At 45.3% G+C, this 53,572-nt stretch overlaps 4 protein-coding genes and 1 long non-coding RNA gene across 5 annotated transcripts; 4 read left to right on the top strand and 1 right to left on the bottom strand.

Annotated features, from left to right (window-relative positions):
• Window positions 1-6,059: 6,059 nt before the first annotated feature.
• LOC148223852 (uncharacterized) lies at window positions 6,060-9,178 on the top strand. Its single transcript, XR_015803535.1, has 3 exons — window positions 6,060-6,161; window positions 7,085-7,215; window positions 8,777-9,178. It is a non-coding gene; the product is annotated as an uncharacterized LOC148223852 (long non-coding RNA).
• Window positions 9,179-11,017: 1,839 nt separating this feature from the next.
• On the bottom strand, window positions 11,018-17,680 carry CD8B (CD8 subunit beta). Its single transcript, XM_014876249.2, has 5 exons — window positions 17,151-17,680; window positions 14,398-14,745; window positions 12,410-12,505; window positions 11,703-11,792; window positions 11,018-11,575 (listed from the first exon to the last, which is right to left on the bottom strand). The coding sequence occupies exons 1-5, from the start codon at window positions 17,194-17,196 to the stop codon at window positions 11,535-11,537; spliced, it is 621 nt and encodes a 206-aa protein (XP_014731735.1). The 5' UTR covers window positions 17,197-17,680; the 3' UTR covers window positions 11,018-11,534.
• Window positions 17,681-20,708: 3,028 nt separating this feature from the next.
• On the top strand, window positions 20,709-31,193 carry LOC106853119 (uncharacterized). The gene is made up of 2 exons (XM_088162986.1): window positions 20,709-20,966; window positions 26,695-31,193. The coding sequence occupies exon 2, from the start codon at window positions 26,705-26,707 to the stop codon at window positions 29,327-29,329; it is 2,625 nt and encodes an 874-aa protein (XP_088019112.1). The 5' UTR covers window positions 20,709-20,966; window positions 26,695-26,704; the 3' UTR covers window positions 29,330-31,193.
• Window positions 21,295-22,992, top strand: LOC106853122 (uncharacterized). The gene has a single exon (XM_014876172.2). It carries the CDS (start codon window positions 21,295-21,297, stop codon window positions 22,990-22,992), a length of 1,698 nt encoding a protein of 565 aa, XP_014731658.2.
• Window positions 23,335-26,658, top strand: LOC148223851 (protein NYNRIN-like). The gene has a single exon (XM_088164392.1). It carries the CDS (start codon window positions 23,335-23,337, stop codon window positions 26,656-26,658), a length of 3,324 nt encoding a protein of 1,107 aa, XP_088020518.1.
• Window positions 31,194-53,572: the final 22,379 nt, after the last annotated feature.

Genomic DNA, 53,572 nt, shown 5'->3' with positions numbered 1-53,572 from the left:
TAAACACGTACAGTAACAACCATTTCACCAGCCCACGAGGGGCTGGGCTGGTGTCTGATTTCTTTCTTTCTTCCTGGCTTTCCCGTTGATTTTTTATTTTTCTATGTGCTTTTTTCCCCCCATTACCCCTCTGCAAAGAAAGCCCCTTTTTCCTGGATCTGTCAGAAAGTAGGTGCTACTGGGTTTGGTGCCTTTTCTGTTGGGGCTCGGAGCTGAATCACTGAAAATGGTTTAGGAACTGGGTTTATTTCTCTGGGCTTCAATGAATGTTGGTGAATGAAGAAAGCTCGTGTTAGGTCTGCTGAGATATGTGAAAGTCATGCTTTTGTTAGGCTGGCAGATTTGTGATGTCTATCTTATATAAAGCAAATAAAAGCAAAATGGAAATGAGTGTGCTGGTCAATGAGGATGGGACAAAAAAGTCATCAGTTCTAGGTTGTCACTGCTGTAGAGTGAGCATGCAGTGCATGTCCTCAGAGATGTGGTGGTGGATGTGCTGGGAGAACCTGTACAATTAAAGGATCATCCAGGAAGGGCTACTGCCTTCCTTTATAGGGATGCCTAATTTCTTTCTAGTCTCTGACAAATAGTAAATTTTATATGAATCAGTCCAGAGTACCAAACTGGCTCCCAGATATTCCTCTCCTCTGTTTAGAGGTGTCCTTGATCTTGACCCTCTTTGGTCACAGATTGAGCTGGTTTCCAGGTAAGGCCACCTTTCTTTTGCTAATGAATATATCCTTCAAAGGCAAGGCGAAAGCTTGTTGTCAGCTGGGAGATATAGCTGCAGGAGGGCTGTCACACATCATTTTTTTACTGACTTCTGTGATAAGGTGTTGTGTAGTACAAAGTTATTTCTATTTTGCATAGCAACAAAGAAGAAAAAGCTGCGGTGGCAATTATTTAATTAGGAACAACTCCAGAACACAAGTAGAACCTCCAGGAAAACAACTGTGATTTAAAATCAACACTAGTATAAATAATTTAGATTGGTTAATATAAGTTTAATACTGGTGACCAACTCTAAAACTGGGGGAGAAAGTGGGTTATCAGACTAATTAAGGAATCTCCTTGATTTTCTTATATTCTGGTTTGCCTGTTTGTCCTCTATACAGTATTTTAGAATAGGTTGTTATTTTTTGACTGAGGACCTAAGCCAAATCAATGAATACTAGCATTAATAACATGTTTTATTAGTAATTTAGTAAGTAATTTTTGTTGTGGTGTCACTGATATGATATAACTAAAGAACAAGAGAAAATACTCAGATAACCCATTACTTCTGCAGGACATCATATAAGAGAAGTCAGGAGACCAGATAGGTTGATTAAAAAGTAGAAGTCATTTATTTTTTTCTCCAAAACCTACATATAAGTTTTATTTTACTCACAGTTAAGGTTATAGGACTCTGCTGTTGAACTCCAACATAAGTTGCTTTTGTCTGAGGTTTATCTTTATATACTAGGGCCAGCCTAGTAATGTCAAATAATTAGTGGAAGACAGGAGTAAGGAGACAAGAGACAAAATCATGCAGAGATGACATAGAGTAACAAGGATTCACCTGTTTTTGAGCAGGGTTTAGCAGGAAGTGAATTTAGGATTCATTTTCTCTGCTTTCTTACATCCAGTTGACAGAGAAGGAATGGGAAATGAGAGGGAGCTGAGGCTCCAGAGCTGGAGAACATGCTGAGTTTTGGATATGTTTGATTTCTCAGTCATTTTGTGGAAAGCTCTCAGGGACTTTCATGGGGTAAGAACCTCTTCAGTTTCTCAGTGTTGGTCACAGATTGCCTGGGTGTCTCACAGTGGCTGGAGTTCCTCTGGGGACACGGGAGTCACGCTGCCATGGTCAGTGAACACAAAAGGAGCACCAAAATGATTGTGCTCTGAGAGGCCCATTGTTCTGTGGACAGAAGGACAAGGACATCCCATTGCCAAGCAGTGATGCATTCCTGAGGATGAGCAGGTGCTGTTGGACCCCTCTGAGGGGTCAGTGATGGTAACTGAGGGGTGACACCAGACTGGCTTTGCCACAGCACTGCTGACTCTTCCTGTTCTTAACCCTTGAAGGATTGCATTAAATTTTTCCAGTCCACTTCCATAACGAGGAATGGAAAGTTTCAACGAAGATTTCAAAATTTAGTTGCAAATTACAAGCATTGTTTTTTGAACAGAGGGAAAAATACCAGGCTGAGACTCTAGCACGCAGCTTTTCCGGTGTGAAGTGAAGCTGTGGTTTATGAGCCCCTTGCTTCCCCCCTTTTCTTTGCAAAGCTGCAGCACTTAAAGGGGTTTGCAGAATGTCAAGTGCAAGAGTCACCCACCAGGTACTCACACTGTTTTTCCACTGTAGCCACTTGTTTCCAATTCAGTGGCCAGCACTGCCCACTCGTCTGGGTGCTCAGTGTGCACGTCACACGCCTCAAAATCCAGAATGCAGACCACAAACACTGCTGTGCTCTCACCTCTGCTTGGTGCAGCCCTTTGACTGACCACAGGGTTGAAAATCCCCATAATCCCCAGGCTTGTTGGCACCTCAGATGAAAGTTTGATAGGAGACCTGGATGTGTGAAGAGTTTTCCTTGAGGGAAACTTCCTCTCTTGATGCTGCAGAGCTCCTTTGTGCTGGCATTCAGTAAATCAGCAATTTGTGATGGTATCTTTTGGGGGCTGGTGACAATGTACTCTGCCAGTGCCCCAGCTGCAGTTAACAGTGGACAGGCTGATTTTCTGCTTCTCTAATTAAATACCACAGATTCAGACTAGAATTTTTAAAAAGATGAATGTCTTTCTAACTGTGTATAGATTTAAGAAAAGGTAAATTTTCTTCTTGGCTCCAACATGTAGTTTTTTTGGTCTGAACTGTTCAAGGAGGTGAACTGGTCTCATTATCTCATTTCCAATTCTCACAGTCAGATTTCTCTTGGGTTCAAGGCACTGTTTGATTGTTCAGCTCTGAGTTCAGCTCCCTTCCAGGGTCTCATAGCCTTGGTGCAGTCCCCACAGCTGACATCTTCTGTCACCACCAATCCAGACCTTGCCTTGTCTGGTCTCCTTCTTTGCTGTACACTGACCTTCTTCCCCAAAGACCTTGGGCAGGAAATCCTGGTGGAGATTCCTCAGGGGTCCATCTGTGTGGTGCAGGAGGACTTCCCTGGAGCAGGGTATTGCTGTGCATCTTTACTGTTAAAATCTTTGAGAGGAAACCAATTTCCACAGGAGGTCACAGCTAATGGAATGGAGGAAGGGTTCCCATTTCTGTTCTGCACCTCTCCTGCTGGCAGAGCTGTCAGAATGGATACCCATGGCTTGCTGGAGACAACTTGCTTCATCAATTTTGTGGTACTACTAATAGTGTTTGTTGGCTTATGCAGCTTATTTCTTCTCAGTTTTGCATTTATTTGAAAAAACCCCAACCCCCTTTGTTGAATTAAACCTAAGATGCAACCCTAAGCCACAATACCCTGATCTAAAAGGACAGGATGGGAGGGATGGTGGCATCAAAAAATAGCAGCTGGTTTAATGCTCTCCTGCCACCAACAAAACAAACTAGATTTGGTGTTGAGTTTCACTTTTAATAGCCTGATCCCCACCAGTACTGCAAAGAGAAATGTGTGATTACTGTTCCCATCTCCTGCACTCCCTCTTTGTGAATGTTGGACTCAGAGGTCAAATGGCAAATCACATCTAAAACAAATCCTGAAAACTTTATTTTAATACACATTAATTTCATTTATGTGTTGTAAATACAGAACTGCAGAAGGATTTTACAGAAACTGGGCAATACAGGGGAAGGTGAAATTTGGAGAAGGTGACTGTGAAGTGTTGTGTGAAAGGAAAACCAGTCTTGACTTGCCTATAAAATTTGGGTTAAGACAGGTTCTACCATGGGAACATCAACTCTTTGCTCAGCAGGAAAAGCAAATTGGATGTCAGCAGGTAGGAAGGAAATGGGATATAAAACAGGGAACACAGCTTTGCCATTGTATGGTCCAATGGTCCATCCATAGCCAAGGCATGGTCCAATGCACTGCATCAATCCTGAATACTGTGTGTTGGTCTCACCCCTCATCTCACAGAAGGAACTCAAATAAGGAGTAGTGGAGCAAGAAAAGGTTCAGAACAGGACAAAGTCAGCATCAGAGGTCTGGGATAGATTTTGTGTGGGTAGGACTTTTTACCCTAAAAAAATTTTAAATGGATTTACACTAAAGGTCTCCAGGGTAAGGAGTGGCTGGAAAGGAGTGGAGAGAGATTGATTAATCCCTGCCTTTTCCAGTAGAGAAAGCAAGGGGCAGCAGATGATGGTGGGTGAGGCTGAAAGCAAAAGAAATCCTCCACCCTGGGATGTCCTTGACAAAGGACACTGTGGATGCAGAGCCTAGACAAGTGCTTGGAAGAGAGGTTCATTGTGGGTTACTCAATAGGCAGCAACTGGCTCAGGAAATCTATTCAGTTAAAAATAGACTGAATATTAAGGGAGAGTGTCATATATGATTTTCTTGTCATTATTACTTAGCCATCTGCTCACAGCCAGTGTTGGAGACAGGACGGTTGTCTGGATGAACCTTTGCTTTGAACCAAACCAGTCATTTTTATATTCTTAAATGTGAGATCTCATTACAATCTGTCATTTTAAGGAAGCCATTTGTTACAAAACTCCACATCCATTTCCTTTGAAACACTATTAATTTTCCAATTATCTCATTCTTTAATGCTGGACACTTTCATCTTCCTTAGCTGCTCACCCTGCACGAGGACATTTATCCCAACAACAGATCCTGTGGTTTTTCACAGAAGAGCATTTATCCCTCTTGGAAAAGGGATAATGGCCAGGAAAGATATTTGACCTTGGGCAATTACTTCAGTTTGTGTTCTAGCTTTAGGAAAGCAAGGAGTGACCCAGGTTTGGGGACCATGAGGATTTGCAGAGGCAGCTTCCTTCCCCTGGCATCTCCTTGGGGATGTCACCTTGGGCTCTGCACTGTGGGATGTGACCCGTGATTTTAATTGTTTCAAAATTGTCCTGGCTATGGCAGTGGTGGGTGCCAGATTAAAATGAAAGGACTTGAGGAAAGGCATCTATTTTAGTAATGGCTGTTCCACCACTGCTCTCACTCATTTCTTCCTGCATCCAGATGACTTGAGGCATGTATTTTAATAACAGGAATGTCACTTGCAGCTCATTGCTCAGGGCAGGAATATACAATCCCAGCCCCCAGGAATATTTTGTATTAATTTTTTTTAAGTGACTGATAGGAAATATCCTAACTTCAATTTTGCATTCAGTGTTGATGTTAAGGCATAATGTTTAGGAGCCCCACATCTGGGCATCAGTGCAGCCCAGCACCTCTCCCTAAGACATCAATCATTGAGTTTACCTCGTGCTTGTGCTGGATGATTGCACTTGGACTTTGTTGGAGAATGGCAGCAGATCTTCCTGTGACCCTGCCTGTAAGCCAGGAGCCCCCAGAGCTCAGCATCTCCTCCCTGGTGTGCCTGAAGAGTGGTCAGATATTGAAAGGACAGGGGAAATGGCCTCAGGTTGAGCCAAGGGAGGTTCAGTTGGATATTAGGAAAAATTTCTTCACTGAAAGAGTGACTAAGAATTGGAACAGGCTGCCCAGGTTGGTGGTGGAGTCACATCAATGGTAGTGCTCAAAAAACAAGCAGACAATGCACTTTGGCATTGAGGTATTGGGTCAAAGGTTGGACTTGATGCTCTTGGAGGTCATTTCCAACCTAAATAATTCTCTGGTTCTATGCTATGGTGGCACTGAGCTGTGGTGCTGCCATGGGGAAGAGCAGTGTGCACCCAGCTCCTCTGAGGATGCCCCCAGAAGCAGGGATGGTTTGGTGCCCAGCAGGGACGGTTTTGTGCCCAGCAGGGATGGTTTTGTGCTGCATTTCAAGCTGTCTGCAGAGCCCCCAGCTCTGGCTCTCTGTGCTGGGAGGGCGCAGCAGGATGTGTGGTGAGTGAGATCCCACACACAGCTCTGGGGACAGAGGTGTCTCTTAAGCCACAGCCCTCCCTGCTGAGCCCTGTGGGGAGGGAGGGTGTTTGCACAGCAGATTTGGGTACCAAGCCTCCTGGCTGGATGTTTTAACCACCAGCAGAGAAGAGGAGCAGAGCACGCAGCGTGGCTTGCAGCTGGGGCAGGGTAAGGCTGGCTCCTCAGCTCTCAGTGGGGAGGAAAGGGTGGGGTGGGACATGCAGGTGCCCGTGGTGGTTGGCACCAGCCTGTGGGCTCAGCACAGAGCCACAGAGTTGTTTAGGGTGGAGAAGAACTTTAAGATCATCGAATCCAACCCTTGGGCCAGCTCTGCCAAGGCCACCACTAAAGCTTGTCCCCAAGTGGCACAGGGATGGTGACTCCCCTCCAGGGATGGTGACTCCACCACTGCCCTGAACAGCCTGTGCCAGTGCCTGACAATCCTGTCAGTGAAGAAATTTTTCCTAATATCTGATCTAAAACTCCACTGGCACAACTTCAGGCCATTTCCTCTTGTCCTGACTTTCCTTTGGAGGCGCCCATTGCTCCCAATGCTCTGCAGAGGGAATTCCGAATTTTTTTCCCAGCAAAGCCCAAGTCCTCGAAAAAATCAGTACTAGAAAATTTCTCCAAATTTCTCAAGGATTGAGATTTTTGCTGCCTGGTGCAGAGGCTCAGTCCAGGGCAAGACAAAACGTAGCTGTGACTCACTGCTGGGGCCAAGAAAAGCCAAGGAGACAGACTCAGAGGTGCCTGTGTCAGCCTGGCTGCCTGGAGAGTTCCCAATCCAAGGAGCTTTTGGGAGAGGATGGAGAGGGCTTTGCCATGTGAAAAAGTTTCCCTTGCTTATTGACTTCCAGCTGAGTGATTCATCTTAGAGCTTTGGGGGCTTTCTATCGAATGATTGAAATAATTTTGCTGTGTGAAATCCCTGTGGCAGCAGCACTTAGGTATGTTGTACCTGGCAGAGAAAAGATTCTGAGCTGATGCCATCACTGGGATTTTTATTTTTAGTGTTTCATATCTGGTTTTCATTTATTAACTAGATCAGAATGTATAAATAGCAATAATGATATTCTCTCTCTTAAAAGTGTGATGCTGTGCCCTTTCTTGCACGTGTATTTTAAAGGCTAAATGAGAAGTGGAACTTTAGTAGAAAAACACAAATGCCTAAGAGAGGAATGTTACAGCTCCTGTCATCTTGCAAACATTTAAAGCTTGGGTGAGTTTTACTTCTGTGAAAGAACCACTGGTGTATGAACTCAAATTAACTTTTCTCATAGCAAGGTAGTAGAGGAGCAAAATACATACCTTATAGAAATTTATTTTTTACTTGGTCCTATATGTGTTCCACTTAAATGAATGCTGGATTAACAAATATTTGTTTATAATCTCACAGAAGCTGCAGATCTCACCGAGTGCACTCATTGTAGGTGCATTGATATACACAAGAACTTGTTATTTCAGCAAATAATGTATACTTTAATATCCAGAAATTATACTAAACAATAATTAGAATAATATATTTTTAAAACCAATTTCTTGTTTATATAAACTAGAAATTTAAAACATTTTTATTTTTGGCTTATTGAAGTGAAGTCCAGAAAAATAGGGGCAAAAAAGTACTTATGCTACCTGGAGGTAGTTTTTTATTCCTAGAGGGTTCTTTTAGGATTTCCTTGCAGTTTCTGGGACACATCTGATTTTATAGAGTGACAGAAAAAGACATTTAGAAATTCCCATTTAACAGATCTGACCTGAATGCTTAGAAGCCCTGCTGTGAATCCATTTCTCCTGCCAGGACAACATATTTAATTAACAGCTACAGTGCACAGAGCTGTTCTGTGAGAGGATAACCTGAAGGAATTTAAACAGCACCCATGGATAATGTATCTCCTTTCTTTTTGCACAGATTTCAAGTTGAATAATTTAATAGAGGTGTTATTCAGTCTTTCTATGTTATTGTGCCTTAGTCAGCAGTTTATGACTAGATTTTTTTTTTAATATATTAGGAGCTTGAAACTCAGAGATAACTTTACTCTCACGTCAATAATTTGCTTTCAGTTGAATGTTTTCGACAGCGCCTGATTTGATTTATGTTTTTGTATCATAAAAACACAGACCATCCACATAAAAATGACTGAGCAGTTTAAAAGAATAAAGGAAGACTGAGCACTTCCAATATTAGGTTAACAACTGAGATATTCTGTAAGGACTGGCAATTTTAAAAAAATATATTTACAGAACTGTAACAAAACCATGAAGACTCTTTAATGCGATGCCTGAAGCACCTGTGTTTCTGCTCTGTATCTATGTCCTTGGAATATTTTAATGCTTTCAAGATCTGCATGGTTCATTGAGAGAATAACTGGATTATATTTTTATAATATAGAATGTGTATTCTATACATGCTTTGTATATAGTTTATATATTATGTATTCTATATATATCTGTTCTATAACATGTTCTGTATCAAAGATATACTATAGAATGGAAAAGAAATAATAGTAATAATAAAACAGACTATTGCAACATGTAATTTTTCATCTCCTTTGCAATTCCTTGCCCAGTGATTTGTGGGTATGAGCACAACATAGGTGAAGTTTTATTCTTGAACCCAACATCTGCAAAACCCTCTTTTTCCTTTTGTCCAAATTTTGTGGTGTCTCCTTTAGTCATTTAAGAGAAAATAGTTTATTTACTTTTGAAGGAAGGCATTTGGGTTATATATATATATATCTATATCTATATATATAAAAAAATCTCATTATTTTTCCTTCTAGGTATGGCTGTTCCTTGCTGCAGGAAGGATGGTGACAGTGGGAGACAGGAGAAGGCTGATCCACCACTGGAAGGAATCAAGGAATAAATTAAGGATCCTCATGTGCCAGGACATGGTGACAGAAGTGACACTGTGATGGACAATGCTGGCACCTTTATCTCTCTCCATGGATCCAGGTCTCATGTTATTAGCAGAGGTGCACAATAACATTTTCCCATTAATATTCAAGTTGGAGACAACATGCCACGACAGAACATGGCATCCCTGACCCTTGGCTGGCATCATCATTGTGCTCTCAGAAAAGAAGTTGCAGATATGAGGGAAATTGATAATTTTCTCAGCATCTTTTCATTAGTGTTTCTGTTTCATGCTTATTTATGCTCTGCAAAAATAAAGGTCTATAAAATGGAAATCTATTTTTATCCATCAGATCTCTCAATTTTGAAATGTGCTGCTAAAACCTCTCCCAGTTTTACTGTCTAAAACACTCTACTGATGATTATAGAAATTACTATAATTTTTTCATAATTTCTACTGGTAAGCTGCCCAAACCTATGTTTCAACAGGCCACACAACATCTTTGGCTGCTACTGTTCTCTCCTGTTTTCACTGCACACAGGTGATATAGAGTCTCAGTGGGCTTTGGTCTGCATTTTTTTTCAAATACAAAGGAAAAGTGAAGACTATGGGGAATTCAGACATGAAGCAAATTCTTTGCTGTGAGTGAGCAGAGAGCTGAGGGGTAAATCCCTATCCTTTGTGTTACTGGAGTTGGGAAAAGTGGCTGAAGTCTATCAAGCCAAGATGGTGCTGTCCTGGGGAGGGTTTTCAGTGAAGGTCAGACACTCTGAGGATGTCCTGAGTGTGGAGAAGGAGGAAGAGGAGAGGACTGGGCAGGGTTATCCCTGAGGCTGCTCCCTTTCCTGTGGGAGAGGAGGATTGGGCTGTGCAGCCTGTCTCTGCTGCCCAGCCCCAGCCCTGGCTGCTCAGCCATGAGAGGTCATCTCCTGTGCTGGCTCAGAGCTGGGAGAGCTGAACAAGATGTGGACATTAAAGTCAGGACACCTCAAGTGTCAGAAAGGGAGCTAGGATTTCAAAAGCTGCTGCAGGCAGAGGGAAAGCCCTTTTATTTCAAAGAACAAACCTTTGCCCATGGGAAGTTTCAAAGGGGTTTTCTTGCAGCTGCCCTGAAAAATGTACATATTATAAAAACTGTCTGCTTCTTGCAGGGGAGGAAAATGATGGTTTCAGTTAATGTGAGCTCTCACAGAGGATAAATTGTAATGTATGGGAATCAGAGATGCTCAGAGTCCCCTTCCTGCTGCACATGTGGTGGGATGGGGTCTCGTGCCAGTGTCCCCATGGTCATCAGCTGGGTGGCCTGAGAGCTTGGGTGAGTGTCACAGCCTGAAAAGCTGGCTCAGCACGATCCACTGCTGGCTTTATCACTGCATCACTCAGGGGAAGCACCAACAGCTGGGCTTGGGACCAAGCTCTACAGAAAAATCAGCATTAAAGTGGAAAGCAGCAGCGCCCTGCAGCTGGGAAGAGAGGGAGGGGAAGGCAAAAGTGCTGCTGCTCTGCCACTGCGATGCTTTGCATCCACAAGCTCATGCCACAACTGTGTTAGCCCCACCCCTGGGGACTCTGGACCACCTTTCCCTTGCCCTCGCTGTAGCTGACACAGTGCTGGTGCCTGTGTGTGAGATGTGGGGCTGGGGGTGCATCTGAGAGCGAGTGCTCGCTGCCTGTGCTCAGCAAGATGCCAAATTTCCAGCCCCACCTCTGCCTTGGCACCCTGGGCAGCAGCTGAGCCTTGTTACCATCCCTGGGGAGAGCTTCCCTGCTTCTGGCATCACTCATGCAGGGATGTCACACAAGGTTCAGCGGTCACTTGGGGCTCAGCACACCCAGGCATCACTCAGGGCAGTTCCCACTGGCCATGCTGTGCTGCTGGGCTCAGGGCCAGCTCCTGGGGGCCTCTGTTTGCTCTCAGAGGTACTGTTGACCTTCAGGCTGTGCCAAGTGTTTGGCCTTGTGTACATGGCTTTGTCTGATTTTCCTCTCCCACTCCTGGCTGTTTGCAGTCTCCCATGGCAGAAGACATCCTCCCAGACCTGCTGGCCCCTGGAGCTTTTGTTCTGCTTTAACTCTTTCCTGGTTGGAGGCCATGGTTCCTTGCTTGCCACACAACTGTGTCCCTCACCAAGCAGAGCCAAAAAACACCAGCAGACACCAGAACAAAATAACTGAGTGATATATTCACTTTTGGTATTGAATAAACCTGCACAGGGTCTTTACAAGTTGCCTCTGCCTCATCCCTACTAGTTGCTTTCAGTGATCAGTACCAAATTTTTATCAACCAGTATCAACAGGAGGAAAAAAAACACCTTTGTGCTGTTCTACAGATGAACACAGAGGAGGGCCAAGGAGCTCACAGCTTTCCAAGCCCATCTGAATCCCTTTGTTACACCAGCCCCTTTCCCCCTGTGCTGAGCCAGCAGTGGCATTTTCCCTGCTCAGTGTTCTTTGAGAAGTGCTCAGGATGCTGCAGAATCCAGCTTGGTCCTTTTGTCAGCTGTTGTGCCAAGGAAAATGTTGAAGTCGTGGTCCGTTTCAGGAAAGAAATGTTTGTTTTGTGGTACAAGCCCACATCTGTCCCCTGCCAGGTCCTTCCTGGGTCATGTCCAGGCAGTGCTCAGCCTCGTGCAGGGGAGGCTCTGTGGACTCCGAGGAATCCGAGTGGGATTTACTGGGATTTACTGCCTGTGGACACGAAGCCACAGCCTCCTCCGCAGACCTGGGAAGAGACAGCATCCATCAGTACCAGGACTCCCTCTGAGCTCCCCATCCTGCTGCTGGGCTCCCCCAGGGCTGCTGGGCTCCCCCAGGGCTGGCACCCCTGGGGATGCTGGCAGGACACTCACGGTAGAGGCGGTGGGCACTGGGGACCAGCCCCAGCAGGAGGAGCAGGACACCAGCGGCCAGCGGGATCCAGACCAGGGGACTGCAGGGACCTGGAGAGAGGAGAGGACTCAGCACCTGGAACCAGCCTGCCCCAGAAGCTTTGGGGAGTGCGGGATGGAGAAGGGAGAAAAGCAAGGCAGGTCCTCAGAGGGGAGGTGGAGGCTGTGACCATCGCCCTGGGGTATCCTTTGAAGGATGCACCACAGAATCACAGAATGTGTAAAATTGGAAGAGGCCACAGTGGGTCACCCGGTCCAACCTCCCTGCCCAAGGATCATCCCAGAGCACGTGGCACAGGATTGTGTCCAGGTGGCTTTTGCATATTTTTAAATAAGGGAGACTCCACAACCTCTCTGGGCAACCTGTTCTGGTGCTTAGTCCCCCTCACAGTAAAAAAGGCACGGCAGGGAACCTAGCTCTGAGGTCATGATGACCTAAACTGAAATGCATCCTGGCCCCTAAACCTGTGCATATCCCAGGGAATCCCTCCTACAGGCACAAATCAGCTCTACTCAGAGCAGTGGGTCTATCTGCACCCAGACACTCACTCCTGCACGGTGACATTGTGGTGGCCCCACCCCAGGACAAACCCCAGCTGAGCCCTGAGGACCCCAAGAACTCAGCAAACCCCTTTTTCCAGGCAGCCTGAGCTGAGACAGTGCCATACCTTTCCTGCTGGCAGCTTTGGTTTTGGTTATCCACGACACAGGCTTTTTGGACTGTGGTGTCTGTGTGGTCTTTGGAGGCAGAGGCAAAACATCAACTGGGGGAAAAGGAGAAAAAGAGAATGTTCAGTGTGGCACTGGGTGCAGCAGAGATCTCCATCAGCAGGGCTGGCAAGTGTGGCACTTGGAACAAGCCCCATCCAGTGAGCCCTGCAAAGGCTGTGTCACTCAGAGGAGTGAGCTTGACCTGAGCCTCTTGGGGGTCACAGAAGTTACCAGGAGCTTTTAAAAGTGTTAATAAAACAATGTACCAGGTAAAGAAGGGAGAAGGCTAATGCAGGGAAAACCCCCAAACTTTATTGAGTGACATTTGCTGCCAAGCATCATCTCACCAGCATTGCACAAAATCATGGGTAGCAGGAGATTCAGTAGCACTGGAATGTTTGAAGGAATCCCTGGACCTTTTCCTTATTCACATTGCTCTAATCTTTGCTCAACATTCGATTTTTTTTTTTCTGAAACAACAAGGCAGGATTTATTATTTATTATATCTGAATTACAGTGGAACATATTCTTTTCTGAATAAAATTGGCCAGGAAAATATGCCAGTAATGTCACTAAATAACTGCATTTCTGATTGCTCAAACCATATTTATTCAAAATTTTAATTTTTATTGAAAACTATTTTTTTCCTGTTTCTATCCAGGATGTAAATTCCTACAGAAACTACCATTCTTTTACATGAAGAGATGAGACATCAGGGCTCTGGGATTTATCGGGACAACTTCTCCCTTACATTACAATAGATTTAGGGAAAATAAAGGCAGTTTGTTTTATCATGAGAACTAAAAGGAAAAAAAGAAAATATCCAGCAAAGCCTGCGTCCTCCCAGAGCACCTGCTGCTGTTTACTTTTTAATGGTGTCCTTGATCAAGCTGCATTTCAAGCCTGTTTTTCATGCTTTGCACAGAGATATGTCCCCAGCTGTTAAAAAACAATTCTCCTTTATCTTAAACCAGTCTTTCTCTGAGCCTGCAAGAATCCAAAAGAGATTTCTCATCCACTTCAAGGTACAGAGTATATTCGCAAAAAAAAACCCGAGAAACTGGGACACTGGGTCTGCTTCAGAGTCAGAAGCTGTAGCAGCATTTCTGTTAAATAAGTTATTTGTATCTTAGTTAAATAAGTTACTTGTCTCCCTAAAAGTCTGCAAAAATAGAGGCTGAATCCCACTTCAAATACATTAGCTTTGCTGCATCAACTACTGCTCTGTGGCCAAAAGGAAAATGGGCTGAAAAGAGCTTCTGTATGACCCAGATGTCTGTAAAGCCTCTCTCCTTCCATGACACCTGCAGAAAACTGTTATTTCTGTTTGGACCTCCCCAGGGATAGTGGGTTGAGAGCTTTGAGGAATAAATCCCATTTCAGTATCTTTTGTGAAGGGTGGTCTTGAAAGCTGCCATCAGATCCACCCCAGAGATGTGAGGGGTGATGCTCTCTAGCCTCGATGCTGCTCTTGTCACTTGGAGTGAGGCTAAGAAAGAGTTATGGCATGGAAGGACCTGTGAGCTGAGCAGGGCACAAATCCAGCCTCTCATCCAAAGTCCAGCAGGGAAGGAGAAAAACACAGGGCGTGGCATTATTAGGTCTTGCCATGGAAATCCTAAAGCACTGTGTTTTAGGACACAGCTCCTAAAAGCTCCTAAAAGCTGTGCTTTTAGCACAGCTCCAATGCTGTGCTCAAGGCATGCCCACAGCAGAGCAACTGCTGATGGAAAAAGGACTATGGCATGAAGCTGACCTAAATTTTAGCCATTTTCTGTCTTTTCTGCTTTATCCCATCTCACAGATCTCTTCAGAAAAACCCCAGAGCCCCAACCTTGCAACTCAAAACCGGGAAGAATCTACCAAAACCAATCCCCACTTTCCCAGGGGACCTCACCACAGCCTACTGGTGGCACATTTTGGAAACCCCCAGGGTGCTGCTTACCCACTCTGAGCTGTGTCCCACTGCCCAGGAGCAGCTGGGAGGACTGGGAGATGGAGCAGTAGTAGGTGCCGCTGTCCGAGGGGTGCAGCTGGCTGATGTGCAGGCTGTAGGAGCTGTGGGACCTCGCCTCAGGGACACTGAACTTGTCCTGGCTCACATTTGTGCCGTAGGTGGCCTTGCCCAGCGTGTTGGAAAATACCAAGAACTCGAAATGTTGCCTCTCCTGGCTCCAGCGGTACCAGTACACCCCAGTACGCTCCTTCCGCTCACAGAGGATTTCAGTTTTATTGTTAGTTTGGGTCACAATACGCTCTGGAGTTTGGGTTAAAAGTAGAGTTGCATACAAACCTAAGGAAAAAGAGAAATATACAGTTATTATTTTAATTTCAGTATTTTTTTCTTTCATGAAAAGTACAGATTTTCTTTATGGGCTTAATAGAATCACATAGACACACAGCCCAGGGGGGGTCACACGAGTGAGAAACAGGAGCATTTTTATCAGGATGCTCCCATATTCCCTCAGAGGCCTTTTTGGGTTCCCCAGCTATTGTTTTAGCCAAGCCAAATTATACAGGCAGACTTTTCTCTGTAAGCACTCATCTAGGGAGGAGGTTCACTGGCAGGGAGAGGGATGGAGGGATGATTTTGAGGGTGTCCTCGGGGCTGTAGGTGTAGGGAAGAGCATCCCTGCCTGCTCCTATGGATGCCCCTCTCCTGTCCTCCTTACCTTTCTCATTTTTTTAGACATTTCATCCTTTTTTCAACAAATTTTTTGTGCCTCTTAACTGATTTGCTGAGCTTTTCTTCTAACAGATGCAACATTGATAAACATCTCAGGGGCAGAAAAAGAGACCAAAAAACGTGCAAAACATCTCAGAATGAGCCAATTTGATAATAGTTTTCAGACAATAATATTTTTGAAGGGATTTTGAGACATGGGGAAGGAGAGGGAGTGAGGGGCAGCGGTGGAGTTCAAAGCTTTGGTTTGGCATCACCAAATCCCTGTTTGGGCTTTGCAGCTTCTGTGGAAATTATCTAAGTCTTGTTTGTCCCAGGCAGGTGTGAGGGGTGTCTGTGTGAGTGAGGATGTGTCCTTGTGGAAAGGAAAACAGGTAACTTGTGATCCTTGCTGTTCAGCAAACAGCCCTGCAAAGCTGCAGATAGTCTGGGACCAAGTGAAAAACAGCCCTCTGCAGATAAGGGCACTCCTGCTTCCCCCATCTCTTTCCCAGGCGTGTTTTAAAGCTGGGAAAAAAGCTCAATTATACATATTTCTCGTCTTTTTTTTTTTTTACTTTAAAATGTTCCTTTTACTTCAAAATCCTTTTACTTCAAAAAGTTGCTTACAGCAGTTTTTTCAGCCTCATGCTGCCCTGTGAACCCAGTGGTGTGGGGACGGGTTGGCATGACCCAAGAACATCTAAAGCCATTAATGTGACACAAGGTCCTGGTGTCTGCTGTGTTCCCAATGGGACAGGCAGAGGAGAGGGCTCTGATGATGGACAAGGGTCCAGAGCCTTCCTCTGTCCCCACACCAACAACCCCATTGCTGCCAGTGCTGCAGAACACTAACGTTGCAATGCCAAAATTCAAGTAAAATTCAAATTTAAGTTGAACAGCAGCTGCAGCATTTTGCCCCATCCTCTGGCTCTGTGGCAACATTAATGCCTCTATACTATTAAAATACACGATTTTAAGGTTTTTAGAGTGTAATTCTCTCAAATTTTGTCTTGGCAAACACTGTGTGGTTTTTTAGGGGATGAAATGTGTGTGGCCATGGCACATCGGGGCTTTAGGGTCTCCTTGAGCACCCTGAGGTCTGGCTCTGCCAGGCATGGGAAACAAATCTCCATGAAAAACATCCTTGACCTGCTGGAGACACTGTTATATAAATCAGAAAAGGTGAGAAGAGATTCTGGAAGATCTCAGCTCAATGCTAGTGGTCAAGCCAGGAGTGAGCTGGGATGAAGACAGAGCAGAAAACTCATCCTCCATTATACCTTCAACCCCAAAACCTCCTTGTTCCCTTTCCTGGTGTACATTCAGGGGGACCATGGGGAATCATGGTGCTTGGCCAGACAGCCTGCAGAACCTTAAAAATGGTCCCTTTTCCTTTTGCATGGGCAAAGCAATCTCTCATTTATTGAGGTTTTCTCAGTGGGCTCCCCACCTCACAGATACAGGATATCAGAACCTGTCAGGCAGGATGGTTTTATAACACACTAATTCCAGCTGTGGCCCTTGGGAAGTACTTAGTTTTTGGATGATTTAGAAAATTTGATGGGATGTTTATCATCTCCGTTTTACACAGGCAGTGGAGAGAGGAGCTATTTTAACTTCTCCATTAGCAGCTTCCTACAGTCCATCTGCACTGAGAGTGCAGTAAAAACTCTGCCGTGTCTATACCATTATGTATCGAAACATGAATAGAATACAGAATAGAATAGAATAGAATAGAATAGAATAGAATAGAATAGAGCAGAACAGAGTAGAATAGAATAGACCATTTCAGTTGGAAGGAACCCACAGCAACCAACTGGTCCCATTCCTGACCAGTTCAGGGCTGACCAAAACCTAAAGCATGTTATTAATAGCATGATCTAAAATTATTGGAAATAGGTCATAATATCCTGTAGATCTATACTGTGATGGTATATTTAATCTTCCATCATCCTGCTGCTGGGGTGTGGTGGAGGAGAGGCTCCAGCATGATTTTAGGTGCCCTCATCCCTTAAGAGACGTGTCCCTCTTACCTGGGATCTGGAGGCAGATGCAGAGATGGAGCCACGGCCGGGCCATGGTGGCGGATTCAGTGACGGAGGGGTTTTGTGCCAGCTCCCCCTTTCCACTCACTGTCACCTCTTGGTGGCAGGGCTGGCTTCACCTCAGGAAGTCCTTGCCCCTCTCTGCACAGATCTCTCACCAGCAGCTGCCAAAGAACCTCTGCCACAGCAGCACCTGGAGCCTCAGCCCGGCAGCTTCTTCTGCGCCGAGCCCAAACCCAGGAGTGCGTCAGGGCAGCAGCCCTGTGCTCTTCTCCAGCACTTCACAGGGTACCCTTAAATCCCCTTTAGAAAAGTAAAACCAAGGAAACTCACTGATTTTTAATTATGATTTCTTCATATTCCACCACCTACTTATTCCTTCTTCTTTTAATCTGCTTCTATCCTATCAAAAATTACAAACGTGGGACCATAGCCTAAAGATAAAAGCAGGAAAGAGTGAATTTTGGCTGGTTTTTCCCTGTTGAAACTAAAAAGCCATTCCAAACAAGGAAAATATGCAATTTGATCTGTAGGGTTGTTTTCTTCAGCAGAATTTATAGCAGGAGGTGTTTTTCTCTGGAAAATGTTTAACACCAGACGAACCCAACATAAAGCAGAGATGTGAGGCATCATAGAAAGCTTTGAAATCAAGAGCAAGAAACCTCAAACAAATTTGTGGCTGAAAAACCACAAAAATGAGGAAATTCTGCTGGGGCTTCCCACCTCACAGCATGTGCTACTTCAGTAGCTGTGACAGCATGAGGCTCATAGGCAGAAATATTCAAATGATAAAATATCAGAATGACTTAGAAATGTCTGGGAGGAAGAGGTTTGAAGCACTTGGGGTTTAGGATTCAAAGACAAGTACATGAGGTGAAATTACAGAGATGAACTGGTGTCAGCAGATTTCAATATTTTCTTGTTTGGGAAAAAAATAGAAACCATTTATTTATTATTTATTATTTGCTGTCCTCTTGGCTGCCAAGTGAGATTCAGTTTTCTTTTATGTTGCCCTCATGCAGATACTTATGGCCCTTACAATGCCTCAGCATCTCCCAGAAAAGGGAACCTCACATGGGGGCACTGAGAAACTTCCCCCAGGGCTGAGCTGGCAGATGAATAGGAAAAACAATATTGCATCTTGTACACTGTAAGCTTTTGGTCCATTTTGTACCAGATTTTTCCGTGCTGCTGCAACACATCCTCTCCCCTTTTCTGTTTAAATTAATTTCCTGCTCGAAGTGGGTTGCTAGCTGCAAAACCCTTGCCACAAAAGGTTTATCTGCTAAACTTTAGGGTGGGCTGAGTTGGTCCTTAACTCTTTCCTGGCAGGAGAAGGCAATTCTGGTGTTTTCAAACCCATTTCAATGTTTTTAAGCTCTTGTTTTGAGAGCTGAGCCCTTGATGTGGGTTGCAGCAACACTTGCCTCTTCTGTCCTCATCTTCTGCTCATCTGTCCCCTTTTGTTTCACATCTCACTGAGATTGGGCCCTCCCTGGAATGAGGTGAAACACTTCTTTTTTTGAGCTGGAGGGGCAGGGAGTGCTTGTTATGAGAAATGCCACTGCAAGTGAATTTCCTGTGGTGAAGTCCGTGAGCTGAGCCCAAAATCCCCAGCTGCTGCAATGGCTGTGTCCCTCTTTTCCCATTGCTGCTGTCACCTGGAGCAACTTCTGGCTTCCTGACCAGGACAAGAATTTTTCCCAGAGGTGGCTTTTGCCATCATTACAGCCTTGGATATGGGGGTGTTACACCGGAATGCTTCCCCAGGATATTATAACAGCTTTAGAGAAAGCAAAAGGAATACATGAAATATAAAAGCATAGTGTACTGCAACATGGATTAAATGTAATTTTTTAAAAATTGGTGTTTATGCACAGTGGAGGTGTTTACCAGTGGCCAGGCTGTTCTCAGGACTGGCTGTTGCTCCTACAAGAAAACATTTTGGAGGAGGGATACCTTTGTCTGGCAGCATATCACCGACAAAAATCAAAGCACTGTGTGAACGTGCAGGAGACAGCTGCTGTTTATAATATCCCCACATTGTTTGGGGCTGCTATCCTGGGAAGAAAATGGGAGGAAAGAAAGGTGTAAGCTGACCTTATCTGTTCTCACAAGCAAGATTTGTTGGTGACCTTGCTGAGGAATAGCAGCTCCTAATCACCAGGGTTTGGCTCATGGCTGGGCCATGTTGGGGGGAATAGTTGAATTTTGGTGTATTTGTACTATGTAGCTGTGCAATTTCTAGGGGAATTTTATTCTTTTTCTGAAATTAAAGACAACCATCCCTGTCCCCAGCCCAGCCAGCTCCCTGTGAACCCATCCTAGTGGGAAACAGCCCCTCTTCTCTTTTCCAGCCTGCATCCTGCCCACCTCACCATGCTGAGGTTAATTTCTGGTGCTTTCAAAAGCTTTTCTGCATTTTTTACTTTTTCTTTTCCCCTTGTTACGAATTTCCTATAATGAAGTGTTTGTTTTGAGAGGCTGGAGCAAAGCCTTGGTGTAGAACAGGGTTTATTGCCAAGAAGCAGGACCTGGCTGAGGTTTCATCTCTGTTAAACTCCCATGCTGCAGAGGAGGTTAATTGCAGCTGGGCTGTAAATGCCAGGCTAGAGAAAACAGCTACCATAAAAATAGAGAAAAAAACATTCTCTCTGTGCTTTTTAGGTTAAAAGGACTGATTTTAGGGGTCAGGGAAGGCTGCTCAGCCTCCAGGGCAGTCCAACACAAGTCAGTACTGCAGAATGTAGAAATAAGGGCTGCTCTAGGGTGAAGGGATGCAGGATTGAAGTTCACTGGGGCTCCAGCAGCCATGTGTGAACATTTTCTTTTCCTTTTAAAGTTTTTTAAAAGTGGTTTTATTCTAGTGGAGGATTTAGCTTCTGGAGTATTTCATTAGAGGTAAAAGCAGTAATGAAAATGATAGTATTTTCACTGAGTGAGAAAATTGGTACCCTTTTCTGAGTGTGACAGCAGAAAAAAAGAAACCCAAAACAAATGGGTCAAATTTTCTAAACTTCTCCAAGCTGAGATGTGGTTTGTATGGTGAGGTTGGGGGGTCCTCTGCTTTTGCAGGTGCAGATTTACAGCTGCAACTCAGCTGTTGCAATATCACAGTGGAGGCTCCTGACATCTCATGGGGTAACCCCAAGGCCCTGTCAGTGCATGACGAGCTGGGCTGTGTCACAGAAAAAATGATGCTTTTAAAGACAGATGCCAAAATAAATCTAAATGATGACTTGTGTGGATTTTCCTGTCATTTCATCCCTCCCTGGCAAATAGGTCTGTGCTTGAGGGGTGGTTTGGTGGGACTGTGTTTGTTACAGGTGTCAGGTGTGAGCTTCACGTGTGATCTCCCCACAAACTCCAGGTGCTAATGGGGTGTGCAGTAAATGAGGGGGGCATGGGGGGATTTGGAAGGATGGACGATCACAGGACAGGCTCCAGCTCTCCCTCTTCAGGACATTGGGTGCAAGCAGAAGTTTAGTGTGAACCGCGACTAATCCTGGACAGATAGGGGCAGTGCAGGTGCTGCCGTGTGATCTCAGCTTCTCTAATCAGTGTTGAAGAGGATAAGGAAAGACAAGGAAAGTGTCCTTGGGAAGGCAGCACATGGAGGAGGAAAAGCCACCAAGGAAGTAAACACAGGTGTCACCAGCCCCAAACAACAACCTGCCATGGCTATAAAAATCACCAGGCTGAGACTTCGTGACCACCTTTACCTTAAAGGTGCCGGATCTGCTGGACCTCTGCAGAGATCATCTCCAAACTCCTGGGACCGCTGGAACATTCAGCTGAGGATTGGTGAGATCTTTTTATTGGGGTCCTGCTCGGTCTCTCCTTTGCCTCACCTGCTCCCACATCCCTTCCCCATTCCCTCCCCGGGAGCCGGTGGCTCGTGGCAGCGGCCAGCTCGGCCACAGCCTCCTGTTCCCACCTTCCCCCTCCCTTGTGTCCAGGCTTGGTGTCCCTCCGGGGGGCTTTTTGGAGGGGTGAGTTGTGGGGTTGTGGGGTTGCAGGGTTGCAGGGTTGCGGGGTTGCTCTGTGGAGGGGTTGAAGGGATTGTCAGTGCTGGTGTGTTGTGGTAGTTTTGCCCGGAGACGGAGTCGTTGCAGATCTTGTCCCCTTCACTATGATGAGTGACATCGTTAGCAGTTGGAAGCTGGAGCAGTTTGTGCTCCAGAAGTGTCTCCCCCCAATTTGGTCAGCAGGGTCTTTCCAGGGCCCAGATGCGTACCAGCAGCTGTGCCAACAGTGGGAGAGCTGGTCAGAGGAGAACAAAAAGCCCAAACCCACTAACAAGTGTAAGAAGCGAGCAGCTTTGCAGGGTTTGCTGATGGTAGGCAGGGAGTTGTCCAAATTGCTGAAGGAGGCTCTTGAGAATGTGCAGACCTTGGAGCAGGCCAAGGAGGAGCTCAAAGTGCAGGTGGACAACCTGCGGGCGGAGGTGCAGGGATTGTGCGGGGACTCTCTGCGGAGCGCGGTGGAGATTTCCCGGCTGGAAAGCAAGCTGGGCTATGAGAAGATGAAAACGGAGGAGCTGAAGAAGGAGGTTGGCAAGTGGATCGGGGAGACCCACGATGCGCAGAGCGCCGTGCGGGCAGTCCTGCAGGACGCCCAGCGGGACCGGGGCTCTGGCCCCGATCACAAGGTGTGCCATGCCAAGATCCAGGAGCTGGAGGCAGAGCTGGGGGTGTCGAGGGGCATTGTGGCTGCCATTAAAGGCAAGAGGACCCCGATCGGGAATGGGGAGGGGGAGGACTCCCTGGACCTGCACCCACCCCACTATGATTATGAGGATGATGTGTGGGGTGCTAATGGCCCCACCAGGCCATCCCCCTATGCTCCTCTGCGGGAGGAGGTGTGCCAGCTGCAAGCAGGGGAGGTAGAGGCTTCCAAAGATAAAAAGGTTCCCCACGATGAGCCAGTCATCCATGTCCCACTCCAGCCCATAGACACCAACAGGGCTGTGCTCTGGTTTACCCCTGAGCAGCTTAAGACAGTGGGGAAGATGCTGGGGCCACTGACAAAGGAGACAGCGATTAACTGGCTGTCCAGGGTGCAGCGTCTGCCCAAGTGCCAGAGTGGCAACTTTGTGAGTGACCTGATAGACATTGTGAGAAAGTGCATGAAACCGGATGATTTTGCAGCACTGCCGGGGGATGTGCAGATGGGCAATGTTCAGGACATTGGGGACGTCCAGCTGGCTGTGCTGAAGGTGTTCTTCCCAGAGGTCAACCCCTTAGTGCTTTTCCACCAGGAGAAGCAAAACCCTGAGGAGAGGCCCGATGCCTATGTTAACCGTAAAAAGATGCTCTACCAGATGGCCGGGCTGCCTGGCTCAAAGGACTCCCCTGTTGATTTTGACAGGCCTGAATTCAAGGAGCCACTGGTGGTGGGGCTGACACCCCCACTGCGGGTGATAGCTGGTGGGGATGCAGCCAAAAAGCCTCTGTCAGAGCTGGAGCAGATCCTGAACCAGAATTTTGAGCTGCAAAAGCAGGCGTTCCCAGGGTACATGCTGGGGGGGAAGAAAGGGAAAACCTTGGCCATGCCTTTCCAAAACGCAGGGATGAGAAAAATGCAAGGAGACAACCGAAAAGATCTTGATGGCAAGGGGGGGCTGGGGAAGGAGAACCAGCAAGGGCTGAGGTTTCAGAAGTCTAACCCTTGGAGGGCTGAGCTGAGGAAGCGCTTGATAAAATATGAGAAACAGGAGGACATTGATGGCTTGCCGGATGCGGAGCTCTTCCAAAAACTGGCCCAGCACGAGGCCAAAAAGCACAGCAGCTGCCACCCCATTGACCCGGGGTCTAAGGCTCAGCAATAGGGCTGCCAGGCACCCGCATCGCCCCTTTTTGTGGCACCGATTAAGACCAATTTGTGGGGGCGCCTGATAGTTGATACAACTATTGGAGGAGGGGTGCTTGGACAAGTGATGTTAATTGATACTGGTGCCTCTTATTCAATTCTGAATATGGCTCCCAGCAGAGCTGGGATCTTCCAAACCTCTGAAATTATTGAACTGACAGGCCCAAACGGCCAGAAATCCTCAGTGCCCTTCACAGGGCCCGTACCCTTTGAAATTGGGGCTGCCAAAGGGTCTGAAAAATTTGGGAAAATGGAAATGAAAGGAAAGCCAGGAGTTTTAGCCATCCCTTCATTGACAAAGATGGGGGTGGTTGTGGACCTGGCAAACCAAGCATTGCTACATTGCCCACAAATTGATTTGCCCGTCATCCCGGCAAGCCACAGGGTGATGTCACTGAAAGCCCCTGAGATCCTGGTCCACCCTGAGTGGGAGCCCCGGGTGAAACGGGTCACAGAACAGTTCCCCCTGGTCTGGGCAAGGAGCAAGCTGGACTGTGGGCAGATTGATGCCACTGTGTCAGTCAAAGGGCCAGATCCACCTCCTCAGCCTCAGCCCTGGTACCCGGCTGAAGCTGAGGACAGCTTGTGGGACACAGTCAAAACCTTGCTGGACCAGGGAGTCCTGGTGGAGCAGCAGAGCTCCAGCAACGCCCCAGTGTGGCCCCTGAGGAAAGCTGATGGGAAAACATGGAAGCTGACAGTTGATTTCAGCACCCTGAACCAAGTCACCCCAATGCAGACCTCCACGGTGGTCAAGTACCCCAACATTATGGCAGCCATCTCCCAGGGGTCTGAGTGGTTCTCAGTGCTCAGCCTCACCAGCCCATCACTCGCCATCCCCTTGCACCCCGAGTCCTGGCACAAGTTTGCCTTCACGATTCGAGGGCGGCAATTTGCTTTCACCAGAGTCCCTCCAGGTTTCCACAATGCCCCTGCCATTTGCCATGCCCGCGTGGTGAGGATGTGGGAGGAGGTCAGCCACCGGGACAGCGTGCTGTCCTGTGCTGGTGACATCCTCATCCACACCCAGACAAAGGAGAGGAACCTGGAGGTGCTGGCAGAGGTGCTGGGGGCTGTCCAGAAAACAGGCTTCAGGATCAGCCCCACAAAGGCCCAGCTGTGCTGGAAGGAGGTCTCCTTTTTGGGGGTGACCCTGGGGGAGGAAGGGTGCTCACTGGAAAAGCAGAGGGTTGAGCTAATACAGAAGATATCAGCACCGTCTGATGTCACCACCCTGAGGTCCTTCCTGGCTCTCCTGAGGTTGTGCCGTCAGTTCATTGAGGGCTATGCAGAGAAAACAGCTCCCCTTTGCCACCTCCTGAGAAAGAATATCCCCTGGGAATGGGGGCCAGAGCAGGATGAGGCCGTGAAGACCTTAAAGGAGAGTGTGGCACAAGCCCCCATGCTGGCACATCCTCGGGGGGACAGACCCTATGTTCTGCAGCTGGCCAGCACGGGGAGGGGGCTGCAGGCCACCCTGGGCCAGCAGCACAGTTCCAACCTGCTCCCTGTTGGCCACGCCTCACGTCTCCTGACGCCAGTCGAGCAAGAGTTCAGTGACTACGAGAGGGAGGTTTTAACCTTGACCTGGGCCCTGCAGCACTGGGAGTACCTGGTGGGGTCGGCCCCCGTGCTGCTGAGGACCTCCTGCACCCCGGTGAGGTACCTCTTGTTGGGAAAGGGGGATGATGGTCCCCTGTGCTGCCCCAGGATGGCCAACTGGGCGCTGGCACTGACCAACAAGGAGATCCCCAGGGATCCCTCACCTGGTGCTTACAGGGTGGTGATCAGTGCAGAGAAGGATGGGGAGGGGTCAGGAGTCTGCCTTACTGACCCCAAGCCATGGCGGGCACCCCTCTTTGAGAGCAGCCTCAGCCTGGCGGAGGCCAAGGAGAGAGGCTACGCTGTGTGGTTCGTAGATGGGTCCAACTACCACGAGGAAGGGGTGCCCTACACGGGCTATGCCGCTGTCAACCGGGGCACCGGGGAGGTGGTGAAGGGGAAGTGCCTGCCACACTCCATCCAGGCTGCCGAGCTGGTGGCCGTGATGGCTGCCCTGGAAAACACACCATCCGACCAGCCACTGGCCATATTCTCAGACTCAGGCTGGGTAGTGCGTGTGGCCCTGGAGTGGCTGCCCCTCTGGAGGGAGAGGGACATGCAGTCTGCTGATGGCAAGCCTGTCACCTATGCCAAAAAGCTGCTGTACCTTGCAAGGCTGGCAGAGCAGAGGGCGTGCCCAGCACAGATCATTAAGGTCAAGGCACACAAGAAGGGGACAGAGGAAGCCAAGTGGAACAAGGAGGCAGATGCCAGAGCCAAGCAAGGTGCCAAGGAAGGGCTGATGTGGAAGGCCAGCAAGATATCAGAGAGTGGCCCAGTGTCAGTGGCTCCCAGCAGGCACTGGGAGACCGTGGATCTGGTGGGCTTGCAGGCACAGGACCCCAGGCTCTGGGAGTTAGCACAGGGCAGGGAGTACAAAGGGTGCAAGGTCTGGAAAGATGTCTCAGGACTGGTCCTGGCACGGAGGGAGGGGGCAGATTTCCCAGTCTGGGTGGTGCCTGAACTGGTCCGGACAGAGCTGGTGGCCCTGGCTCATGAGCAGGGGCATCTGGGGACAGACAAGACCATGGTGAGGCTGCAGGGTGCTGGGTGGTGGCCTGAAATGAGAGAGGATGTGGAGAGGTATGTCAGCAACTGCCTGACATGTGCAGCCAACAATCCCGATGCCAAAACAGCCAAAGTCATCCTGGGCCACCAGAGGGTTTCTGGGCCATGGAGCAAACTGCAGATGGAGTTTATTGGCCCACTATCCCAAACAGCCCAAGGCAATAAGTACTGCCTAGTGGTCAGTGATGTCTTCACCAAGTGGGTGGAAGCATTCCCAGCTCGGAACAACTCAGCCAGTGCAACTGCCAAGATCCTGGTAGAGCACATCTTCCCACAGTGGGGCATCCCAAAGGAGATCCACTCAGATCACGGCCAACGCTTCATTGGGGAAGTCACAAAAGGGGTGTGCCAGGCCCTGGGAATCAAGCAAAAGCTTCACATCACAGGGCATTTCCAGAAGCCAACCTCAGCAGAGGGGCCCAACCAAACACTGAAGGCAGCACTGAGGAAGCTCATGAGCCAGCAAAGGAAAGACTGGGATCATAAGCTCCCACTGACCTTGCTGGCACTGAGGGGGTCTCTGGCATCTCAAACACTTTCTCCCCCAAAATTTCCTCCCGCAAGAGACCTGAAGTCTCTGGAACGCTGGTGGCAAGGAGGGGAGCCCCCGGATGAAATGCAGCCCCGTGTGCTGATGGACAGGTGGGTCCAGGACATGCTGAGAACGGTGTCAGCCACCTACCACCAGCTCGCCTCGGCACAGGAGACCAGCATCCCTAAGATGGATAAGCAGCTGGGAGTGCTACTGCACCCCATGGAGTGGAACACTGGGGACCTGGTGATATACCGAGTGGTTAGGGAGAAGAACCAGGTGCTGGAACCCCAGTGGATGGGGCCTGTTAGGGTTGTGAACAAGGCCAGCCCCTCTGTGTACCAGGTAGAAATCAGAAAAGGGGCAAAAAGGCAGGAGAAGTGGTTCCATTCTTCACAATTAAAAGCATGGAAGGGAAACTAACGGGGCTGGAGAGCCCGCCTTGCTTATGTTTTGCAGATAAAGGAAAATGGAAGGCGATTGTGACCAGCGGGAAGGGCGAACTTCGTGGCATCACCAGCCCTGTTTGTGCTGCGGGGAAAATGCTTTCAAATTTGTGATTGCAGGATTTACTTTGCTTTCTGGTATGTGCATAGTGCTGAGCACGCAATGTGTCCAACCAACCCATCAGCACCCTGGACAAAATGTCATTCACTCTCACTTAGAAAGGCACCTTAACACACAGGCCACAGCCCAGCACAGGGTTAGAAGGCACACAAAAATTGGGACTGATTGGCCCTGGTCTCAAGCTTATATAAAACATACGGGAATCATGGGATTAAATTCTAACAAAGGCTTAAATTTGTCAACAGTAGTTATGCATGGGGCAGAGGTGTACTTGGAAAATGAGTGGGGCTGGGATAGCACAGAAAGACTTCCACAGCTGCTGGGGAAGGTGGGACACCAAATAAAGGTGGGGTGCAGGGTAATCAATGGATCCACTCACCAGCGAGTAACTCAAATCTCTGTCACTGAAGTAAAAACTAAGAAGAATCAGAAAAAAATCTGTGCTGTGGAGAAATTGGACTGCTGGTACAATTTTACTTTGGTCCAGCCAGTCTTTGTGGTTTGCCTCTGGGCACACAACAATGTGGGGCTGTCCTTTAAATTTAAGATCAGCACCACAGCACCCTCTTTTGCTGCCATTAAGATCTCAAAGTGCCATTTTTTGGCCTGGCATGCAGCCCCTTATGTTGAAATTGGCAACCAGGTAAAACTGGAAATTAAATACTCCCAAGAAAGTGTAGCTGACCCAATGCAAATTAATAGCACCACTGTGACTGTCACAGCCCCTAATGGCCACAAGTGGATCATTCCATTGACCTGCCTCTCTGAGAGCAAAACACTAGATAGATCTGAATTAGATGCAGAGGCTTCATGGTATAATCAGGATTATGGACGCTGCCCACATCTGATCATAACCCTCCAGGTGTGGTGTCGAGGAAACCTGAGCATAGAAATGTCCCCTGGGCTTGGAGGAAAGTGGTGGATAGGAGGCCCCGAAGGATTTAAAAAGGAATTTGCCATTACTGCTGTCTTGCCCCCTCTTGTTTCTAAAATAGGTCCTTATGTAGTAAAGAAAAATCACGTCCAGGAGCTGTTGACAGGGCCTGTCCGGTCACTAAAGAAGGTGGTGCTGTCTCTGTCCACTGTTAATATTTCCTCTGTCAGACCACACTGTGCCCCCTTCCTGGCTACTCTGCACACTGGCTGGCTGGCCTGGCTCCACAGCCGCTCCCTCCAGGCCACCCGGGCCAGGAGGGACCTGCTGGCCACAGTGCTGGGAGGAGGAGGTGCTGGCCTGGGAGTCCTCAACAGCATGAATGCTGAGGTCTTGGCAAACAAGCTGGAGACTGTCACCTCAGGAGTGCAGGACCTCCTCAAGCCCCTGAATTCATCCCTGTCCAGCCTTGGGATGGGGCAGTGGCTTGTGTCAGAGGTGCTGCCCACCTGGGAACAAATAAGTGAGAAAGACCATCAGGTGCTGCTGCGAGCCCTGGGCATCGAACAAAGTAACGTCTCTCTTGCTCTCAGCTGCATCCAGGCCCAGATGTGGGTGCAGAGTGTCGTTGCAGGCATCCTGAGAGATGGCGACAACGGCGTCCTGCCCACTGAGATCCGAAAGATCGTGTGGGACGCGGCCACAGAGAAGGAGCGGCAGCTCCAAGCCTGGTGGAGGCTCGTCAACTTCACCCACGACCAGACCCTCAACGCAGTCATTGCCCACGTCCTCACCGTGGCAGAGGCTCGCATTGAAAAGGTCTACCCCATCGTGGCCCTGGGGGTAAACACAAACGGGTCTGTGGTCTACCCCCTGGACCACCGCATGTGGGCCAGGGTGTCTGATGGGAAGTGGGAGACGGTAGATTTGGAAGCCTGCATTTTGGAGAGGGGGCTGGGATTCATATGTGAAGATGATGCCCTTAAGGCGAGCGATGTGTGCTTTGACACCAAAGAAGGGGTGTGCCACTTTGAGATCAACCCCCAGAGCAGTAACAAAACCGTGCTAGTGTACGTAGGGAAAGGCTGTGTGTGCTTCAGAACAATGTGTAAATACGTGCAAATTAATGAAGCTTATAACCAGACTGTGTTTAGCGACTCAAATATGTGTGCTTGCAATGTAGCTACTATTAGAGGCTGTGATTTTGTGTATAAACCACCTGTGTTTACTAGCCAGTTGCTAATCAGAAACTATACCTTGTATCGTAGTATAACCCCAACCCCCATCGGTATGGATTTATCCCTTGTAAAAGAAATGTTAGAGCATGCAAATTTGCAGCAGCTGCTAGAAAATGCCAAGGCTGAAGCTAAAAAGATCCTAATAACAGTTCACCACGATGGTAAAGTTATAAAACAGGTAATGGAACGAATTAGGAGGGCGGGAGAACACCACTGGTGGGAAGTTTTTTTTGGCTGGTCCCCCACGGCCACTGGCATTTTCAATGCGCTGCTGCACCCCATTGTAGTTATACTGCTAATGCAAATCTGTGTGTGCTTTGCCATGGTAGCCACTTGTTACCGGATGAGGCAGGTGAAACTCTGCTTTGATAACCAGGTGAAAGGAGCGGGGCTGGCCAAGACCCTCATGAAATAGTCAAGGGCAAGACTGGGTTGGCCTCTGTGTTTGCCACCAAGAAGATCTTTTGGCTCCGCTGTTGGCTGCAACCCAGCAGGCGTTGAGCGGTGGGGACACATGCCATGCCAGACCTTGATGAAAGGGATGGCCTTCTCTGCTACCAGAGGGCCATCCAGGAGGGGAGGACAGGCCAAGCAGCCTGCAGATGGCACGAGCCACAGAATGGTTGAGGTTGGAAGGGACCTCTTGAGAGGTTTCATTCAGTCTGAACCCACCTGCTCAAGCAAGGTCACCTAGAGCAGATTGCCCAGGAGTGTTTTCAGCTGGGCTTTGACTGTCTCCACAGATGGAGACTCCACAACCTCTCCGGGCAAACCTGTTTCATTGTTTGATCACCTTCATAGTAAAGAAGCAAAAGTTAGCATAAGTAATTTGTTTTTGAACTTCTCATCCCCAAATACTAATGTTAAGAAGCTGCTCTTGTGTGATTTAAGAGTCCTTAAGATGCCTGTGAGAGGCTACCTGGAACAGAGGCTAGACAGGGTTAAAGGAATAAAGTAGGGGTTTATTAAAAGGCCTTTAAAAGGTACACCTTGGGCAGTACAAGAGCCTGGCCGTGACTACACCCAAGATGGATCCAAGATGGACCCAAGTGGATCCAAGATGGATGGCTGTTCATGAGTTTTCACACTTTTATAAGTTTTGGTCCACTTACATATTGGGGTTAATTGTCCAATTACAGATCAGGTTATGCAGTCCCATCCTCCCATATTGCTCTCCTCAATTTGTTGTTGTTTGCACTTCTTGAGCCTAAAGCTGCAGCATCTTGGGCTGGAAAATGATTGTTTTGACTAAACTGTGAAGAGAACTTGCCAACACTTTACATGAAGTTCAGTATCGTGTTTAACATCTTCTTTTTTCTCTTCAGTCAGAGTTGGGCTTAAAAGCACAAGAGACGGAATTTCATGTTTGGACCCAGATGTTTATTAATTCTTATCTATGTTACAGTGAGTGCTACAGCACTTCTAGCTAACAAGCTAAAAATGAAGAAATGGCAATATATCTCTCTAGTTACAAGGTCTTTTAAAGCTTAATTGTCCAATTAAAAACTAACCCCTAGATTAGATCTTTAGATAGATTTTTACTTTTGACCCAATGACCAAACACATGTGACCCACAGTGCATTTTCTATCCAATTAAATCTCACCTAGACCCGTGAAGAAAAAAAGAAACCTCCACCCTAAAACCATCATCTTGCCCTTTATATATTGCTATATTCTAAAATCCTAAATTCTAAATTTTTCACCATGTGATACCACACTTCTATTCAAACTACACACCAGTGATTCTAGTTCTATCATTCCATTTTGGATGTCTTCTCCAAGGCTTCCATGCTCTTTTGGGGGTCAGTGCCTGACAGCATATAAAGTTCAAAACTCTCAGTTTCCAGTGTTCCAACAGTTCAGAGTCACACGCTAAGGCAGCATAGAATCTAAAAATATATGAAAGCTAAAGCTCAAGACATCATTTAACCAAGGAGATGGGGGTAAGGGAAGCCAAGGACAATGCCTTTGGAAGGAAAGAGAAGGAAATGTAACACCTGAGCTTGGAAAAGCACCCATTGAAGACAGCAGGGGTGTGAATAGTCTCAAAGACTTGGAAAGATGGTAAAAGATGAGCAAAACAGAAGACCCTGTAATCACCATGGACTTTAAGGAGCTGAATCCACATGGACCTTTGCAGCATCACCTCCAGGTTCCCAAGACTCCCTGCACGTCTGGCCAGCGGATTGGTGAGATCTTGATTTTGGAGCCTGGACATCATTGCTTTGCTTTGTTTTAATTAGTTGTGCATGTACTCAATAAATCTTTCTGTTAGAGAATGGGCTGTCTGTTCAATCACTGCCTCTCACTCACTACCCAGGCTTGTACCTTTGGCTACGCTAGGAAAGATATGTCCTGGTAAAAAGAAAAAAGTGTGGGTTTTTTACTTTTATAAGCCCAGATCTCTCACTTGCTTTTTGTCTGCATAATATTTACTCAAACACAAAGATTTCTGCCTTGGGCTGCAGAATGGGGCTCTGAGCTAATGCACAAACTCACTCCCATCTCTCATGCTGCCTCTCCTCGGCTGCATCTCTCCCTCACCTCTGAATACAGAAAGAGCCTCAAAATACACATAGGGGGTCTCAAACAATTTTAAAACATGGGCAATTTCAAAAGTTAAATTAACCACCTCATTTCCAGCCCATGTTCAATTTCATCTCAGAGGTGCTGCACTCTCTGAGAATGGGGCAGGGTGTGGGGGGGGTTACACAGACAAAAAAACCCTTTGCAATTCAGGTTGAAATAAATAAAGTCCTTTAACCCTGCAGAAACCGGGTGAAAAGTGAGAAATGAATTTAAAACCCACTTTTCACAATCACCAGGCTGAGAAGTGCAAAGAAATATCGTGTTGCTGCAGCATAGGTGTTTTAAAGAAATGCAAAACTTACATAAAGACACTTCCCCTTAGAAATATACATTATAACTGAGCTCATGAAAAAACAAATAAATAAATAATGGTTTAAACCCACAGAAATCAATTTTTCCTCTCCAAGAACCACAAATGCACCCCCTTCACCCTTGAGATGGGAGGTTGAACTCTCCCTTCACCCCTCTCACCTGGCTGGGAAAGGGCCATTACCTGGTCCCCTCTATTCTTTGCTGCTCCCTTCAGTTTCCCCATCACAAAGCCTCGCAGAAAACACATATTATTTGGTTAAAGCACCTTTCTTATTTGCTAACACCTCACATGTTTCATGAGAACTAATTTCCCAGTGCATAATTACCCTTTTATACAAAGCCTTTATCCCTTAAACCTGTTTTGGGACCATGTAACACAGAAACAGAAATCATAGAAAATTCCCATTATCCACTCTTGAATCCCAAACATGCACTGTGAGTGTGACCCAGCAGGGATTAGCCCTGGGATGATGGAATAGCCATAGGGAAAGGGGATCCTGCACCTACACACAGTTTCAGCTGAGCACAGAGCCCTGCATGTGCATCCTCTGCAGCTACACCGAGCTGCTCCCTCTGCACCCCCAGCAGCTGTGAGCACGTGGGCTGGCAAAGTTCAGAGAACTATGAAGATTCCCCCCCTCTGGTGTCATTTGTTTGTCACCACAAACCAAGGAGGGCTGTTTTCAGATAGCAGCACAATTGCTGTGGCTGTGACACACTTGGGGCTGCAGCCTGGGGGCAGGACTTGAGGATTTGTCTGCTTTTCCAGCAGTTTCAGTAGATCCCAGACAAGATTGTACCCAAACCTGCCTACTTTTCTGGGACAAATGGGCAACACAGCTGGGTTTATTCCCTGGTCTTTTTGTCTCCATCCTCTGTGCTTTGGGACAGAGTGGGCTCTGTGCAGTACAGTGAGCTGTGGTCTGTGGAAGACCCCCATTCATCCATTATGCTCTGGCTTCCCTCAGCTCCAGCTAGGCAGATCAGAGGTAGTTTTTAGCTCAGCCTGTGGGCTGTGTCAGGCTGTGAGCAGGTCACTAGCTCCACTGACCTGACCATATGGCAGTAATTCAGATTAAATTCTGAAAATAAGGGGTTAAGGTACTACTGAGAAGCAGTTTTGACTCAACCTGAACCAAGTGATGTAAAAAGAAGACTTGGTGGAACCCCAGACCTGCTGGGGTCCTTTTAAGAGTATTAAAAAATGCCCACATGGGACACAAATGTACCAAACACATAATTTAAGACAAGACAAGCGCTGATCTCTGGATATATCTCATGAGACTGCAGAGATACTTCTCTGTTATTTCTCTTGTGTACCTGGTGTGGTGGACATTTCCTGCTGCAGCAGAGGATGCTGGTGGTTTTGGAAGGTGTCCTGCAGTCACACAGAGGTGCCACAGCAGTCACTCCATTTGAGCAGACAAGGAGTCCCCATCTCCTCCAGAGCACAGGTGAGTGGCTGGGTGGAGATATCTGAGAATGGCTGCATGGAGACATCTCCAGAGCCAGCCCTGGGGTAAGGACCTCACAGCTACCCTGGACCTAAACATGCCACACAGGCTCAAATCAAATGCAGAAGGAATTTTTACCTGGGTGTTTCCCTGGCTAGCCTAGTACCTGAGCATGCTGCTCAGAAAAACCTCAGACTTTGATTTCCCATCCCCAAATAAATTATAGCATTGTATTTTCAGAAAAACGTTGAACAAAGCTTGGAGCTTTTTGGGGGATTCTGCCTCTGAAGCCCTAAAGATCATCAGGGTTCACTTCATACCTCTTTGGGCAGGGCCAGCTGGGCAGACTTCTCTGTCAGAGCTGCCTCTCAAACTCATCATCAGCATTTTAACCACAGTCACTCTCTGGTGTAAATTTTGCTTTTCAGACCTGAGGCTTGGCCATGGCTCTTTTTCTAGACTTTCCTTCTCTCTCTTCCCTCTTTCACATCTCCAACTTTTGCCCCTTCCCGCACCAGCTGTTTCCACCTTCCTTAACACCACTTTTCTTGCTTCTCAAGTGTCACTCCAGATCATCCTTCAGGAGTGAGAAAGCCCCAGGGACAGTGATAAAAGTGCAGTAATATAACCTGGCTGAACACAATTTGTTACTTATGGGCATGATCGAAGAAATGAGCTTTAGGCAGAGGAATAAGGAAGAGCCTGAAGACTGAGAGGCACAATAGGGAGAATTTATTTGAGAGCTAAAATGCTGGGTAGCTCACCTGGGATATGGAACAGATTATGGTTTGTGCTGATTTTTTCTCTTTCATAGAGTCTCAGACACTGTGATGTGCCAGCACTCAGCATGAAGAGAGATGCTTGATTTATTCTTCACAACAGCCTCAGGAAGTGATCAGATCTACATCAGCCTGACTGAGAAGGGTCATGAATAACTCAGTAAGGTGTTAGTTTACTCTTAGGAGTGGTGAAATGACTGAAGATGTATCCTGCAGAGGGAATTCTTGTGGGTTCACTCATCTTCTTAAAAATAACACACAATTGAAACAAATCCCAGTTTTGAGAGATACCTATCATTAATGTGACTGTTGAATTTGGCAAGGCTAACAAAAGACTGTAATTAAGTAATTAATGGTAATGTAATTAATGGTAACTAAGAATTAGGCCTTCTACATCATGGCACAATCAAAATGCCCTCTTTTCTCCAGTTGCTCTCAGCATCTTCACTAGTGGATAGGAGTCACAGGTATCTGGAAAGAGAATAGAAAGACATGAAGTTACTTGGAATAGTGCAGGCTAGAAGATATGAGGGGAAAATATCTACCTTAAAACCCCTTAAGTTATCCTTGCTCTCCCTGAGCAAATGTTGCAGTAAGGCTACAAAGATGCCTTCTCGCCTATTTCTTGCCTAAGCAAACGGCATTAGAAAGTCTATAAAAAATTGTTAAAATAAGAGAAAGAAACAAAGGTTCATTTGTTTTAGCAGCACGCCCACCAATGAACAAGAAAGCACCACCACAACAGCAGTGGTGTGTTCTCACTTCCTTCACACTTCATCAGAAACCTCATCAGTAATCTTAACCCAGCTAGCTGCCAGAGCAGTAAAATCATAAGGAGAGGTGGTGCAGCTGTGAGATGAGCACTGGAGAGTGGATAAGGGCACAGGGTGAGGCAGAGATGGACACCAGCTTGGGAGGGCTGTCCCAGCCTCCCTCCCTTCACCAGCTGGTGCTTCTCTCTGCTTCCAGCACAGAGTGAGAGATGCAAGGCAGGCTGTGCAGGGGTGTGCATCCCCCTGCTCACAGCTGCAGGGCTGGCTCTGCTGGGGCTGGTGACACAACACCTCCACCACAGACACAGCTCTGGGGTCGGCACCCAGCACCCCTGACTGCCTGTGGTTGGATTTCTTCACTTGTTGAGACAAGGAAAAAAAAAAGGTAGTAGAAAGAGCTGTAAACAATCCAGAAGGCAGGCAGTGAACAGCTGGCATCGCCTTCCCCATCTGATTTGAGGGGGATTTTTCTGAAAGCAAAGCCACTTCCATAAAATCCCCTCATTTCAAGGGCAATTCTGAGGAAATGAGTCCATCTCCTTCTTTAGGCTGTGATATCCTCAGAGAGTGACACGGAATAACTGAGCAGGGAAGAGATATGCATCCCAAGAGTTTTAAAAAAATTTCACAGAACTCTAAGTGCTTGAACAGACACAAATGCCAGCAATCCAGCTGCTGGCCGTTCAGAGATGGTCCAAAATGCAGACTTTATATGAATCTGATGGGATCTGATGCTGTTTTGCAGGATACAAAACTATCAGCATGGTGTTGATTTCACATCAGCTTCCCAGTTATCCTTCTCCGTGCTGAGCATGACAGCATGGAGCACGGATGGAGCTCACGTGGGAAGAAACTGCTGATACACACCCAAATTTGCACAGTACACACAATACAGGTGAAAAAGGTGCCTTCCCAAGGGGTCCTGAGGTCTCTGCATCATGAGCACCACTGACATGAGCTACGGGCCCAGGGACCTCTGTGCATGCACAGATGCTGCCCCTGAAGGTGAGCCCAGGTGCTGCCTGAGAGAAACCCACAAGAGCTGAGCCCATGGTGCCCTGACCTGGACTTGCAGGAAACTGCAGCACCAAAACTTGTATTGGCCTCTAAGAAGTGGGCAAAAGAGCCAGATCCTGCAAGCTGCTGAGAAGTCTCATGTTTCAGTGGTCACACGCCACTTTGCCCAGACTGAGTGACTCATTTGTCCAGACAGAAATGCAGTTTCCTGGTGTTGCAGCATCATGGGGAGTGCAAAGCAAGAGAGGGAGCATTACTGGGGTGAAGCTGATCAAGGCAAAGTGATTTATTGCATATTTTTTAAGCACAGGAATTGGCTGTGCCCCCAGCATAAGAAGGATGTGGATCTGCTGAATGGATGGCCATGAAGATGCTCAGAGGGCTGGAGCATCTCTGCTTTGGAGACAGGAGGAGAGAGCTGGAGGTGTTCAGCCTGGTGAAGACTCCAGGGAGACCTTCTAGCACCTTCCATCACCTAAAGAAGCTACACATATAGACAGATATAACACAGTTCCAAAAAATAAACATTTTGAAGGAAAAAGCTTACCTAAATGCAAGAGGTATCACAGCCAATGTATTTCTCACACATCATGATATTACTGGTAACTGTGGTTCAGTTTGTGGAGCTTGAATTTATAATGCAGATGGTTTGGAAACATCTAGCACTTAGCTTTAGGGAAAACAACTTAATTTCAACTGTTTGTTAGGTTAGTGCTCAGAACACTGTTGGGAACTGTTTCATCCTTAATTCTAAGGAATCCTACTTCACTTTAAAGGTGTCTTTTAAATCTCCCCTCTCCCACACAAACAGATTTTCAGTTTTCTCCACAGCTCTCACAGAGAAAAAACCCACAGTGTACTACTCCTTTCACAACCCCCCCACTGAGAATCTAGTTTCATTTCAAACTTTCATATCTCAAGAACAGAAACAGCAAGGACCTGAGCCTGTCAGTGCAGGAAGGAAAGGTCTGTGACCTAAAGATCTGTGGTTTTGCCAGGAGTTGTTAAGTACCAATTCTGCGATGAAGCCCAGCTGTGTGACAAGTGGCACCAGTACATTGGGCTCCCACAGGTGTTCAGGACTTGTGGATATGTCAGTCGCCTGTGGAAAGTTTGATTTAGGATTTATGCCCACACTCAGTGTCCCACCCTGGAGCAGGAGTGACTGACAGCACACTCCTAGGAGCAAATCTAGGCAGGCAGTTTCCTGCAGCCTTCTGAAATAAAGGAGGTTTTTCCTAAATTCAATAGCAATCAATGCCTAAACCTTCATTTTTCCAGGAAAAACAAACCAAAACCCAACCTGGTTCAAATAGCACTTCATTGCTTTAAACTGTAAATTAAGCTCTGAAAGGGAAATGAAGGACACTTGGTGCTCCTTTTCCAAGGCTGGCCCACAGATTTATAGCACTGCACTTTTTTATAGTTTCCTATTCATTGGGGGTTTTTCTGACTATTTTGTGACACCTGTTTTAGGGTGTAATCAAGAACTGTTTCAGCTGGTCAGGGTTAAAAAGATACCATGCTTGGCTGCTCAACACATTGCTCTGAGAACAGAAGCAGGATGGGAAACAGGAACAGCTGGAGAGACACCAGCAGATGTTGCAGGGCTCTGACCTCCTCCCTCAGGCCATTTCCACCACTGGATGTCCAGAAGAACCAGCAGCTATGAGATATTATGGTTAAAAAAGGCTGCACCTGGAAGAGCTCATCTGGCACCACACTCGTGGTAAGTTGTAAATCACAGGAAAAGCTTGTGGGAAGAGAATACAAATCCTGTGTCCTCACCCTGGTGCTGTCCTCCTGCTGTTCTGGCAGATGAACACAGCCACTAAGCACTGTCACTTCTGTGGTGTGGGATGGCAATGCTGGCCAGGAGCTCCATGCTGAAAAAAGCTGTTAATTTAATTTAATTAAGCTGTACTAGTTCTCTGACTTGCTCAAACAACCGTTTCACACTGTGATCTGGTTCCACAGATAAATGGCACATTTGATATGCAGCACAAGGCATTCTATTGGGGTAATTTTAGTGATTTGGGTTGAATGCCTCTCAATCTTTAAGGAAACATGCTTGGGAAAGTCATCAGGTTAGATGTGACAAGGACGTGGCTCATAAGCCAACAGTGGGGTTAACTTGGCAGGTGTTGGTGCTCCCTGTGTGCCTCACTGAAACCACAGCACGAGTTCAGGGCACACGAGGTGATTCAGTGGTTCTCCCTTCCTTTGGTGAGAACCTCCCACCGTGGAAACAAATTTTTCTGAGGTGTTCTGTCACTCTGAGATGTTCTGTTTCAATTGTGGACTTTTTCAGGCAGACTGTGAACTAGGGTCTTGCCACAAATTATTTACATACTGCAGCCAGTCATGAAACCAATGTATAAAAAGTCATAAAGGGGAAAAAGAACTATAAAATAGTGACACTATTTTGCACATGACACCCTTCACAGGGCAATGAGTGTGACAGCTGTGTTCAGAGATGAGTATCTGGGCTTGTTCATTAAACAAGCAATTCCATTGCTTGCAGGCATTTCCTTTTATTCCTGCTCCCTCAGAAGGGTGGTCTTACCTCCCTCCAAAGCTGGCTGCCCTTTATGCGGAGTTTCAGCAGATCTATTTGCCTGTGAGGGAGAGCAGCAGACAAAGGGACACGAGGAAGTCCAAGGAATGGTAACCTTCAGGAGAAAGAAAGGAAAGTGGCAGCAGCAATCTGCTTCAGGAGCACAGCACGGGCAAGAGAAATTTGCCAGAATCCCTTTCTGCACCTTTTGTAGCTGAAACAAGAGGCCTTGGAAAAGCTACTTAATCCAGGTGACCTGGTGAACCAGGGACAGAGCCAAAATTGAAATGCAAGAGTCTTCCATTCAAGCTCAGTTTTAAACAGCAGCTCTAACCTTGGTTTTGTGCTCTACATGTACACAGTTTCACCTTGTCCATTATGTCTAGAGAGTTCTTTCACAAAGCCGAGCAGCACACAAGTTTTCCAGCCAAGGAACAGATCTAATTTAGTGCTGCTGGGGCTGCAGAGAGGAATGCTCACACCTGCCCTGGACACTGTGCTCTCCAAGGGGTGTCCAGGAAGGTCTGAAAGATTTTCTTCTCAGATGTGACAAAGATCTGTGGCTCCATTTGTTTCTCAAATCAGAATTGTAATGTTTTGGTGGCTTTAGTGGGAGGAATAGATAATCAGAATTAGATTTCATTACTGACATTTGTGTCTAAGAAGAGAAAAAAGATGTATTCAAGTACAGAATAAATAACATCATCAATCTCTGTGCTTAGTACTTTAAATGTAAAGAACTACTGGCACAAATGTGAAAGGCCAGGAACAAGGAGACCGGGGACACAGGAACAATAACCATTATTGATGACCTTTGAAAATTGGTTATTGCTTACCTAAATTAAAGCTATAAGTCACTTCTGCTAGATGAGAATCTGCTGTGTCTCATTTGCAGCATTTACATCATAGATGCATCATTTTTTTAATGGAAATGTGACAAGAAAACTTCATTTGGGATCTTATTTTTCATGTTGGACACCAAGAACCTTAGTTTAGAACAGAGTTTCTGCAACCACTTTCCAGTGGGTGTGAGAGCACAGAGTTAATGTACACATTTGGGAGTGATCACTGAACAAACCAAAACCATTTCCTTGTTCTGCAAAATTGTGCCTTTTCAATATTTTCAGAGATGTTAATCTCCTCCTCCTGCCTTCCAAAAGTGCAACTCTTTTTTCAAAATTGAGTCAATTGGCACTTATTCCCTTTCAATTATGTTCATGGTGCACAAGAAGAGTACTACATCATGGCCTTTCTGTCTGCTGGGAAGTTTTCTAAGTGTTTTTAGACTGACTTCCTAAGAAAGGGAGATCTATGTGAGCATATGGAGCAAGGGTGCCCGAGTAATAAATGACTGGCCAAATTTGCACAGCCCTCTGTGACAGAGTGGCAGAAATCCAGAGGAAAGGTCAGATCTGAGTGAGAAAAGAGAGCCACTGAAGAAAGCAGAGGCGTTATCAGTCTCAAATAAGAACTGGAAGAGTTTAGGAAAGGGGACTGAAACAAGAACCCCATGTACACTTTGAACTTAAAACTGAATACTCATGGACCTTGGGTTGAGGTTCCTGGGACTTCTCACCAGTGAATTGTTACTGACACCTACATGTCCCTGCTCAGCTTTGTTTAGTTAAGTTTGTCTGTCAGAGGATTAACTAAACTACTTGACAGCTCAGGTCCTGATTAACCCAGATTCGTAATTTAGCAGTAGCAGGAAAAATCTAGAGCCAAGATTGCAATCAACCACAAAATACAAATTCAAAAAGAAACAAGAAAGAAAAAGGAGACTACATTATTTTTCAGGGCTTTTCAACCTTCCTCTTATACTCACAAAACTAAAAGTAAGAGAAAAAGTAAGAGAATCAGACAGAGGGCCCTGGTCTCTACTCTATCCCACAGAACAACAGCCCACAACAGAAAGCTTCAGTTGGGCAGATTTACTGAGCACAGCAGCTCAGCACAGGTGGCTTTTCAAACAGACTCACCCTGGGGGAAGCACAGTTGGAGAGCTGCAAACCAACTGTGTGATGGCTTTCAGGTGCCACATCAAGGCTTACAGAAGCTTTCCTGCAACCTGAAGACAATGAGAGAGACACTACACAGCCTCTTGTGAAATTGCTTTTAAATGATCAGTTTTCAGAACTTCACTGTGTTTACTCAGTCCAGCAGCTTTCAGTAGGATGTCACATAGGCTTCAGGTCCTCTGCACAAGCCCTGCTCTGAACACTGCTGGCACACTGTGCAATTCCTCTCTTTCTCTTGTCTTTCCCTGTCTACCCCAGGCCCTGTAGAAGCTGATGTTTCCAATGTCTGTGGCTCACTGAAGGTCTCACTCATGAGTCCTGGGAGCAGCACAAGAGATTGAAAACATTATGGAATTACAAAATCATAGAATAGTTTGGGTTGGAAGGGACATTTATAGATCTTCTAGTCCAACCCCCTGCCCTAGATCAGGTTGCTCAAAGCCCAAATCCAACCTGGTATTGAGCACTTCCAGGCATGGGGCATCCATGGCTTCTTTGAGCAGCCTGTGCCAGGATCTTACCATCCACACAGGGAACAATTTATTGCTAATATCCAATCTAAACTTGCCTTGTTGTTTAAAGCCATTTCCTCTTGTCCTGTTACTCTATTCCTTTGTCCAAAGTCCCTCTCCACCTCTCTTGTAGCCCCTTGAGGCACTGGAAGGTGCTGGAAGTTCTCCTGGAGTCTTCTCCTCTCCAGGTGAACACCCCCAGCTCTCCCACAGCACAGCAGAGGTGCTCCAGCCCTCTGAGCATCTCTGTGGTCTCCTCTGGACTTGCTCCAGCAGTTTCATGTGCTTCTTATGTTGGGAACCAAAGAGCTGGATGCAGTATTTGAGGTGGGGTCTCACTGTTTCTGTAAGGCTAGGGAGCAGCAAAGAAACACAGCAACACAGACTTCTTCCAGAAAGCAGAAGAAGAGATTTATTATAGAAGTAGGCACATTTTTATAGACTGGTTCGCTGAACCAAGGGTAGAATAAGCTCATTGGTCCAAGGAAGGCAACACCTCTTGTGAACATGCTCTTACCAAAACATCACGTTCCTCATGCACTCCTCCTGTCCACAACACCAGGTGCTAAACTTTGTTATTAATTCCTTCCCCTCTGTTTTCCTTTGAGCAGCTTGGGAAAACTCAGACTGCTGTTTTCCCTGGCTCTCACCAGCATCCACATCTCACCAGGGCAGAGCAGAGGCAGAATCCCCTCCCTCAGCCTGCCCACCCTGCTGGTGATGCAGCAGGGCAGGTTTGACTTTCTGGGCTGCAAACGGCCAGGTCATGTCCAGCCTCTCATCCACCAGCATCTCCAAGTCCTTCTCAGCTGGGCTGTTCTAGTTCCTTAAAAATCAGGAATATGTGAGGAAACTCTCCTAGACAATGCATATATTACAACCATTTCTATATTGAATGGACTAATTTTCACTTAGAACTGGTAGCCAAAAAAGCAAAGCAAACTGAAACCCCAATAGCAAACAACATCTGGAATAATTTTGTTAAACTGTAGATAGGCCTATAGCAGTTTTCTACACTCCTGTTTTGGGGGATTCTAATTATTTTCTAAACAAATATTTAAAATCACACCAGTTTTACATCAGTCTTCTGTGGTTTTATTATTATTGTGCCTTCACTTTTAATTTTTTAATGGACAGACTTGATGATCTTAGAAGTCTTTTCCAACCTTAACAATTCTATAAAATGTTTTATCAAAATGGTTAATATGTAATTTGATATTTAGCCTAGTTGCACAGTACTCTCTAAGAAGTACATCTGAAATCACCACAAAATCCATTCTGCAGTTGGCAGCCCTCTCCTGGGTAAGAGAGAAAGCACAAGAGCTTCCATCCATCCCATAAATATCTGATACCAAACATAAGATGAATCCTGAAAGCAACACAATTGATGCAAACCTGGCAATTTTCAGGATTAAGGTCGCCTTTGCCTTGTCAAAGGGAATTTTTAAGTTCAGACCACTTCCTTCTAGCCTGAACACTGCAGATGCTGTGCCAAAATAAGTGCTACCCCCAGAGAGTAAAATAAGTGGGAAAACTGCAAAGGGTGAAGGAACTTCCCTGGTCTATGAGAAGTCCAGGACTGAATCTCAGTTTCAGTAGACAATGCCTCTTAAAACCATTAAACCAAACAACAAAAAACCCAATCCAAAACCAAAACAAAAAAAATCCCCACAAACTTATTCAAGTCAGTTAACAGCAGACAACAGGGCTCATGAAAAAATCTGGAAGTGCAAACTACAGAGAAATAGTAACAGCAGACTTACTGATTTACTTAATCTGGTGCTTTTTTTGTTCCGTGTGAGAATGGAGCTTGGAATGGACCTACTGTGGAAATAAGTGTGATGGTACAGACAGGGCACAAGTTACAACCAGGCAATTGCTGAAAAAAAGGAACCTGTAGGTTAGAGACTGCAAAAGAAGGGCAAAACTCAAAGCACACCAGGATCCTATCCCATGCAAGAGTCCTGACACAATGACATAAACAGCATTTATAAATAATCTGGTCTCTGCTGCAGTTTTGCACTAGAATTTATGAATTTTACACTAGTGATTATGAAGGGAGCTGGGAAGCTGCCCAATTGCAGTGTAACCATGGCTTAAACATTAACAAAGAGTATTTCTGATCTCTGAAGTGATGCAAGAAAATTCCAGCAAATGTTGTCAATTGCTAGTGAGAATAAACCATTCTGAAAAATTAAATAGTGTTATAGGTACTCGACCCAAAGTAAGCACCAATAGATACCAATCTAGTCAGTCCAGATTTAATTAAAATAAGATCAGTTTAAACATTATGTGAGACAATATCACCCCAGGAGTGCAACCCCAACAAGGAATGCCAAACTGGGTATCAAAATGTTGCTGATTGGCATGGAGTGCCATTAGTTTCCAACATAGGAATTAATTTTCCAATAAAAGCCTTATTTTTATGACATACAATAGGCCTGGTGGCTCATCCTTTAGAGATTCTGTATGCTGGGGTATAAGCCATCTAAAAAATTCAATATTCTACTGTTCCTGATTCATGCAGCTTAACCCCTTCAAGCACAGGAGTGAAAGATGGACACAATAACTTGAGTTGATTCACACAAGAAAATCCAATGACTTCAGTTCTGACCATTAGATGAAAGCCCTTCTTGCACCCAAAGTACATGAATTGCCAGTGTTTGTAGCAGAAAAGGCATTTACAGAGGAAAATTGCAGTTTGCTCAAGTGTACTGAACTGTAAAAACAGCTACCTAGAGAAAGATAGATGGAACAATACTCCCTATTGAAAAACCTCCCACCCAGTTAAAAAAAGGCCAGTGCAGCTAGGCACAAGCCTATGAAACGTTATTATCATGGGCAGTATGCACTCTATTTCAATTTGCATAACTTCTCACTGGAAAACGTATTTGTTTCAAACACAGACTTCTTTATATGAATTAAGGACAGTACTTTATGTATATTTTCCTTCAATTAGCAGTGAACTGCACAGCCTTCTTGGAAGACATAACCCAACCAAGTGCACACTATGAAAAAGCCCTAAAAACTTTATAATGTAAAATTTAAAATGAGGTTTAGTCCGCCTTTTTCTTGCTGACCCCTGTAGTGAAAAGATTGGATTATAAAGTAAAAGTCTGGTTGGCCAGGTAACATCTATTGTGCCTCCTGGAGCCATCCTGAACCCTGCTGTGTCCTTGTCCTCAGTATTTTACAGTAGCTGATGAATTGCATGAAACATATTCTAGTGAGAGCTGCAAATATTACTCTCCTTTGTTATTACAAGATCCATTTTCATTCCTTGATGTTGTAAAAAGGCTGACAAGACTTAAGATCCTTTCTTCTTTGTAAATTCATCATATCCTAGTTCTCTCTTAATATTATTGTCTTTTCTCTTGCTCATTAAGTTAATTTCCCACATCTTAACTATGTAGCTCCTCTGTTTGGGCTCAATCTTTGTCAATATAAAATTATGCTGCTACAGCTGAATCAGCACTCATGAATGCAGAGCTACAATAACCTCTCACCTCAGTCTAACACTTGTAGTGCTGTTAAACCCAGTAATTCATTTGCTCCAAGAGAGAAACAGTCTCAAAAGCAAAGACACAGAATTCAAAACATTTGTCTGCGTTTCAGAACCTGAAAGATTCACTCTGCTCAGGTTTTCTGCATGGTCATAGGATGGTGATGAACATATTTGACATGAAACAGGCAGGGCTCCCAAGCAGTAGCTTGGCTGGGGAAGGCAGAGCAGCCTGGCAATGTCACCTGCTTTGATGCAGCTCCTGGCACTCCCCTGCTGTTCCATTAGCAAATAGCACAGGAGCTCAGCTCCAGCTTTTCCAGTGCCACAGAGCCAAACACAGCACAGCCCCACCTGCTCCCCCCAGCCCAAACAAGGCCAGGACACCCTGATCCACAAACGGGGACAGCAGCTGCTGCTGAGCATGGCTGGAAGAGCAGCAACTTCACAAGTGCTGGGTAACCACTTTTAAAACCCCTGAACTTGTAAAATTTCAGCTTCAAACCAGGTGAAAAAAAATGTACAAACACACATAGCATTTTTCTTTTTATTTCTGTGTAGTTACCAGATTTTTAGGCAAATCTATGTTTGTATATATATATGTGTGTGTGTATATATATGTATATATATGTATATATATGTAATGTTGGGCAGTTTATACATGGTATATATTTATATATGGTACAGTACTTATACATGGTATTCTGACAAACTGCACGAAGACAAGCTCAGGAATAAACTGATGTGTCTCTCACTTAAATCCCAACCAGGCAGGGAGTGTAAATGGCCTTGAGTTTGGTGTGGGACACTGCAGGCTCCTTCCCGAGGCCACCACACACATCCACAGCCACTAAATGACACATCCCTGCTCACTCCCAGAGAGGGGTCAGGAACAAGTCTGCCCTTTCTCCTTCTAACCCTGCCTCAAGGCCATTTGTTACACACAAAATGGACAGAGCATGGGGGGATCTATGCTCCCACTGCCTGTGTGCAACCAGTTCTATAGATATTAAGCCAAACTTGAGGGTTTTAGCTTTCAGATTCACAAGACATCTTTTCTGGCAAATAAGAAAAACTTCTTAAAAGGATATTTGGCTGTTTGTAACCACACCATCAGAAACTTTGAGGGAATCAATCAAAAGCTGTGGCTCTGCAGAACTGCCAGACTGACACTGCCATTTATATGCCTCCAAAACATTTAATGGTACTGGTGGGAGTGGGTCAAATTTCTGACATTAAGAAATTATTTACTGCAGACCAGACCAATCACTGATTGTTACAAAGGTGCAGCTCTTTAATAAAAAGATTTTGATAAAAATGCTTAAGAAATATGAGATTTTAGGGGTTTTTTTTGTTTTTAAATAAAAGATACAAGCATTCCTAACACGTTATGATACCAACCAATAATTTTCAGTGTTGTTTTCTTTTTATTTTTAGTCTAGACCATTTATTTATCAACATCCAAACATCAGAGGGGAAACCAGATTTCTGGACTGGAGACATGAATCCAGCCCACTTTTTCTGTTTACCAGGACCCAATGGCAACATCTCGTGATTCTTAGTAAGTCTTATGGTCTGTCCTTGCCATGAGGTTCCTCAGCTGTATTTTGGAACTTATGGCAGTGCCACAGACATGCTGTGAGAGTTCACAGCTTGTGAAGTCCACTGACATACCACAGCTACAGCAAATATTAACAGCACTTTAAGTATCTAAAAGGATGCACAAGTGAAGCAGCAAACATAAGAAGTTTCTTGAAATCAAATTATGAATCTGATCCTACTGAAATGCTAAGAAGAGCTTGGCAAGTGATTTTAGCACAAGATATTTAGTCTCAGACACTCACAAGATCCCATGAAAAGAATTGCAATGATCCCTCAAAGATTTAATCCCACATTAATGTGAAGTGTGGAGCACTGTAACAATTCCCTTTGGCTTCTGGGCTGAGAAATCCCACTGATTTCCCACTGAACAGATTGGTACCTCTGCAGTTATGGCCCTGTTTTCAGTTTCACAGCTCACCATCTGCCTCACCTGTACCATTTGCTTTGCCCCATCATCCTTCCCAAGCACTACAGCAATTCTGCTTTTCAAAGGGAATTGGGCTGCAAAAAGTATCTGTCAAAGCTGATTAGACAGAATGGGAAATGAGTGTTCAGGCACCATCCAGGCATAAAAGGGAAAATCTAGCAATAAAACTGGCAACATCTTCCAGTTCTGTCACACTTCACTTGTGTGCCCAGAAAGTAAATGTGAAATACAGCCTAGACTTCCATGAATGTGCTACCTAAAAGCTGCTCTTTATACAGCTGATATTTGTGCCAAGAGAAACAAAATATTACTGTTGTTGGACTGTCAAGGCCAAAGAAAGCAGACCTTGGAGACTACTGCTACCCATAGAGACACAATTCTTTTCACTACCAATTCTCAGCAGCCATAAAGTATTTATTTATTGTGATTACTTTGGCTCTTATGATGATTAAAGAACTTAAAGACTAGGGCAGAGAATCGGTGTCCAAAAATTGTATCTATCAAAATGCCTGTGAAATGCTAAAAAAGCAAAACACGTACACACAAAAGTCAATCTGCATTCCTTCTTGGGTGTGCAACACTGCTCATTTATAGTCATTTGAGATACTTGGGCATTTTCATAAAGGGCTGCTTTGCAATCAGACTTTTATTCCAAGTGTGCTCCAGAGGCTATGGAGCCCTGACAGAGAAGAAAGACAGAGGTGGGAGGTGAGAAAGAAGAAGGCTGGAAAGTTGCTTTCTGCCTCTGCAAAGAGACAAGACTTGGTCAACACCCTTAAATTTACATTCTCACCCGTGGGTACTTTTGTATTTAGGCTTTAAGTTTGAAATATAATTTTCACTTCTGTGCACCTCTGAATCCTGTAAAGGTAGCACAGGAGAAATGAGTTACTGCAAAGGGGTGAGTTAAGACTTAATTCTTAGGAATGGAACTTTGATGGACCTTTCATTATTACCCTGAACAGCAGAACTGGCATAAACAGTATCACTTAAAATGACTGTTTTCAGTAAGGCTATGAACAATCTTTGTTGGAATTCACTGGTTTTATCAGAAAACAGGTGTTTCAAACCAAGTGCTTGACTCCTTTGAGCAAACACAGTCAGTGGATTTGCTGCATCACTGCTCCCTCTGAGTCAATGCTCACCTTAAGTTGAACTTGGAGTTCTGCCTCGTAACTTTACTTTTTACAATACCATTTTGAGACAGAGGTTTGTAAGGTAATAATTTCATTCAATACTAATGTTTTAGTGAGTCAGTCTCAGTCTTACAAGTTCTCCAGCATAAAACAAGCCATGGATCACTGAAAATTTATTAATTACCAAAAACCACTCAAACTTCACAAAGACTGGTGCATGAAGAGCTTCCTAAACACATCCACTTTTGCTCTCATAAAAATGACTTCTCATTCTTATCTCCAATGGGAATTAAAAATGCATGAACAAATAGAAAGAAACTGTTATTAAAGCAGAATAAATCATGACAATAAATGCATGCTTGAAACCCAGCATAATATTTATTGGTGTAATTTTCTGACTTGTTCATTCTGAGAGAAGACACAGCACCTAGTACATCAGATGAAGTGAAATTAAAAGTAATCTAAGATAATAGTGAATAATAGTGAAGATAGAGAACAACTTCATTGTTTCAATGTTCAGACAGAAATTATGGACATTGAGAAGGCAATGGGAACTTCGGGCTTTCTTAACCAAAAAACCTGAAGCCTTTAAAATAAATTAAAAGAGTGAAAATAACTGAGGTGGATTTTGAAAACCTGAAACCAAACAAGTTGCCTAATAATAATGAATCAGACTCTTACTGTGTGAATTGAAAGATAATGATTTGTTTACTGTTTCTCTATTCTCCATTGCGATCTTAGAATCACACCCAGCTTTTTAAAAAGTCTTTTTTCCCTCACTGTCACAGCAATTCCATAAAGCCACTAAAACCCTGATGTGAGAACACTTAAGAACATTTAAACGTTATTATCCTTGCATATTTTACCTCTTGAGAGAAGTTTAAGAATGTCTTTCCAACTTTAACCTTTGTTTTTTTCTTACTCTTGCTGCATTAATTGTAGAGAAATCTTTGTAGAATCCCATGTAGGAAAGGCAAGGAAAAGTGTTCCTTAGAGGCAATATAACTGTGGTAGGAAAAATAGTAACATTAATTAAAATATCAGAAACCAGGTAATTTTAAAAAGTCTGTTCACCCCAGGATTTTCTACTGCTTGATTAAAAAGGAAATGCTCCCAGCTTTAGCCTATTATTAATCTTTCTTTCCCAATTCTTCAGGGCAAAGAAGACAGAAAGTAGAATAATGGAGTAAAGAAAATGTCTAGGCTAGACAAACCCCTTAAGGCAAAGGCATAAAATTTCAAGTTCAAGGTATTAAACCCACAAAATGGCACAGCCAAATTGTACCTTCGAATGCCAGCAGCAAACAGGGCGTTTTAATGAGAAGTAGGTGGAGGTACATGAACTAAATCAGGTACAACAAGTGCAGTTCCTCAAGAGCAAATACTGACTCACACCTTTGCTCAGTTTATGAGCCTTTCCACACAGGCACATCCCCACAAGCCACGGGGTTACACAGCTCACCAGCAGCACCTGCCAGCCCCTCTGTAGCTGTGCATGTCCCAGCAGCACAGCTCAATGTGCACCTCATTAATCCACATTAATTTGCTTCACTCTGCAAGCAGCAAAACCAGGAGCCTGCATTCAGTTGTTGTCTCAGCTGGCTGCTTGCAGCTCTATGTGATGTTAAAACTCTGTTGCTGGTAATCAGGACATCATATTCCTGCTCCACAAAGGGAGGAAAGATGAACAAAAACTTGGATGCTGAGAGTATCAGGTGTCTCAAACTGTCTCAACTAAAAAAAATCAGGCAAAGAGCAGCACTGAAATCCAGTCCCTTTTGGCTGAAGGGAAGCAGGAAGCATGGTCAGTGCACAGGAGGAGTCAGACAGCAAACTCAGAAATACACTCAGATATCCACAGAAATTCAACTTAGAAAGGGCAGGCAAAGGTAACAGACAGACTTTAAATCCCCTGTCAAATACACTGGACTGTGATGTTACAGCACTGTATTCCAAATGAGGAAGAGAGGCTCAACCAGTGAGATTTCCATTTCTGCAGTTAGGTGAAAGACTTTTCTCCAAGGAAACAATATTGTAGTAGCATTAAATTTTCATTTTCTCAGTGAGTTTACTCACTGAATATATTTTGAGTGATTTTCATTTTGTTTTCAAAGCTTATGGGAATGTAAAAAAATTCAACACCAAACTGATTTCTGCCTGGAAATGATGCTGTTAATGCTGGCACTGCATGTTTTCATAATTTAATTTCATCACTCAAACCCTAAGAATTTTCCCCCATAGAATACCATAACAAGAGTTAACTTACAAGCTTTTGTATGCATCTTTGAACACTGCATTAGCATTAATTTGGCTACAACACATGACTCAGCCTGTCCTTTGCTTCCTCCTTCCTATCACACCCATGATGTGCCAGACTGTCAGTGCTGCAGCAGACTGAAATCAGGATTCTGCTTTTATCAGAAAAAAAATAGCTGCACTTTTAAAAAGTGCAAATAATTTTTACTGCAACAAATAGCTCAAGATTTCAGAAAACAAGTATTTTTTTTTGTTTCAGTTTCTGTGAGCATGGTTTGATCCAGCTGTGCTTTACTTCTTGAAACACACCATCAAAACTTGACTAAGGTGCAGCAGAAAGCTGATTAAGTCTGTGCTGAGTGGTTGATTCCTTTCCAAGAAGAATCCTTAGGATAATATACTCCTTTCCCTTTCCATACTGACTTTTTTCATCCTTCTTGTGCCTTAACACAGTAAGAAATGCACCTCCCAATCCTTACTTTGCAGACTCTCTGGGGCAGGTTAACACGAGGTGCTTGTCCTCTGCCCAGCTCTTTGCTGACACACAAATGCTCCCATGATTGTAAGAGAGCAGTTTGTACAATGTTATTTCCCAGCTAACTCTCAGAGCTATTTAAGATGGGCTTGTGGAATACTGGGTGAGAAACATGATCAGTAAATTGGTTCCCAAACTCTTTCTCCTCTCCAGTAAGTGAATAAGATGTGCTGAAGAAGGGAGAGGGTGAAATTAGTAATTTTTAACATACGAGAGCTATTTACTGAGTCTTGAAAAAGGATGCATGACTTTACAGATTGACTAAATTCCTACAAGTACCAAGGGGTTTTAGCTTGTTACCACTGAGTTACATACAAACAAACAAACAAACAAACAACCCAAAACAAAACAAAACAAAAACACCAAAGGGGGCATGTGTGAGTTCTGTGATAAAATTATAAAGAATTGTGCCATTGAGTCCTTCCAAAGCTGGAAGTTACTGCTGATTTTGTATTGAAGAAAAGGATACCCTCTGTTCTCACAGATTCTGAGACCAGAAAATACCCATAATATCCAGTTCCACACCTCTGTTTGTCACAGGTATGAAGTGACAAACACAACCAACAATCCTTGCTGTGCCTGGCTTATGACAAAACCTGTACCAGCTCTGCACTAAAAATAAGGCTGTGAGCTACCTCTAAAACACTGAGGATTCAAAAACCACGACCCTCAGACTCTTAAAACCCCTTGAAATTTCCAGGAGGTCTAAGTGCTTCTGAAGTAGTTAATGTACCAAAGCAGATTTTGGAGTTCAGAAACACGACAATTCAATTTAGGAAATATATGTGAAAATCGGAATTTAAACCTAAACATAGCAAGACCATATTTCAACTTTCCCCAAGTATATTCCTTTGAAGAGCTTGCATTCTTTCCCCCAGAAAGCTGTCTGCTTAAAATAGCTGTCAGCTTTCTAAAGGGAGTGATTAATTCCACTGGAGTTATTTCTGCTTCCAAGAGTACTATTAAATTTAACTGACAATGGGGAAAGCTGCTGCTAATGGATGTCTCACATATTTTAAATAAAGCCCACATTTATGCGTTGCTAAGTGTGTGTTTTTTTCACTTTTTTAACTCGATTTTCATTACACAACCTATCAGTCAATTCTTATAAACCACTGACCAAAGCCATTCGACCTCTGCTAATAATTAATTAGTAACTACCTTGTAATTGCCTTAGAGCTAGTAGCATCTGTCTAGTAATTCCCAGTAACTACTAGAGCTAGTAAGTGCCTAGTAACTGCTCAGTAACTACAATAAGAGCCTCTCAGTAACTACTAGGAGGGGTCTAACAACATTGCAATAACTGCATGGTAACTGCTGGTAACACCTTAATGCCTAACAACTGCTAGTAATGACTTTGTAGCTATCTAATATCTGCCTAACAATTACTAAATTACTAATCAGTGCCTTGTAACTGCCTAGTAAATAATAGTTACTGCCTAGTGTCTGTCTAAAAGCTCCTAATAGCTACTTAATAGCTGCCTAATAATTACTAGTAACTGCCCTGTAACTGCCTAGTTAATACTCGATAATAGCAGCCCTTCCCTTCATGGCCCCACCGACCCATCCCTCTTCAGGGCTGAATTCCCCTCAGCCCCCATTGTTTCCACCCCAAGGAGAATGAGCAGAGTAATTTCCCCCCAGTTTTCCCTGCTGTTGCCCCAAAAAGGGGCTGCACCCAGAACACCCAGTGAGGTGTCACAATGGATGGTTAAAGCTGGAATGCGGTGCCAGGATGAGGCTGGGGAGCTCCTGCTTGCCACAGGGATTTTTTCCTCCTGCTTTTTCTTTTTTTTCTCTCTAATTCGTGACTTGTCCGAGCTCAAAGCTGCTGCCGTTAAATTTGATAAAATCGTGCTTAGGACAATTTTTAGAGGGCAGTAGAGGGTGCTGTAAGTTCTCCTGTTGGGTGGATGGGGCCACTCACCCTCCAGCCCAGAATCCAGACAGACCCAAAGCACAGAATATTCTCCTGCTGAGGGGTCAGCTTTGCTCCATGCTCCAAAATTGACGTTCTTCTCCAACTGGCTCTGAAATTCAACGTTTTTTCAAGGACCTCAAAGTAGCTTCACTGCTCTAAATATGGATTGAAAAAGAATGAATCCCCGATATCCAGCATCTACTTTGAAAAGATAGATTATTTGCTGTAATTATATTATTTATTTTTCTTATTCTATTCTATTCTATTCTATTCTATTCTATTCTATTCTATTCTATTCTATTCTATTCTATTCTATTCTATTCATTATTTGTTTTCTGGGAACCAGAAGGGGTGCTTTGTGTGATTAATGACTTTGTTCAATATAGCCACACTCCAAGTTGTGAGAGTTTAGGAGGAAAAAAACAATCAGCACAGATTTTGAGGTGCTAAAGTCCTTCTGGCAGTTTATAAAAGATGCCTAGAGCCAAGGGAGTAACCTCTGAATAACAGATGAGGCCAGAGCGTTCTGACATCACCTATCACATGTAGAGCATTGCAGCTAAAATTGTAATTGCTTGTAGGAGTTAATTGCCTGTAGTGACTTTTCTAGGCTGCACAGGGTGAACTGGGAGGCTTGTGCTGATGGCTCTGGGACAGCTCTGGCTCTCTTCAGGAGCAGTGGAGGTGTCTGGTTGTTTTTCAAGTACTGCTCATAACCACATGAACAGCCAGATCACCCTGAATTTATGGAGCTGTGGATTGATACTGTTTGTGCTTGGCACACAGGGGCAGGCTATAAGACAGGGATTTGTTATGATACCAGACTTCATTTGCAGGCAAGGAACACTGCCAGAGGCTTTTAGCAGAAGGTACTGAGCAGTTCTGGTCTTGAAGAGCCCAGTGATACTTCCCACTGCCTTGGATATGTAAAGGATTTATTTTACTGCCACAGGATGCACGAGGTTTACTCTCTTTATTTCTCTGCATCTCACTTTTGCTGCTAACCAGGCAGATTTTTCTGTGCAGCACAGAGATGTGGAAAGAAGTTTGCAATTATTGTTATCTGCACAGTGCTTAGAGATGGAGGAGGAAACAGCAGCAGGTTTCCTGGGGTGGAGGGTGAGATTAGCAGGAGCCAGCCCTGTGAAGTGCTATTAAATGATAAAAAAGTGCTGAAGGGCAGTGCGGGCTGGGTTCAGTTTTCACAGTGAGGTTCACTCTCATACATGAGGGCCTTTCCTTGTGTTGAGCTTGCACTGGTGCGGAGG

The sequence above is a fragment of the Sturnus vulgaris genome, chromosome 4 (genome assembly GCF_052056855.1).
Source record: "Sturnus vulgaris isolate bStuVul1 chromosome 4, bStuVul1.hap1, whole genome shotgun sequence".
Classification (NCBI taxonomy): Eukaryota; Metazoa; Chordata; class Aves; order Passeriformes; family Sturnidae; genus Sturnus; species Sturnus vulgaris.
Note: the sequence above shows the minus strand (reverse complement) of the source record. Positions and strands in the feature narration are given on the sequence as shown.

Bases quoted from the DNA above. Each gene is read 5' to 3' on its own strand.
- LOC106853122 (XM_014876172.2), top strand. From the start codon at position 21,295: ATGATGAGTGACATCGTTAGCAGTTGGAAGCTGGAGCAGTTTGTGCTC.
- LOC148223851 (XM_088164392.1), top strand. From the start codon at position 23,335: ATGGGGGTGGTTGTGGACCTGGCAAACCAAGCATTGCTACATTGCCCA.
- CD8B (XM_014876249.2), bottom strand. From the start codon at position 17,196: ATGGCCCGGCCGTGGCTCCATCTCTGCATCTGCCTCCAGATCCCAG. The intron at 14,746-17,150 runs GTAAGAGGGACA...CTTTTTCCTTAG, and splicing joins CATCTGCCTCCAGATCCCAG to GTTTGTATGCAACTCTACTT. The intron at 12,506-14,397 runs GTAAGCAGCACC...CTTTTCCCCCAG, and splicing joins TGGGACACAGCTCAGAGTGG to TTGATGTTTTGCCTCTGCCT.
- LOC106853119 (XM_088162986.1), top strand. From the start codon at position 26,705: ATGGAAGGCGATTGTGACCAGCGGGAAGGGCGAACTTCGTGGCATCAC.